The sequence below is a fragment of the Acipenser ruthenus genome, chromosome 3 (genome assembly GCF_902713425.1).
Source record: "Acipenser ruthenus chromosome 3, fAciRut3.2 maternal haplotype, whole genome shotgun sequence".
Lineage (NCBI taxonomy): Eukaryota > Metazoa > Chordata > Actinopteri > Acipenseriformes > Acipenseridae > Acipenser > Acipenser ruthenus.
The window spans coordinates 79,065,031-79,130,485 of record NC_081191.1 but is presented as its reverse complement, the minus strand read 5'-3'; the positions used below and the strand labels follow the sequence as shown (position 1 = coordinate 79,130,485).

Below are 65,455 nucleotides of genomic sequence, written 5' to 3'. Positions count from 1 at the left end.
TCTGTAAATGTATTGTATTTTCACATTGTATTGATTTGGTATTTGAACAGCGAGTCGATTGGGAGTTTCTTCTTTTCCATCACATTAAAATTGTGATGGAAAAGAAGAGACGTTTGTTTCTAAAATAGGAGCCGCCACCACTACAAGCACTAGCCCTTTCAAGGGCTCCTGCAAAAGGCGCGAGCAGAGAGCAAGTGCAGCTAGCACCACAGCCACGGCCTGACGGAGTGGCTCACGCTGATGTCAGCCTTGCCGCAGCTGGCACCACCACCACTGCCAGCATGGTCACTGCTGGAGTGCCCCGCACTATTGCCAGGGTGGCCGCAGCTGATGTGCCCAGCACCTGACTGCCCTGCCCCACCACCAGTGGCAGAGTGTCCAGAGCCGCCGCCTGAGTGCCCACTGCAAGCGCCGGAGGACCCCATGCCATCGCCAACGCTGCTGATGTCGGACTTGCTGCAGCCGGTCCCACCGCCACGGCATGACTGCCCAGTGCAAGCGCCGGGGGTCCCCGCGCCGTTGCCACTGCTAGCTGCACGTCTGGAGGAGCCAGCCTTTCCGCTGTCGGATTGCTCCATGCTGCTGCCAGGGGTGCAATGGTCGAGATTGTCGCTACCAGTTTTTCCACCCTCTGTGAGGGTTGCCCTGACGGGGCAAGAGTTACTCGGGCTTAGGGGGTAGAAGGGGGGTTAAAAGGGCACCCCCTTACAGAAGCCCAGGAGTCATCAAAGGGGTTAAACGGGCGCCCCTGACCAAAGATCCAGGATCACCCCGGCAGAAAGATGAGAGGAGACAATGCTGCCCGCCAACCCACCCACCAGAATCCGGAGGGAAAACATCGGACATGAGAGGAGGGGGTTTGTGTTTTAGGGGTGGTGGTGACCGATTTCGGCCATATGCTGCATTGCGCCCTATAGACTTTTTGGGGACAAAAAGAGGATAAGGTGGGGGCAATGTAGCGATCCATGTAATTGTGTTTGTGTATTGTAATCCTGCTGTTTCCACTGTGTCTTCTGTATTGTAATTCCTGCTCTATTGTGTTCCCTTCCCGCTCTGTATTTCCCACTGTTGCTGGTGAACCCTGTCTGTGTCTATATGCAATTGTAGCCTGCGCGTGTGGTGCTGTCTGTGTCTCCCCTGTAATTGGCGGTTGTTTGTCTGTGCGGCTGAGGACCAATGGGATGTGTTTAAGCGCCAGTCTCCGCTTAACATAAAGGGGCGGAGCTACGTTATAAAAGGTGCTGCGCCGCCAATTATGTGTGTTGTGTTCTGGAAGGTTGTTGTTGTTGTGCTTGCCCTAAAAGCTGGTTTAATTATTGTATGCAGTGAAGCAGTCAGAGCAGTGCTCTCTGAAGTGGGTGCTAGAGATTAGCATCCGAAATAAAAGAACTGAACTAGAATCAAGCGTGTCTTCTCCGTTCTTCTGCTAGCCTGCAAAGTTTCTACAATACTGAGAAACCCCAAACTTGCTGTATATTGTTATATGCTTGTATACCTCCCCAAGCTTGAAGTACAATTCCTATCATTTTTTTTTAATGGGTAGATTGCTATATGTGCAATTATTATGGCAGCCCCACAATAGTAGGGCAGTATATATATAGAAGTCCATTGTTCGGGGCCTACAAAATCCTGCCGCCGGCCCTGATAGTGGGAGAAATAGAGGGATCGAAACCGCTCTGGCAAGCGTAGCAGAATCCACCAGAATTGACGCACACAAAGCAAAATTTACACAGTTGGAGGATACCCATGCGTGCACACAAAAAAGTACCGGTGTTGGACGCCAAAAACAGTCCACCGTATAGAACATTGATCTAGAGTGTTTTGAATGCAAGTTGACAAGCGTACTTTCAAAACACTCGGCTGCTCTTTGAATTCACGTTCAAAACACTCCCTTTCAAGACCCGCACTATAGCTACGTACGCCGAAAACACTCCCCTCGAACACTATCATATCAATAAACAGTTTGATTCTAATACGTACCTATACCATATTTTCTAATCACTGCTTAAACAAATAAAACCAGCTACATTTAATACATTTAGCCTATTAGTTTTATTTCGTCAATGTGTTTTGTTGTTAGTAGCCTATATATATTTTCTTCTACTATACATTTTTCTAAACGAGACTAAATATGAAAGTCATTCTGTATTTAACTAAAAGTATTAGAGCAAATACTATTTACCTAACTAAACTATACATAAAAGAATGCAATTCTGTCTCAGGTTTAGGGTTCCCACCTCTGACTTACAAAAAACTGGGACACCAGTGTCATTTCATACAAAAATAAATAAATAAATCATATACTTTGACATTTAATGTCCCGGGAAGTCTTACAGATTTCCCAGGACAGCTACCTCAAAAAGAGAACAATCCAGGCAAAACCAGAACGGGTGGCAACCATACTCAGGTTTGTTGTTGATATTATGTGCAACATCACAATCCAACCACGCGCAGAGAGTTTCAACACAATGGGTATACCTGTTGGAAAAAGAGTGCCTGACTTTCAAGAAGTTTTCAGTTATTTATCAAACAGGAAATACCAAGATACATTTAAAGGGAACAGTGGAGGAAAGGCTAATTTCTGGAGACAATGCCGACGTTTTGTCATTACAGATGGCCAACTAATGTACAAACACAAAGTACACAGAAAAAACGACACAGACCCCCAGTTCACACTACTCTGCTGGCCCAGGGCTGCTGCATATTTAGGTCTCAACCCCGTTCACATTTGAGGTTTAAGGCACCTTTGCGCGTTCACAGATGTGACTCAAAGGCAGGCCTAAAATGTGGCGAATTGCCTTTTATTTTAATACACTGAGAATGGAAGAGCTACAGGGATATACAGTAATCTTTGATTTGTAGCAGATGTTTCTTATTAATATATATGTTTTCAATACAGCACAGCAATGTTCTGGTATGTATTAAAAAATAAACGATATATATATATATATATATATATATATATATATATATATATATATATATATATATATATATATATTGACATAATGTTATGGTGTATCAACAATCTTTATTTGTGGATGAGCACAGTATTTTATGTGTGTGTAAAAGCAAGCGGCTAAAAGAAATGATCGGCATTTTAATGTAAGGACACACTTCTGTAGCTATGTATATCGTTGCGTGCAAGATAAACAATTGTGGCTGAATATGCCAAGTCGCGATCCTTATTAAGATCCACAATCCTGTATTTTTTATATGTATCACTTAGTTGGTAATTTTTTAGTTTTTGTTTGCTTTATAGTTCAACTCTATATTTTAATATAAAGTATGTTTATACAGTTACAGTTTCTATTAGTAAATTGTTTGTTAGCTTTAGCTGAAAAACGTTTGGGGAAAATGCAAATGTAATATCATAACTGTAAAAATAAACGTAAATGCTTTGAACTTAACACACTGTAGAGTGTTGTGAGCGTGAGTGTTTTGAAAGTAATAAATGCTTTAAACGTAATGTACTGTACTAGAGTGTTTTGAGCGTGTGTTTGAACGTATACGTAGTGTTGAACGTATACGTAGTGTTATGAACTTGACCTGAGTGTTTTGAGCGTATTACATCTGTACGAAAGATAAACAAGGGAGGTGATGAGAGAAAATGACTTGAAGGTGGAAAGAAACTCAGCTAAAAATGTCATTTACGACTGGCAGTGAGATGGTTAACCGAGGAAGTAGCAGAGTTTTTACTTCGACGTCGCAGAGATTAGAACTTCACCGAGGCATGTTTTTCGGATTTAGCTCGTCAAAACAACATCTCATTATCCAGTGTTAATGACGTTAACTCTTTTCTAAAAACTGAAGTAAACGAACACTTGCGAAAAATGCTACCCGAGTACTTTTGCATAGGTTCTTATCTTAAACTGCCTTCCCCCGACATATTATATATATATGTATATATTGTGAGTGTTGCGCTTATTCTTTAAATAATTTACATAAAATACGCAATGAAAATATTTTAAATATCATGTTTACACACAGATAACCATGAGTAAACTAAAATAAAAGAGGATAGATAGCGTCTCGCTTTGTTTCAATTTGGCAAAATTCCGTAAAGATCGCTCATCTCCAGTACAATCATTCAGAGAAAGTGGATTCGTAACTAAATCTACTACGGCGTTTCCCATGTCTGTTGAAATTTAAAAAAAATATATAGATAGAAAATTAAATTCTAAATACTGAAATGTATTATTTTTCTCAATAACAGTCGGAGCGAATTTCAGTGTTTAGCGGGCATATTAACACCCCGCCTCTGCTCAGGAATGATTGGACAGCTGTCAGATCTTTCACTTTCCTATTGGCTACTTACTCTCCATTTTTCAGGCAGAATACCGTGAACGGCCTCTACTTGCTTATGTTTGGACAGCTTGGCAGATATTTGACTCTCCTATTGGTTAAACTTACTGTCAGTACCTGCAACTGAAACAGACACAGTTTGTGTCCCACACAGCTAACTTATGTTTGTGCTACCGCAGAGAAAATGCAGATATTCAATTGGTTGATCGTGTCGCAGAGGCCCTTCAGGAATATATATATATATATATATATATATATATATATATATATATATATATATATATATATATATATATATATATATATATATTGTGTACGCACAAGCACAGCATAAGCGAGCAGCACTGTCAACAGACTGCTGTGACGCTTTTGTTGGAAAACGTGTTTAAAGCTTTATTTATTTTCGCCAGAAATGTGTTCACTACCCATAATTTAAGAACAGCTGCCGCGGGCACGATGGCCTGGCTTCGCGGGCACCACTTTGAGGACCACTGATCGACGCTCATCAATGAGACAAGTGTGAATCGTGTTACTGTCCTTAATGTTCATCAAGACCTTACTAGAGACCTGGACGTAAATACGATTGCTGACAACTTCATCCAGAGGACATTAATGAATGCCATATGTTGGTGAGTACATTATTTTATTTTTTCATAATTTATTTAGAGGCTGTCTATCACCTAACTCCACAAACCACTACCCCCACCCTTCACAAAGCACCCACTGGCAAAAATAAAAGTCGGCGCCTATGGGTGGTTTAATAATATTGGAATCAATTACTGCATGGCCAGGAGCCACTGCGAAGCACCACGGTTTATCAGTTATGCGCATTAATTGTTGCTCTTTCCTATTCACAAGAGAGTAATTAGTAAATGGGGATAATTAAATACCACCTTATGGCTTCTAAAAAAGTCAAAGGAGAATTACATAAAAAGTAATCAAATCAAAGGGGAATTAACTGCAATATGTTTGTGTTTTTCTCATTCCTACAGTGATGAATTAATTTATGACTTATCCGTTCTCACAGTGGTTTTTACCTCATTTTGAATACATTTGAAATGTTTTAATATTATTGTAACGTTTTTGACAGGTAGTCCTATTGGTAAAACTAGGAAATAATAATAGTAATAATAATTTGAAGGGGTTGTTTAAACATGTTGCTCTGCAGTTAAGTTTCACCCTGGCAGGTACAACTATAAAAAAAACTCGACAACTTTGAAACCTGATCAGCTGCAGAAATGCATCTGTTCAGCGAGTTCTTCAAAAGGAGGGATCTAGCGACCTGACGTCACGCTGTACAAACTCCCAAATTAGGATAAAAGTGGAAGCCCTGGGTTTCACAGATTCATTAAGGTTCAACAAGAAGCACAGTGCCTGTAAAAGAGAATCTATTAAACCCGAACGGTCAAACTCAGCATAGAAAAGAAGGACGTCGCGTGTATTCTGTTGAACTACTGTGGTGTTGTGTCTGTGCAATTTGTACGTATTCTGCAAGAGGAAACCCAGAAAAGTGTTGCAAACCCAGCAGTGGCTCTGTGAAACGTGAGTGAACTTTTATACTGTAATGGTATTGCCGTATGCAAAGGTCTTAGCTGTGAGCAGTTGTTGGAAACGCTTACGTACAGCCTAAGGTACCTTAATAAACCTTTTTGTGTGCATCAGAAATTTAGCTTATAGTAGGGTTTATAGGTATAGAAAAAAATCTGTTTTATTTATTTATTTATTGTTTTTTTATGCTGGATCAATTTATAGAAATGCAGTGATAATAATGCTTAATCATATTCATAATACATATTATAACTGTTGTTATTTATGTACTGTCATTAAAAATAAATAAATAAATAAATACAAATATAACATATTAGTGGTATACCGGTATGTAACGCTTTGGTAGTTTTATGTTGTTGCCAGTCATTGCTTGTTGAAGTTTGTAAGTGCAAAACCATGCCAGCAGCATGGCATGCAATAATACATTTTAGTGCCTTAAATTATGACAAAAATGAAACCTTCTGTATTTGTACTCTTGTATTAAACGCCAGTGGCTTTCTTGGTTGTAGACCCAACCCCATCCCCAAGTCACCCTGAATACGAGTTAGTTCAGTAAAGGTGAATGAAAGTGAATAGTGTAACTTTACTCATTAATTTATAAATATACACATCTAATTAGGGTCCACTCTCAAGATTGTGAGATAGCTTTATTAACAATTAATCCATGATACACAGGGCATCCCATACAAAAAAGTGAAGGAGATTCCATTTAACTCTGAATCTCAACCCTAAGAATGTTTATCCTTAATCCGGGTCTACTCCACTCCATTTGCTACAAACAGGACTGGTTTTTACACAGAAACTGTGGATTTGTTAAATGCCATGAAGATGTTGTTAGCTAGTAAACTTGTTGAGTTGCTATTGGTTTGATATATGCAGGCAATGAGGAATGTTGTAAATAGGAGCTATTGTCTGATGAAAAAATAAGTGCAGAAGTGTACATGACCAGGTTTTAATTCACTCACTCTGAAAAGAGGCTGTAGGAAGAAAACTGTATAATTGAGTACTTTTCTCCACCTTTCAGCTTCAAAGTAAACCTTTGAGAGAAGTAATTTCCTATTTGGTAGCTCAGACAGACGATAACTTATTTCCTCAGTACTTCGGTGTAGCAATGGGTGTCTTCATTCACTGGCGTCTTGGTCTGTCGCCCAGGAAACCACACTGGCAACCCCCCCCTACCCCTTACCCAAGTACAATATTGACTTTTGTTATTTAGAAAATTAATTCAGACCATCAAATCACTCTGTTCTCTCTCTTTTTTTGTTGGCTAACAGACCCAGTTTTGGAGATAATCCCAGGGAGTTTTCAGAGGTAATTCATCATGAAGTGTGCAGCAATGGAATGGCTGAGAGGGATTACTCTACTATTTATAATCCAAACAGTTGTCACAATGGTCATCTCAAATTCTACCCGCTTGGAGTCTCTTTTGGAAAAGTACATGGAAAAGGATGAGGAGTGGTGGATCTCCAAGCAGCGAGGGAAAAGAGCCATCACAGAGAGTGACATGCAGGTCATCCTGGATCTTCATAATAAACTGAGGGGTCAAGTGTACCCCTCAGCTTCCAATATGGAGTACATGGTAAGAAACATCATAGGAGACGTCTCATATGTTTATGAATTCATAATTCATATTTTAACAGGTGTATTTGTTTATGTAGTGTGTGTGTGTTGCTCTTAAACCTTGCTGCAATTATAACGTGGTACTTGTCAATCACAATGCAGTATAAACATTATTTCTGCTACTCAGAAATTACATTTGAGGTGAATGTACAGTCAGTCAATGACTAAAAACTTATAGAACATCCTTTTAAAATCAAGTTCTCTAGATACAGTATATATAACAATGTGAGTGTGACATACAAACTCTAAAGTGTGGCACGGACAGATGTATGTCCGCCTCCACTATAACCCTGTCACCAGGCGTATGCATCTGATTATAATAATCAGGAGGCTGTGTGGTCCAATGGTTAAAGAAAAGGGCTTGTAACCAGGAGGTCCCCGGTTCAAGTCTCACCTCAACCACTGACTCATTGTGTGACCCAGAGCAAGTCACTTAACCTCCTTGTACTCCGTCTTTCGGGTGACGTAGTTGTAAGTGACTCTGCAGCTGATGCATAGTTCACACACCCTAGTCTCTGTACGTCGCCTTGGGTAAAGGCATCTGCTAAATAAACTAATAATAATAATAATAAGACCATACATACTGCTCTGTGTGGTTTGAGACCTAAAAGCTCTCTGACACGTCACATTGCTACATGGGCATGGTTGTAGCGAACTTGAGCTTTGGTTTCTGTGTTGCTAAATAGTGTCATCACCCAGGGACAATACGAAAGTTACATTTTCCATCGTAAAAAAAATTATATTAAATAATGCATTAACATTCTGCCGTATAAATGTGTTCCAAAATAACAGTAATTGGAGCAGTACTTTATTAGGGCAATAACACGTGGGTCAGCTGCATCTAATCATAAATTCCAGTACATCCTGGGTTAAGCACGAACTGAACTATTATTCTGCTTCCTATCTGAATGAAGGAAGTGATGGCATAAGAAAGTAAATTACTGTTCATGAAAGCATATGGAAAATATTAAGACAGAGCAGCCAGCTGCACCTTTGCAATTCTTTAAATACGCCTGATCGATCTCAAGGGAAAATATGCAGCAATCCATTGGAGAAAGAGACACGTTTGGAATTGTTCTTTTTAACCATAAGAATTTGCCAATTTTACTGTAGTTCTTAAATGGTGAATTTGTTTTAACTAATTTCTTTGTTTTATGATAAGTGATGCGTAAATAGGCTCAGTGAATGAAAAAGATTTAAACTTCATTTGACCCATAGTCTAATCCTTATCTGGCTAACTGCAGAAAAGTTGACCGTAGTAACCGTAGTTCTGAAGGGACTGTAGGCCTTTAGCCATTTAGAAATGTGTAAGAACTGCTTACAAAAAAAGAAAGCTCTACATGTTCCTGCTAAAAACACCATCAGAATAAATTCACGTTATGCTCTTGTCTTGCTTAACGATGTAGTGCTAATTTACAGAATAGACGCGGTAATGCATACTAAAGGAATCCAGTGTGGTTATTGCAGGGAGAGTTAGCATATTGTGTCATGTATAAACAATAGAGAACCATGCCTGTGAATCTAGTCCCACTGTCATAATAAATATCAATGTTGTTTAAGCACTCCAAGCTCATGATCATAATGTATTTGCACATAACAATGTGAATGCAGCCTCACTAATGTATAATCCTTAATCATGAATAATCTGTATTAAAGGCAAACACGTTTTGACAGTCACTGAAAAGACTATTTCAACAATAATCTAAATTCTGGTAAACTAATTTATACAAATCACATTCTCAATAAGGGAGATTACTGGTAGGAAACTGACCACTATTGACCATAGTGGACACTTAGGAAAAATGTATTTTTTATCATATAGCCTTACTGTATTTATTATTTCATTGCTGTTGTGTTATATTTAGGGCTTCTGATTTTTGGTTTTAATCAGCTAAACCCGATAAAACACCCCTGATTAAAAAAATAAAATAAAACGGTGGATAGCCAATAAACACTGGAAAAACTGTGGAAGTGGTTAATCTATTCATGTTGATTTTACCCTTTTCACATTTAAAAAAAAAAAAAAAAAAAAACTACTACAAAAATAATAATAAATACATTTCCCAGTGCTGCTGTGCAGTGTCCCGACTTCCTGACTTGTATCTATCATTGATTCTTTCTGAATACTTTAAACCTGCCCAACTATTATTATTTATTTCTTAGCAGATGCCCTTATCCAGGGCGACTTACAATTGTTACAAGATATCACATTATACATTACAGATATCACATTATTTTTACATACAATTACCCATTTATACAGTTGAGTTTTTACTGGAGCAATCTAGGTAAAGTACCTTGCTGAATGGTACAGCAGCAGTGTCCCCCACTGGGGATTGAACCCACAACCCTCTGGTCAAGAGTCCAGAGCCCTAACCATTACTCCACACTGCTGAGTGACAGCACATTCCTACATTTCTATTGGAGAATCCGCTTGCGAGATTTAAAACGAGATTACAATCAGGATGGAGGCATGTTAGCGGCAGTTAAGATACGGAAGATTTAAAACAGAATTGTGGCGAAATGTACAAAAATGTCTACACACAAAAACCCCAAAAGAATGTGCCCGTGACCATAGGGATTTCGTTGTGTAAGACAGCAAAGGAAAGAAGGTACAACTTAAGTGTCTAAGTACTGTCGAGTTACTATACATATTTTGACACACACAAAAAAAACGCTCAAGCATTTTGGAAAGTAACCGAAAACACTATTTTCATACAGTATATCAAAAACGAAAGCCCTGGGAAAAAAAACAAAAAAACAATTTACATAAAATAGCTAAAAATAAGCACCAAAAAATACAATTAATAAAACCTGAAAAACAGAAGCCGTAGTTATAGTGTCAATTGGTAGATTCCTTATCCATAGTTAATCAAATGAGGCTGTGTGATTAAATAAAAACTATTGTTTGTTGTAGGTATGGGATATAGAACTTGAGAGATCCGCAGAAGCCTGGGCTGAAACCTGTTTATGGGAGCACGGACCCGCTAGCCTTCTCCCATCAATAGGTCAAAACCTAGGTGCTCACTGGGGAAGGTTTGTATTAATAATTTGTTGTTAATGTATTATCATAATAGGGATCTGTACAAATCTGGCTCAAGTTTTCGATGTCAAATACTACTTGGTATCTTAGATTTAGCAGGGTGTCATATTTTAAATATTTCCAAAACTCTGACACAGTAGTTTAGACTAAGGATAGTTGTGCCTGAGATGTGTTTAGTTTGTCTGTTGTTGTGACATCATCACTTGTCATAGCAATATCTAAGGGAATATTTCAGACAACCACAAGCACAGTGAATCCATCCTTGCAGAAGATGGTATTTGCTTTATAGTAGTGTTGTGTGTGTGTGTGTGTGTTTTTTACAATACTGACATATTAATATTTTTATGTTATTGTTTTTTGTTTTAGTGATGATAACAACATGAAAAAGTACATATAATACATATTATGGAGTCAGTGTAGGTTTCTTTTAGACATTCTGTCAACAAAATAATATACATTTGTGAGGTTAGCCTCTTTGCAGATAAAGTTTTGTTTTGCCAGCAAAGATGGTACATTACTGGGGCAGCAGTGTGGAGTAGTGGTTAGGGCTCTGGACTCTTGACCGGAGGGTTGTGTGTTCAGTCCCTGGTGGGGGACACTGCTACTGTACCATTCAGCAAGGCACTTTACCTAGATTGCTCCAGTAAAAACCCAACTGTATAAATGGGTAATTGTATGTAAAAATAATGCGATAGCTGTATAATGTGTAATGTGAAATAATGTGATATCTTGTAACAATTGTAAGTCGCCCTGGATAAGGGCGTCTGCTATTAAATAAATAATAGTAATAATAATAAAGTATTAGTGTATGCAGGAGCATACAGGGACAGGCTTCTGTTTAGTTTCTATTTCTAGCTGTGCCGATTTAGTTCCAGGCATGCATAAATGCTGGTTTATGCTTAAGTCTTGAGACCTCCTGGAGGGTCATATGGTGTGACCAGCTAGAGTTGCAATAAATTCAACTTTGATGACCAGTAAGTTTTGGATATCCAGTCAGTTGCGATGTCATGATTCTGATTTCTACTTCATGTCAAGTCATCCATCCACTTATTACTGTGAGAGATGAGAGTCGATTTTTAAAATGCAGGGACTGAATATGCAAAACATTTTGCCATAGTATAAGCCAGTGTTCACTGCTGGTTTAAAATCTTTTTTGTTTTCTCTATTCAAGGTACCGACCTCCTACCTTTCACGTTCAAGCCTGGTATGATGAAGTGAGAGACTACATATACCCATACCCTCAAGAATGCGACCCATATTGCCCCTTCAGATGCTCTGGGCCAGTCTGTACTCATTATACACAGGTATTGTCATAAAGTCGTGCAACTGTCAACCAGTTTATGGGAGGAGACTTGTCCGTACAGATTATTTAAATGTATTGTACATTGATACAAACACATAGACTAATATTACGCCCCTCAGACTAACCTGATGGACAATTGTGTGATTTATCAGTGTTAACTCTTAAGATTTGCTTAAATTTTACTTTTGTTTTCTTTCAAAGCCTTTTAATAACATGCACTGTTGTTTTTCCTCTAGGTAGTATGGGCAACAAGTAGCCGCATAGGCTGTGCTATCAACCTGTGTCACAATATGAATGTCTGGGGCCAGATATGGCCAAAAGCAATTTACCTTGTTTGCAATTATTCTCCCAAGTAAGTAAAAAATATGTATCTTTAATAAACACTTTAATGTCATTAAGGTTTGCTTTTGATGTTGTCTAGTAGTAGCACCTCATAATGACAACTTTGGAAAAACTTCAAAGGAATTAGCAGTTGCACCTCCTAGCAGTTGTGCAAGCAGCTCACAAAGTTAGATGTGGAGCCATTGTATAAAAGTTAATTTAATTTAAAGTACATTTATGGAAAATTTGGAGTGGTTTGAGGATGCTAACTGAACGTTCAGAGGAACAATATTGTGAAATATAAGTGCCGTAGTGAAGAGAGTAAATTGTTTTTAAAATTATATTTTTATTTTTTAATTCCAAATACTTTTCTCATCACTTTAGGGGAAACTGGTGGGGCCATGCACCCTATAAGAATGGACGCTCATGTTCTGCTTGCCCACCTAGCTATGGGGGTGGCTGTAGAGAGAATCTCTGCTATAAAGGTGCGTATGCAAACAACATTCAGCATGAGTGGAAATGCATGCCCTACTTGATTACATTGCTTCTGCAAAGTCAGGCTGTATACATACCACAGCCCTAGAACTAGACTACCACTCTACCCTTAGAGGTCATGGGCCTAACCCTGATTTTCGCTGTCAAATTAAAAATTTCAGAGGATGGGTCAAACAGCCGCTACTCTCCTCAAGAACCTGAAGAAACAAACGAAATCGAACGACAAAGGATTAAAACACAAGACTCCAGACCGAGGACTCATTCCCCGACCTCCTCTACGAGAACGGAAGAACTGGATAAGAATGAAGTTATAAATACAGAACAGATGTGTAAGAATACATGAATGCACATTATATATTGTTTTGAATAGATGCATGACTAATATATTATTATTATCATTATTATTATTATTATTATTAATTTCTTAGCTGACGCCCTTATCCAGGGTGACTTACAATTGTTACAAGATACCACATTATTTATACATACAATTACCCATTTATACAGTTGGGTTTTTACTGGAGCAATCTAGGTAAAGTACCTTGCTCAAGTGTACAGCAGCAGTGTCCCCACCAGGGATTGAACCCACGACCCTCCGGTCAAGAGTGCAGAGCCCTAACCACTACTCCACACCGCTGCCCTAATATACTACGTAGGGGAAAATTATTAGGGTCTTATTTCTGTGCAGCAAATGTTTTAGTAGCAATTGAGAACAGTAGTGATGCATTTTCTTTGTTGCTATGACTTAAAATAAAGCTTTCTTTACTTTGACTGTTTTTTAAATCTGTTCTACAGCTCAACAAATTAGTTGTGAAACAAGACTTCGTGACAAATGTAAAGGAACGACTTGTAACAGGTAGGTTCAGCTATAAGCCCTATTGTATTTAAATGACCACAGAGATTAATGTTTCTGTTAAGCCGTATCTACACTGGACGCTAGCGAATAATTTAGAAGTCACTGCAGTGAAATGGGAGGATCCACACCAGCAGTGAGCGACGTTGCTTTGAGAATTTTGTGTCGCAAAAATAGGACCTGTTTCTATTTCTTTTTTTTTCGTCGCGCGACTGGAATGAAACTGACCAATCAGAAGCAAAGTTAACACCCATGAAACGTCAAACACATGCCTCAAAACAAGTTAATCATGGATGACGAAAAGTTAATTTTATGAGGTGCAGCAGTATCCATTATTATATGATTGCAAATTGCACGACTACAAAGACATCCAGAAGAATGACAGTGCCTGGGTGAGCATCACAGCAGTTGTTGGTGTCTCTGAGTAGGTTATAGAGATTTTTATGTTAAAGGTACATTTCTCGTAAACAACCCTTCCTTCCATCAGACCTGTTTTATTTATCAATACATCTCACTCAATCATAACCCGCCACTGGTTCACTTCCCATCTCACCACTCTTGTCTTCAGAACCGGCCTTTCCCGCCAATCCTATACCCCCCCATTCATTCTGGATTGGAGCAGCAACCTCTGCAGCCAAAGCAAATATTAATATCCACGTAATCAAAAACATGGGACACTGGTCCTTCTCAGCAGTCAACACTTACATCCGTTCATCCCCTACAGACATACCTACAGCTGCTCACCAAAGACTGGCTAGCATGCCCAGAATGGGGGCTACCTGTCTGCCAGGTCCACAAGAGGTTTTCCCCTCTAGAAGGGTTTTTTCCTATTCACTGAGCAGCAGGTAATCACATTACGACTACCACTAATACTAACTTTACCCCTCCAGTTTGTCTCGTATATCCTTTTTCCGTTCTTGTCTCAGCTTCTCTTTCATGTTCTGCATTGGTGCGGCTCTTGTCTATCTAACGTTGTGGGTCTCCGCAGGGAGCTGGGGGTCCATTCTTTTGGGGGGGGGAGGAAGTGCGGATTTACTCCCCCGACCTCAGGTCGCCACGATACCTCGTCCTCGCTCTAGGGGGATCGTTTCCATGTCGTGTCTGGTGTGGATTGACATTCGGCAACTTCGCTTGCGTCCCTGTGTCCAGTGTGGATGCAGCCTTAGCGACATGCATTTATTTCACCTGTGAGGGAAATTCTGGCAAAGCATTGATTGAACATTTTATCAAATTCCTAATCCAAGCATAACTGGAATTCATCTAGGCGGTAAACAAGCAAAAAATGAAATGTACATTTATAAAAGAGAAGTTTTAACCAACAGTATTAATATTAACTCACAATAATTTTTACATTTGTTTTTTTTGTCTTAGATACGAGTGCCCTGCTGGTTGTTTGGACAGTAAAGCTAAAGTAATTGGAAGTGTTTATTTCGAAATGGTAAGTACAAAACAAACCAAATTAAAATGTACCAGTATTAATACCATAGTATCCACTCCCTTTAAAAAATACATACTAACTAAAACAGGTACAGTAATGAAGAAAAATAAGTTTCTGCAATTATGCTCTCTATGTATAGTGTATATATATATATATATATATATATATATGTATATATTTTTTTTATTTAAGCCTATTTTATTTTATTTATCTGGGGTCCGGGTGATAGTGCCCAGTTGACTTCTGTCTGCATCACAGAACCACCACACAATTTGGCACAATTCGTCCCAGGCAGGGCGTGTTGACATGGTCACTGATCTTTCATTATCACTAAATTGTTAATCTACATCGGGAGTATATTATAATTGCCCTTCGAATCAGTGATTATGGGGCAAGTTGGGCATGGAAGAGGGGGTCTTGTTCTCAGTTCAGCTCCTCCTACATGACACAAGGCAGCCCCAGCTCAACGGAGGAAGCTGGTAGTCAACAAGTTGCAAAAGCAGGAGGAGAGGATGAGGTGCATAAAGGCTGTTTCCCAGGCCAAGCAGGGAGAATGGATGAGATGGGAGAGTGTGGAACAACACAAAATCGGCTGGCAAGACCTATGGACAATGGAACAGAGCAGGATCAGTTTCCTCATCAGGTCAACATATGATGTTCTCCCATCACCACAGAACCTAAACCTCTGGGTAGGAGAGGATCCCTCATGTCCTTTGTGTTCATCACCTGCAATATTAAGGCACATTCTGACAGGATGTAAGGTGGCTCTTAGCCAAGGACGGTTTACTTGGCGCCATGACCAGGTGCTGCGATGTTTGGCCTTAGCACTGGAAGACAATAAATTGCCACCAGTTCCATCAAAACATTACGCACAAAAGACAACATTCCTCAGCCCAGGAGAGCAACCACCAAGAAAAGGTGTTAAAACCAAGCCTAGCCCAGGACAACTAGAAGGTGCTAGAGACTGGAAAATGCTGGCAGATGTTGGTCAACAGCTTTTTTTTCCCACCTGAGATTGCCACCACTAACCTTCAACCAGATATTGTCTTGTGGTCTGGATCAGCACGCCTTGTTCACCTGGTAGAGTTAACAGTGCCATGGGAGGATGCTGTAGATGAGGCGTATGAGGTGAAGGAACTGCGGTATGCTCAACCAGCCGCTGAAGCAGAACAATGAGGATGGAGAGTCTGGGTTTACCCAGTGGAGGTGGGGTGTCGAGGATTTGTGGCACACTCTACAACCTGGTTTCTCAGATGTCGGGTTCAGTGGTCAAGAGTTGCGTCGCACAGTGAAGAACTTATCTGAAGCAGCAGAGAGGAGCAGCAACTGGCTGTGGTTAAGACAGAAAGATTCTGGTTGGGGATCTCAAGCACAATAGAAAGAAAAATGCCTATATACAGGTAAATAAGCTAGGTTGAGTTGAGTAACTTTTTTTTTTATATTTCCTGCATCCACAAAAGCAAAACTTTTGCTACAAAAGATTTTTCCTATAATTATTTGTTTGAGAAATTTCTAGAAATAATACATTTCCATTGGGGTATGTAAACCTTTTTTTTCCCATTTAAGCAATCCAGCATTTGTAGATCTGCAATACATTACGGATTGATAGACAATGATGGTGGCTGGTTGGATGTTACGAGACAAGGACGAAAGGATTACTTTATTAAATCAAACAAACATGGAGTACAATCTATAGGGTGAGTATAATTCCTGAGACCTTTACAAACCTGGCATACTAACAGGTTAATTTTCCATTAAGTTTTCACTGCTGTAAAATGTTTATGGTAAATCTCTTGGAAGTCTTATTTTCGTATTCTTTTGTCCACAGCAAATATCAGTCTGCTAACTCGTTTACAGTGTCGAAAGTACCAGGTTAGTTACTCTTCATTACCTATAATTAATAGATATGTGTTGGCATGGTTTATGATGCTTATTAATCACACACTTCTGTCCCCTTGCAGTAAAAGCAGTTACCTGTCAGACAACAGTGGCCCAAATGTGTCCATTCCAAAAACCAGTTACACATTGTCCAAGGTAAACTCTGTACTTAGTTTATTTAAAACTTACAGGTGCACCAAATTGCTCAAGTTACCATATATTTCAATATCCAGTGACATACAATCCAAACACTCAAAACTTGAAGGCAAACCCAAAGCAATTCCTCTCCCTCATGAGCCCTCAGCTACACAAATATTGAGTACCAATCAATGACAATCAGGCAACGACTTCTCTGACAGTGTGATTTAGTATATATTATTTTAGTATATAGTATATCACTGGTATTTTGTCTATAATTTGTCTTACATTGATTGGCTCTTAAATCACTTGTGAAAGTCTTTTAGACACGCGTGTTGAATGTAAGCCCCTAAAATTGAAGGTCATGGTTCTATGTTAAATCAAACTGTCTGAAAATACATTTTGATTTGTCATTTATTGGAACTACGTATTTTGCTCGAAAAGAGCAAATGAGGAAAAGGCATCATTTCTGGTTGTATAACTAACATGTTTTTAACAGGTGTTTTACTATCTTTCTGGGTGGCTTTTCAGTTCTATAGTTGCCTGCCATAGACATAGGTATGTAATGTAGGCTAGATGAGGCAAAGTCTCAATGTTAAGGAGCACCAGCACAGTCTAGTGTATTGCCAACAAATTAAGAAACTTAATTTTACAAATTACATAAATAAGTTAAAGGGACAGAAAAGGAAAGCTACAGTATTTGCTGTTTTAAATGGGGTTTGGGAGGAGGATAACGACACTGAATAACTGCACAGCCTACAAGAATATACTAGATAGAATAACCCAAGTACATGGCAGCCCGTATTTAATGCTTAGAATTAGGGTGTGCATTATATCATGAGAATTACAGTACAGCTTGAAACTCGAAGCTTTGTCATTTACACAATTCAGCTTATAATATAATAATATAATATACGGCACCATACTACCTAGAACTATGGATAATAAAATTTCTGTATCTGTGCGGTGGTGCTACTCTAAATTGTAGGGCTATGGGACTTTTGTCAACATCACCATGAATATTTAATTAACTCCTCCTGGTTTATTATCAATAAATAGCAAGTTAAAGGCTATATTAAACACTGAAAATATGGTCAATAATGTCTAATTCATGAATCATGAAGAAACTGAAAAGCATTCACAATAAACCACTAATAGCAGAACTCTTTACATTGTTTTATTTATTTGTTAGGTTATATTGTCCCCGTAACTGCATGCAGGAGAACCCACATTTGGCACGTGTCATTGGATCACGGATTTATTCTGATGTAAGTCATTTTTAAGAAAAAAATCTTGGAGGTACAAACACAAATATTGTGTTCTCTTGTTTAAGGACATAATTAATATGTATTTCCCTTGCTAAAAAGTTATATGTGTAAGTGGAAACCATTTTTACATAAATAAAAAATATACATTATTAATGATGTTACTGCCTTTTATACACTTTGTAGTTTGCAGTTTGTGTACAGCTATGGCCAAAAGTTTTGCATCACCTAGAATTTTAGGATTGAGACATAATTATATATATATATATATATATATATATATATATATATATATATCATTTTAGATGTTTTATTTCTATCAAGCTGATTGTCTGCAGTACAATTAAACCCCCCCTCTTAATACAAGCACTTAATCTAGCTTACACTGTTCTAAAACATCATTTAGGGTTTGTCACAAAGACGGCCGGAGTGGGTGGCGTCAGACCAGAGCCAGGAAATAAACAACGGAGACTTGGGGTTTTGGTGAAGCTGAGCGTGTGATCGCGCTCAGCATTTAATAATTAACAAACAGAAAATAAAAGGTTTTAACACAAAACACGGGACACGGCACTTGCGGCCAAAATAAACAGGTAAACAAAACAAACAGACACTAACAAACAGGGACGAACACTAAACAAATACGTACTGTGCTGGTCCTCCAGCACTACGTAGCAATTGCTCACTTTCACTTTCTCTTCTTACTTTCTCTCCTCACTCTCTCCCGTTCTTTCGCCCTGAACACCCAAAAACCCAGAGTGAAAGAAATGTGCATCTATATATACTGTTGTGCTGGGATTCAATTACTAATTAATTATTCACTTGAATCCCAGCATGTGAATGAATTCTGTGCAACCCCGTGCTCACATATTATTACATACTTTAAATGCACGTGAAGTGATAGTGCAATCCTGTGCCTAAATATAATTATACAATTTTAACTCACACGTGAAACACAGACCCGTTTATATCCCTTGTACCAATGACTATACACCAACATTTACACACGCAACACGCAACACACAAATGCACACAGGGGCGGGGCACATTGCCACAGGTTTTAAAAAAATGAACTCTTTCTCTGCCGTCATTGGGAGCATATAAATTAATAAAAGTGAACGTCCTTTTTCCAATACAAGCCTGGATCTATAATAACCGCACCTGTGTTATTTCAGTTACATTAAAACTATCAGGTTTAAAACTCTGTGAAAATAGAATAGCAACCCCTGCACTAAAGTTTGTGCCGTGACTGAGAAAAACTCCCCCTTCCATTCATTAAAACAAACGGGTTGATTGAAATTATCAGTATGTGTCTGCTGTAGAAGCACTACATTAACTTTATTTTGCACGAAATAATAAAAACAAGCTGTTGTCTTCACTATCTCTGCCTCTGTTCACATTTTAAAGTGCCAGTTTTAAGATTCTGCATTGCAGGAGAAGAGAGGAAAAAATACAAATTAGGAAAAAAGTTTTCAGAAAAGTGGAGAAGTGACTGATAAAACATATTTGTCGTTTTTGGCTTTTAGGGAAACACAGACTTTACTCTTGTTTTTTTTTTTAATCTATCACGTTATTTCTTCTCAAGCCCCAGTACATTAGCATCCCGCATCACCTGCTGAGCGGAGCTTACAAAAAATGTTAAACTGGGAAAATGTTCAACTACCCTTATCCCTCTTCTACACTGATACTCTGAGCGCCATATCCTCCTCTCATCAGCTGGCTAGCAGACAGCTAATGGAGGAATCGGTGTCCCTGCCCCCAACCTCACTATCCTTTCTTCGCTTTCCTCCACTGCTCCATTTGCAGCGCCCGACTGTACAAACTGCACTGCCGTGTCCCCTCTCGCTGGTACCTCTCTCTGCGCCCTGTTCTGCAATAATAATGCCACATTTGGTAGAGTTGCCTGTGTGTTTCATCTTTGCTTTTCTTTTTCTTTTGGGTAGCTTAATCTGCCTTCCTGCATTTACCTCCCCCTCTATCTGTTCTGTGCTTACAGCTATTATATTTTTTTTTCCCAAAGATGGAGATTTACCCTCAAGTTCATTTGCTGTTTCTGCAACAGCAGCCTCTCTTTGCACAGGCTGATTTACATCCATCCCTTCAGCCACTGCCTCTGTTACTGACTCCTCCTCACCCCTACCTTCCGATTCCACTGCAGCAGTCTCCCCAGCTGTGCTCTGAGCATTCCCCGCTGACTGAGCTGCAGGTGTCCTGTTCACCGCCCCAACCCGTTGTTCGCATCAGTAGCTGACAGGCCGTCCGCCAGCTCAGCAGTGAATCCCTCCTAGTCCTCACTTTTCACTACCTGAACCCCCCTTCTCTTACAGTTTCTTGCAATATTCCCTTCATGACCACACTCCAAAACCTCTCATTAGCTTGGAGGTGGCAAAGACTACATAGTCACAGCCATCCACCCGAAATATAAAAATCGCCTTCATTTTTTTTTTTATTGGGGTCATTAAAGCAGAATGTAGAGCTGCCTCCTGAACGACACTACGGGCCCTATTCATAAAAGTACTTGCCGATTGCTGTAATAAAACAAATTTTGTTTAAAACTAACGAAAGTCATCCATATTGCTATTCATAAAATGATCTGAGAATACGGGAGAGTGTCGCAAAGCATTTTATGAATGGGTATACAGTCATTCAAGAACGAAAATCTGCCTCTTTTTAATGACATCATCAGCATTATTAATGTTCCCTGGGTGGTGTCGGTAGCTGTTGCAAAAAGAAACAGAATCCACCGACAGTAGCCTACTACCGAAACCCGAGTCTGCAGCTTCCAGTCACGGGCAGTTTGCAAAACCTAGTTCCGATGCCCTTATCACATCTGAAAATTCAGGACATGTCATAATTTAGAAAAAAAAAAAAAAATTAAATAAATACTTTTGCATTTTCCTTTTGTTTGGCAATGCTGGTAAACACATTTCCATACTCGCACATAAGATTTCCATTCTGCAGTACCAAAAAAAAAAAAAAAAAAAAAAAAAACCTAAACTAAAAGCACTGTAATAATAATCATTTTGAAAACTTGAAATGTTAATCGTATAAAAATTGTCTGTTGTTGTTGTTGTTATTATTATTATTATTATTATTATTATTATTATTATTATTATTAAACCCTGCTTAAAGCAGGGAATCAATCAGGGGCGAGTTTATGTTTATGAATCAGTGAAAGTTTCACGCTGTGTTGCACACTACACTAAATTGATTGTTTTGTGGTGCACAAAAAAAAAAAGAAAAAAACCCTTGCGAACACTGATCGAGCCACGCAATGAAGCTCGATCAGTGTTTTTTGCAATACCAAGCAAGCCCAGATTTCTCACCGACTGCAGCAGCAGCACTGGTATACTGTATGTTGTAACGCTTCATGAAAATAAACAGGTTCACACAGGCAGTATTCGTCCAAACTGTTTATTGTGAACACAGGTAAAAGAAATAAAAAGAAAAGGATTGTTGTCAGCCGCGGATCACGACAAAGAAATAATAATAATAAAATAATTGTCTATTCTCAGTCTCTCGCTTTCTGTCCGCTTCACAGTGCTATCTTAAAATGATTATGCCAGAGAATATGTTCTTGTGTGAGTATATATTATCGTTAACCTTTCTCTCAATTCATTAAAAACATGCCTTCGTAGACGAAAATCGTTGGGGCTTAACGATGCTTCTGAATTATCCCTTATGAATAGCAACTGCTGTTAAATAGGCGGCTATGGATGAAATTTGATCATGTACTGTTTTCTCATTTCGACAGGCATTAGCCCTTTATGAATAGACCCCTACATGTCTCGGCTCAGGAGTCTGATGCCTCTTTTCCACTGTATAACCGAGCAGTTCCAGGGACGTACCAAGCCCTCACGGTGCGCTTAAGAGGAGCCTGGGTTGTTTTTCCACTGCAGAGCCAAGCCATGCTACTGACGTTGCACGCAACGAAAGACAGTTATTAATTATTGTTGTTAATTAACTCAATTTGCCAAAAGATGCGCAAATAAATGGTGTTAAAAAATTAACAGACCAATTAATTATATTTTGTAACTATATTTAGGAATTTATATATAATCCACAAATTTTATTGGTTTTATGCCGACATGAAGTTCTGTTGGAAGGGAAAAAAAAGTTTTTAAAAATATGATTTGCCAAAGATATCCTGTTTTAATGATAGTTGTGTTTTTCTAGTTTTTTTTTTTTTTTTTTTTTGGGTGCTTAAAAAAAAAAAAAAAGCTGAGTGAGTGCAACGAGAGTCGTAGTTGTATGTACGGTACAGCAGTACGTTATTTTGTTTGACTAGTTTTGTAAATAAGTTTAGAATTTTTATTTTCTGGATTTTTTTTTTCTTTATATTAATATAATAAAGGTCAAGGAAGAGAAATTTGGTAGATTTTTTGTGTTTTTGAGTGTGTGAGTTAAGCGTACCGTACCCACGGTTTATGTCCATTTGCTTCAAATAGTCAGAAATTCGGGCATAAACTTTCTCATTTCTGACACACGACTCCAGATCTTCCTGAACACTTCTATCTGTCCACAGAGAAACTAGAGCCTGCACTTCCTCAAGGCTGTACTTTTTCTCTCATCACACTCACTGCCCGCCATGTTTGTTTTTCATTCTGGAGTGTACTGACTGATGCAACGTAATGATGAAAATCTTGAACCCCGCCCCTGGCTCGGCTCGGCTCGGCTCGGCTCGCAGATGAATTCAGATGTCTTGTGAGGCCAGAGTTTCACGGTTTGGTTCTTGCTTGGCTCCCACCCGTACCCGTACCGTACCGAACCCTCATGGGTCGGATGTGCCAGTGGAGAAAGGGGTATTACAGTCCAGCGGAATCATTGTTATCTCAGACATGATCTCCCCGTGGAGGCTCAGTTCTCTAGCCAATAACTCATTTTTCAAAAATGGCAGTATATTTGAAATTGAAATTTTCCGAGCTGGAACAACAAGCGGTAGAACAGACACTAAAGTTCCCTTAATCACCAAGCCTTCCTGAAGAATTCTCTGAACAAGATCTTCACTGCTCAGCTGACTGAATATGCTCACACCCACACACTTCTCCACCGGGACAAAAGAATCTACAATGATCTTAATGCCGTGTCTACGCATCAGCTTATCAGAAGTTGAGCAGAATCCCCTAGGGACCCCCTGGTTTTGGGCGTAGCGGCCGCCACTGTTACAGCTTATAGAAGAGCCAACTCCTTAATCCTGTTTTCTATTTGTTTTTTCTTCTGTTATGTTATAGTTTTTACACACGCCTGACAGACACTGTGACAGATAGCACCAACAGAGAGAGAGATAGATAGTTACATAGATAGTATAGATTGGTGTATCTGAGTGGCAGCGAGAGGGAAAAAGAAAACATGGATATTCAAATTCTGTGACCCGTTAAATTCTGTGGCATGCCAGTGTTCATAGCATGGCAGTAAAGCAAGGCCATCTAATGTCCTATGAAATGTTTATGCTAAGTTGCAAAATACATGAGGTGGCTTGTAAATGCTTTTGTCTGACTCCTACTTTGATGAAACCAGCAACTTGTGGCAGTAGTTGCCTGCAACAGAACGCTGCCAGTCTTTCAGAGATATTGTTATGCAGAGACACAATGGGTCATATTAAGCTATCATGTTTCCCGTAGCACCTCTTGTACTGTTTCTGCCAGCTTCTGTAGCTTCTTAGAAATAGCCTGAGAATGTAAAAGAAAATCCACTTTGCTTACAAGACTGAGAAGATGTGTAGCTGAAAACTAAATACTGTACCTGTCTGAATTTGGTTTCAAAGCTTTAAAAGTGCTGCAGGCTCCAAACTTTTACAAATGGAAAGATTTATGGGGTTCAGGTTTTAGCAGGGATGCCAGCTGTAATTTTGTCTTTTATAAGATCATCAGTTTATAATGCCAGTTTAAAATGTATCTGCAGCAAGCTAGTACCAGGTTCTTTAACCCTACTGTATTTGGCCTTATAATAATGTTTCCTTCTTGTACAGCACAATACCTTGCCCCACCACTTTGACTAAATGTAGTCTATGTTCAGTTAAAATGTTTTTTTTTTTTTGTAATGTTTACCTTTGTCTTTTCTCAGAAATCCAGTATATGCAGAACTGGAATACACGCTGGTGTCATTCGGAACAGTGTAGGAGGCTACATTGATGTGATGCCTGTGGACAAAAGGAAACAATATGCTGCTTCATATCAGAATGGCATATTCTCAGAAAGGTACCAACATAAGCTCATTCACAAGTGCAATTTTCATGGCTTAATATGACCCCATCACAGCTCTTTTTGTTGTCCTAAAGGAGGTTTAGTTTGGTACAGTGCTTATGGAGACAGTGCAGAAGCTGTGGTGACAGAGCTGCCTGCCTCCTGTAATCTTATAAAATCATAACCCCCCAAAAAGCTGATTAGAAATACAGTACTGCATCACACAGCAAGAGTTGTGTAATAGTTAGTTATTTCTGGAGAGAAAGCAAAACATTACAGAAAAACTGGCATACATGCAACAAATTCCACACACACTGTTCAAGCCTGATTTATTATTATTATTTTTTTATCTGAATTTTATTTTGTGTGAGTGCATATTTAAAATGTGTGCTTAAGAAGTGCACGTCTAAAACACTGTATGACTTTAAGGGGTGGGTAAATCATCTTCTCATGCTAAAAATCAGAACAATTGACCAAAAATGTTTTTTTTTTGCATGGAAACATGTCCAGATGTCATACTTCATGTTTACAAGACTTCAGCAGTGCAAATCCTGTTTGACGTAACCTTGCACAACTTTATACTATAACTGAAGGCCATGCCAAGCAATTCTTTATTGGCAAGCTTCTTTGGCAAAATGGGGGGGTGGGGGAAGCATACAGTACGACTATCGATATATTGGTTCATCAATAACAACAAGAACAAAATACATTCTATTATAATCACATTGTACTGGTGAGAGCCTTGCACTGTCACTGTGGGATTCGGATTCAGGTTGTTGTTGTTGCTGTTATAACAATAATATGCAGTGGGAAACACGGCGAGTAGGGTAGACAGATTTACTACCAATATTTAAAAAATGTACTGTAGTAAATGTTTTGACTGGATCATTTTTATATCATTAACACTAGAACCACCGCGGTTATACTCCTACCTAGAACCGCCGCTGGCGGTCATTATGACGGTTACATTTTAAACAACCTCAATATTAAAATGAAAGACAAACTATCGGATACAGCTCAAAAGTTTTATTCAAGCACATCATATCAAACATCTGCACAGCCGAAAAAACGTATTTAAATGAACAATTAAACATAAGAGTTTATTTTCTAATTTACCACATATAAAGCACTTCAAAAAATTAAAAACTATAATAAAGTAAACATTTCAAAAGAAACTAGTGTGTAAACAGGTATTTGTACATACAAAACTATATAAAAACAAAATTATTTTTTTAAAAGGAACATAAAAAAAGAAAATAACACAGTTCCCATTACATAACGTGAATGCGCTTTCAGGGAAAGGGACTTCAAAGTAGTACCTAAGTAGCACAATCCACACAGATGTAACGCTTCTCAACTTTTCCTGTGCATTTATCGCATACTGCTCTTTCACACTGGGCAGATATCAGAAGTATGTTTTTATTGCATTTAGCTATGTGGCATTGTTTTCTCTTACGTATGTCACTGGGTGCAGCCCTGAATCCAGGTTGAGCTGCTTTGCAGTTTTCTGATCAAAATGTTTCTGCCTGAAGCTCTGTGGCTAACTTCATAATTAAAGGGGGCAGGGCAAAGCCCAGCATGTAAATAGACGTATAGTATTTTGAAATGTATTATGTATTTAAAAGAATGGTTTGTGGGTTTATTTAAAAGAGAAATGTATCGTTTATGTTTATTTAAACGGTGATATTAGTGTGTTATGATTTAAATGTATTTTGTGTTTATTTAAAACACAATGTTTTTGTTTGTTATTGTTTGGCAGCATGGATGGGGTTAAAGCCGCATCCACTAAACTCGTGTGGAATATGACCGTCTCCGGATTGATTAATTTATTGTTAGTTCAGAGATGTTCACATGTATAAAAACCTGCAGCTTTTGTTGTTCAGGGTGGGTGTTCGAGAGAGACACGGGGGGGAAAAACAAAGCCGAAAGTAAAATGAAATCAAGCAAGCAATTGCTGCTCGTGCTGAGCAGACCAGCACAGTATTTGTTTGGTGTTTTGTTGGACTTGTGTTCAATATTTGTTTTTGTTTAAACTTTTTATTTTGGCTCTCATGCAATACTTTACACTTTTCTCTATTAAATGCCATTTGCCATGTGTCTGCCCAGTTCTGAATAATAATAATTTATTTCTTAGCAGACGCCCTTATCCAGGGCGACTTACAAGATATCACATTATTTTTACATACAATTACCCATTTATACAGTTGGGTTTTTACTGGAGCAATCTAGGTAAAGTACCTTGCTCAAGGGTACAGCAGCAGTGTCCCCACCGGGGATTGAACCCACGACCCTCCGGTCAAGAGTCCAGAGCCCTAACCACTACTCCACACCACTGAATGCTGTCTAGATCATTTTGAATGACCTTGCTGCTGCAACAGTGTTTGCCACGCCTCCTATTTTTGTGTCGTCTGCAAATTTAACAAGTTTGCTTACTATACCAGAATCTAAATCATTAATGTAGTTTAGGAATAGCAGAGGACCTAATACTGATCCCTGTGGTACACCACTGGTTACCTCGCTCCATTTTGAGGTTTCTCCTCTAATCAGTACTTTCTGTTTTCTACATGTTAACCACTCCCTAATCCATGTGCATGCATTTCCTTGAATCCCTACTGCGTTCAATTTGAGAATTAATCTTTTATGCGGGACTTTGTCAAAAGCTTTCTGGAAATCTAAATAAACCATGTCGTATGCTTTGCAATTATCCATTGTCGATGTTGCATCCTCAAAGAAATCAAGCAGGTTAGTTAGACACAATCTCCCTTTCCTAAAACCTATGTGCCTCTGCTACAGTACAGCATTGAATGTGGTGTAGCACTTGCATATCGATCAATAAATGAAAAGCACTGAGAGTGCTATCGATGTTGAGTTTTGCGTATATTTTGTGCAGCCCGTCTTCCCACAGCGCCAACACCGGGATTTATAATTCCCCAAATAGTGCCATCCTTCCCAGTCTCCTGAATGCCTGTTCATGCTGACGATGCAGCTGTTGTCGCTGTTCTTGGTATTGCTGCGGGTGAAGCAGTTGGCATGGCTGGCACGCCTGCAGCTGCTGCAGGAGACGATACAGGCAAAGTGGTTGGCACTGCAGAGGATTCCCCAGGACTGCTGCTTCTGCCACAACCTCTTCTTCACCTGGGGAGTCCTCTTTGTGGTCGTGGCACTTCAGTGACACCTTCCTCGCTTTCACTGGTGGAACTGCCTGTTTCACAAATCCAGGATTCATTGCTGTCGTGATCACTCACATTCCCTGCATCAGAATCATTTTTGGACAAAGTGGTCAGCCAATCGCTTCTTGAGTGGTCATGCGTCGTCTTTGAGCCATTTTGAGTAATACTAATTATATGCTCCCATAGACAGCCAGACGCCAGTTCTCCAAGGAATTGATAGGATTACAATAAATCTTTGAATAACACACTGCAGGCCCGCCATGCAGCCACCTCAGAGCTACAACGTCGGAGGACAACGCAGCTCTGGGCAGCTTACAGGCAAGCGAGCAGGCGCCCGGCCAGACTACAGGGGTCGCTGCTGCGTGGTTAGCCAAGGACACCCTGGCCGATTCTAGTGTTAACCAAAAGTGCTGGTATTTTAGCTCCGTTAGTAGACTATAAGGATCAGATTTGCTCACGCTACGGTTCTGTAGGAAAACTTGTACATGTATATATCCTTCGGATGAGACATGTGACTCTGCAGCAGCAGTTGCATAGATCACCCCTAGACTCTCGCTTTGGATAAAAGCGTCTGCTAAATGATTAATTAATTAATTAATTAATTAATTAATTAATTCATTAATTAATTAATATAATAATAATAATAATAATAATAATAATAATAATAATAATAATAATAATAGGTTTATAATAAATAATATATGCAGTCAAAAATGTTTAGCAAATAATACATTCCATAAGAAAGTGTTGTCTAGTATCCTTGCAGAATACAAAAATAGTACACAGCGCTTTCTTATGGAATGTATTTTATTATTTGGGTAATGCTATGTCTGTGGTTTATTGGTTTATTATTTGGGTAACGCTGTGTCTGTGGTTTTGTGTGTGGCCTAATGAGGCAGGCTGCACTTTCAGTGTTTTAACACAACCTAAAAATTTTGTGGAAACCCAGTTGAAGAAAGCTGTACAATATGAGTAGTTGCTCCTGGCCAAATTGGAACTCAGACACAAACGTTATGATATACCATCCCTGTTTTAATATTAATTAAATTATTTGCATTTGGAACGAGAATTTCTCTGCCTAAAAAAAAAAAACTACATGGAAACACACACAACCCAAAAGTACTACGAAAATAGAGTGAGAAATAGGTGAGACTTATTTTTCTTTTGCCATTTAAATTGCCCCATTGTTTCCAGTATTACATAGTTGATAAATGCTGTTGCCTAAACGTGGGGATAAATGGGATATTTAATTCAAACAAACAAATAAAGAACGAATGAATGAAGATAATGATGATATTTAGTCACAGGTGGCAAACACATGGATTTAGCTGCAAATGAGGCAGTGGTGAAGAGGAAAATGAACATGTTGGGAAAGACAAGTCATATATTTAGGCATAAAGGTTACATCAATTGAAGGTTACATCAACTTGCAAATGGGGCTGAAGAAATGCAAGTCCCTAGTTGTATTTTACTGTCCAATTCTTGGTTGCTGTGTTGTGCTATATTTTTTCTTAAGTTGGTGGTGAGAGTTCTGTGAATATTGATTACTCTGTAATGTGTATGCTTTCTTCCCCTCTCGTCATGCAGTTTACAAAACCCACCTGGAGGCAAAGCATTCAGGGTGTTTGCAGTGATATGAATGCAACGCATGAAGACCATTCAACAAAATGGAGCACTTGGAAAGAAACCGTTGATAATTGCAATGCTTCCTGTCACTTATGACAGTGAAACACTCAAATCAGGAACAGTTTAATAGTTTACTTCATAAACACACAATAGGGAAGAGATGACACTGCTCACATAGAAGTTGTTACCACAGAATAATCATTTGTGTGCACTTGTACATTTGATGAATTTACCATTCCATGTTGTAAAAAAGAATGTTAGTAATATTGATTATTTTATAATTTTATATATAAGCAATAAGCATCATAATCAAAAATAATGTATTGTTTAATCTCAAACTTGTACATTGTTAATACAACAAAACACGTAAAAATACACCAAGAGGTTGTATCTGGCCTACTTTCAGCGCACTTAAAAAGATCAAAACTTTTGATAACATAATAACTGCATTATACAAATATCCATTACATGTAGGCCTACCTTAAATCACGTTTTCTATTATTGTTATTTATTAATCCTGAGAGTCACTTTCATCACTATCACTTATTAGCAGTTCATTACACGCCTCCTCCTCCTCATCTTCCTCGGCTTCAATGGCAATGACAGGGACCCAGCGTTTAATAGAGACCCAGTGTTTATTTACAATATTTGCCAGCAGACCCAGCGATTTTATTTGAAGTTTTACGAGATATATATATATATATAATTAGGGATTTTTAATTGCTTTAATGAGCTTTGCTCAATTAAGAATTAATTGTTTAATTAAAAAGCGAAAAGCAAATCTTGAATAATGGCGGAGGGTACATACTGGAAGGTATACCCAGTCTTTCACAATATCTTGGAATGAGTAAAAAATAGACTTGCAATATTGCAACATTTGCTCATCGGTGCTTTCCTTTCTCAACAGTACTAGAAGTTTATTGTATCATCTTGGTCGCAAGTAAGCTGATTTTTATTTTTATTCAACGTATTTCTTTCAGACAGTTTTAGAAAATGTAAAACTGTCTGGCTTAATGATTTAACTACAGTGTTTATAGTTAGGTTTTGCTGTTGGGAACATTAAAACGTGAAGCTGAAGAAAGCTAAAACCTGTAAAATGATATAAGTATATTAAACATTAGCTGGCATTATGAAACATTTGCAGTAAATAGTGTAAGTTGCATATAATCTAAAAGCTAAATTCAAAATGTAATCAATAAAATACAGTTTGTGTTATAAATCGGTAATACAATTATATTTGAGATGCTGTAGCTTTGAGAGTGCTATGTGTCACAGTGCTTGCAGAGACAGTGAAGTTATGGGGATGGATGTAGTACAAGAGCGAAGTAAGCTTGTTACTTTGGCAGCTTTAATCCTGCAGGAATATCAGTTCATATTCCTGTTTGTATAATTGGAAAAGGCATGATCAAGTTACTATCTGTCTGTCTATCTCTATCTATTTATTACGGGAGACAAGCATAGACGTAACCCTGGACTTGTTTCACAAACATCTGTCTGGAAGTGGTTTTCTTTCACTGATTGGCCAGCTACAATAGCATTATGTTAATACTTGCAAACAGGTGGGATTAATATAGGGATCCTAAAAAAATATACGAATAGCACTTATGGTTTCCAACCAGAAACAACTGTAAAATATTTTCATTGAATATGTAAAACCTAATGTTCAGGAGCAGGTGCTTTATATTTCCAGAGATCATGATTAAAATTAAGGATGTTTTGTGGTTCTAGATTTTTAAAAAGACATGTTGTACTTTGTAAAAATTCAGTAACAGGATGCTGCTAACCCATGAGATGTACATCATAACACAGATTTCATTGAAACTAGAATCTGACCTTTTGAATGCCTGGCAGATACTCCTGCAGGCCAGGATGTATAGTGGTATCAGTACAGTTTAAAAAAAAAATTGCGCTTTATAGAATAATTGTTTTCACCACAACATAGAAATCAGCTACTGTATGGTGACCAGAATATGCCATTTGTTTTACTATACTGTGTTATATAGCAAATACAGACGTGCTCAAATTTGTTGGTACCCTTACAGTTCATTGAAATAATGCTTCATTCCTCCTGAAAAGTGATGAAATTAAAAGCTATTTTATCATGTATACTTGCATGCCTTTGGTATGTCATAGAATAAAGCAAAGAAGCTGTGAAAAGAGATGAATTATTGCTTATTCTACAAAGATATTCTAAAATGGCCTGGACATATTTGTTGGTACCCCTTAGAAAAGATAAATAATTGGATTATAGTGATATTTCAAACTAATTAGTTTCTTTAATTAGTATCACACATGTCTCCAATCTTGTAATCAGTCATTCAGCCTATTTAAATGGAGAAAAGTAGTCACTGTGCTGTTTGGTATCATTGTGTGCACCATACTGAACATGGACCAGAGAAAGCAAAGGAGAGAGTTGTCTGAGATCAGAAAGAAAATAATAGACGAGCATGGTAAAGGTAAAGGCTACAAGACCATCTCCAAGCAGCGTGATGTTCCTGTGACAACAGTTGCAAATATTATTAAGAAGTTTAAGGTCCATGGAACTGTAGCCAACCTCCCTGGGCGCGACCGCAAGAGGAAAATCGACCCCAGATTGAACAGAAGGATAGTGCGAAGGGTAGAAAAAGAACCAAGGATAACTGCCAAAGAGATACAAGCTGAACTCCAAGGTGAAGGTACGTCAGTTTCTGATCGCACCATCCGTCGCTTTTTGAGCGAAAGTGGGCTCCATGGAAGAAGACCCAGGAGGACTCCACTTTTGAAAGAAAAACATAAAAAAGCCAGACTGGAATTTGCTCAAATGCATATTGACAAGCCACAATCCTTCTGGGAAAATGTCCTTTGGACAGATGAGTCAAAACTGGAGCTTTTTGGCAAGTCACATCAGCTCTATGTTCACAGATGAAAAAATGAAGCTTTCAAAGAAAAGAACACCATACCTACAGTGAAACATGGAGGAGGCTCGGTTATGTTTTGGGGCTGCTTTGCTGCGCCTGGCACAGGGGGCCTTGAATCTGTGCAGGGCACAATGAAATCTCAAGACTATCAAGGGATTCTGGAGCGAAACGTACTGCCCAGTGTCAGAAAGCTCTGTCTCAATTGCAGGTCATGGGTCCTCCAACAGGATAATGACCCAAAACACACAGCTAAAAGCACCCAAGAATGGATAAGAACAAAATATTGGACTATTCTGAAGTTGCCTTCTATGAGTCCTGATCTGAATCCTATCGAACATCTATGGAAAGAGCTGAAACTTGCAGTCTGGAGAAGGCACCCATCAAACCTGAGACAGCTGGAGCAGTTTGCTCAGGAAGAGTGGGCCAAACTATCTGTTAACAGGTGCAGAAGTCTCATTGAGAGCTACAGAAAATGTTTGATTGCAGTGATTGCCTCTAAAGGTTGTGCAACAAAATATTAGGTTAGCGGTCCCATCATTTTAGTCCATGCCATTTTCATTTGTTTTATTATTTACAATATTATGTTGAATAAAAAATCAAAAGCAAAGTCTGATTTCTATTAAATATGGAATAAACAATGGTGGATGCCAATTACTTTTGTCAGTTTCAAGTTATTTCAGAGAAAATTGTGCATTCTTCGTTTTTTGTGGAGGGGTACCAACAAATTTGAGCATGTCTGTATATTTGTTTCTATGAAAAGAAATATATTATTGTGCTTGGTAAAATGTTTTATTTATATTGCAGTCTTCTGATGTTGAGACCTTATAAACTTGTATACTATTTTATGCCTTTGTTAGCAATATGTACTACCTCACATGGTTAGAAAAGCTTTGTGCAAATCGCTATGTTATTTGCAATAAAAGTATAAAGGTTTTTTTTGTTTATTTGTTTGTTTTTTCCATTCTCTGGCTACAATTTAATTGTGTGTTTCCTGGGAAGTATTTATTTTTCAAATTCACCTTTCAAATTTTATTTGACATTTATTGTAATCGTAACTGATTTATCATAACTTAACAAGCACTGTCTTATTCTTAAGGTCTGATTTGCATAAACTGAAGCTCAAATAAATGGATGTAGACTTTCATACAAGTATTAAAAAAAAAAAAAAAAACAGTTTTCATTAGTGATAATTTTAGTGATACTTTATATATTGTCTGAATGGTCTTGCCATTTAGATACTGGGTATTGCAATAGCAGCCTCTAAGACCACACATGGTGGGGTTTCTTTTGGTTTTTTTTATAAACATTTTATTATTAACATTGGTATTTAGCATTAGACACTGATACAATGTGGACAGAATAAAGTCTTTGATTGTTTGGCGTTATCTTTGCTGAACTTAAAGCAGCCAGTTTCTTAAACATAAAAAAATACATTGTTATAATTGACATTTTGGGGAGGGAGGACGGATTCACTGTTTACATAGACGTATTCTGATGAAACTTGGACATGCTTTATTTATTGCTATTGAGAGCACCAGAATCCATCTATCTGACTGGCACAATTGCATTAAATTACAGTTCAAAATGGTCTACTTTTTAAGCTCACACTTTGAATTTGCAGCCAGTTTAAAAAAAGTGGAATGGAAATATATATATATATATATATAAAGGTTAGCACCACAGTTGACGTTTTGATTACTGCTTTATTCTGTGTGCACACCAAATTTCAGTTCCTTTACCATTCATCGTTCAATACACAGACTTCCAGCAGAGACCCCTTGTTGTAAATAAAATTTCCCTAAGGAATCGGGTGTCATATCCCTGACAAGGCTCATTCCTGGATGCTGGGATGTTGAGACTGAAGACCATCAAACTCCTCTGTAAACAGCCAAGTTAATGGAGAGGGGCTACATATAATCTGTTAAACACTTCTGATAACAATAGCAGCACCACAGTGATGACCATTGGTTTTTAGAACTCTGTATTTACAGTATGAACACCAACTATATGGCATAGGACAGCTTTTTTCCCCCCTTCACATGCGTAAAAAAACTGCCTCACAGTTAAACTGTCTAGTTTGTGCAGATTACTTTTTGAACAAACAGCTATGGCACAATCTTGCCAGAAGCAAAACATATCAAATTTTCAACAGACAAAATAAATCAAATAGCAGACACTGAACAGGAAAAAATAACTCTTAATGGAAGTTTAAAACAGCAGTCAGTGAAATTTAATTTACAATATGCAGGAAAAGTTAGAGTAATTTAGCCAAAGAAAAATTCCAAATACAAAAAGCAGAAATGGAAAACAGAGTAAAAGGCAGGCAATATTTTAACAACAAAGAAATACAGAAATTAGAAAACAGCTTGCACGAAGTCAGTCTTATATCATGCAAAACATTCCCAGCTGTACAAAATAACTAATCAAGGACATTTGTTTTGAATAACTGGTAAATTGTAACCACAAGGGAGCTTGCTTGGATCTGTATGTGTTTTACTCAACCATGTTAATTGAAGCAGTCTGATATTTGAAATTTACAAGAATGTTTCACTTGTATGACTAATTCAAAACAATTTCCTTCCTCACAAAAAAATTAAATGGGACAAAAACACGACATTCCCAAAACATCCTTAGGGATCACTTTTTGCTCAGTCGTCTTTGTGTGAAACAAATCATTTACAAAAAATTGTAAATGCCACATTCTGTTTTCACTGGAGAGGCGACTGTGGAATCTAGACTGGAGTCTAAAATAATCATCTACTCAGCCTCCCCCAGACTTTAACAAAACTAATGAGAAAACCTCAGATCGGACATTCAGAAACATCATTTAGACTAGATGTGCAAGTAAAGTTTATAATGTTATACTAGCAACACAAATTGCAATTTACTTAGCTTTAAACATACATTTTTGTCTTAAATTGTTCTGCAGGTATTTGCTAGTTCAGTTAGCCAATAATAAAAAATGAAGATTTAAGAAATGGCATGACTGATCATTTTTATAGGTTATAGAACCACACACCACTTAACAATGCTTGCCCTTTAAGCCTGCCAGATAGGAAATGGCTTTGTATGAAAACAGTGAACAAATATTTGTATTCCCTTTGAATTGTATTTCACATTGGCACGCACATACGTAGCCTCTCTCTAAATCAGCTCGTTTGCACTCTTAAGCAGCAGACCTAGACACAGAACTTGCAGTTTCGGCACTTTTATTAAACACAAAATTAAACAAAACAAAACAAAAGCCTATTTCCACTTGCAGACCTAGACTAAACACAGCTTTCCTTAACTAAAGGGTTGGGAAAGCTAAGCCATTTCCCCAACAAAACCACTTAGCTTTTACCTACACCAGGCAGCTAAGCTGTTTACCGGTCCCCCATATTAACTTCATGGTATAACCACACAGTACCAGCTCTCTGGCAGTCCTCTCTCTAAAGGACCTTCAAGCTCTCTTTTTATACTTTGTGGCTGTTCCCAATTAACACCAGTTATCTCATTTGGGAACAGCCACATTCTCACATGTATTTGGCAGGGATAGGAATAACCCTATCCCTGCCAACCAGCACCAAAACACATACACCAAACACTTTATTTACAGACAGGACTACCCTGCCACTATATATATATATATATATATATATATATATATATATATATATATATATATAATTTGTGTGTGTATGTTCTTTCAGTCATTTAAATGACTGTAGAAAGCACTAGCTGAAATGTGTATACTTGTTTGTTACTTGTTTGTTCTTATATCATGCTGACATACAAGGCCCTATATGGTCAGGGACCTTCTTACATCATGGACCTTCTTGCCCATACATCCCTGGACGACAGCTTACGTCTTCCAATTCAGGACTTCTTAAATGCATTTCACCTAAGCATATTACTTGAGGTGGGCGTCTCTTTAGTTGCATTGCCCCTTCCTTATGAAACTTCTGTATCTTATTTTTATTCTTACATTGTTTACCAATGTATTTGGGGAATTTTGCTTTTATCTAGTTTATATTTAAGTTTACAATGTTTATAAATTTGTGGACATTTTATTGTGCAGCACCTTGGGACACTTCGGTGTGAAAGGCGCTATATTTAAATTAAAGTGATTATTATTATTATTATTATTATTATTATTATTATTATTATTGAATGTTTGAAGTTGAGTGACTCATTTAAATGATCCTACAAAATGTGTAATATGAATTATCTGGTCTTTCAGTGGTTGCTGCTTTCTTTAATGCCAGAAGCTGACAGGTTTAAGTCAAGATTTGGAATCAACGTCTGGTCATTTCAGCTAAACATTTCTATTAGAAGGGGAAGCAATGAGAAAAAAAAGCTTTGGACTTCATGCTGTGTAAAGTATAGAAACAGCAAACCTTATATGCGAAACGACTTAGTTCAGCTATCTGGCGTTGAACCAAGTCAGCACACAAAGAATGACATTGTATGAGTTGATTTAAATCTTGCTGTGCTTGATGCAGTGCTCCTTGCCTGGCACAGATCTAGCCTCCTTGCTAAAGAAATGGCTCTGTTGAACAACTTGATCCTTTCACACGCATCAGGTGAGGCCTGTTGGCAGAGGGAGTTCTAATGTGCTTAATGAAACAGTGTGATCTAATCTGATGAATGGATGAGGTTTCCAAAAGTAGGTAGGGTTCAGGAGGAAGAAACATAAAATACAAATCACCCCACAATGTAAAGTTTATCTTTTAGATGTGTTTTATTCAACAAATACAGGAACAAAAGTAATTGTGTCCTTAAGCCTCAATTAGGGTTTCTGTTTCCCATTGTGTTAAGGGACATGTTGTATAAAAGCTGTCCACGTTGCCCATAAACCTAGGGCATATTAATTAGAGATTTAATTATGTTTGACAACCGTTAACAACTGTACAACCACCCCTAGTTGTCACTGGGTAATGATTAGTCTCCATAAGAGAAAAGGTGGTTTAAGAAACCGTGTCATTTCCTATTGTGGTCATGTGGGCTTCTGTTTTGATCTTGTTGTCATTTAATTACATGGAGATGTAGTCATTTGTAACTATGTATATATTGTTCAGGGTTTGTTCTCCAGCTGGATTGGTTTTTGTTAGTTCTTTAATCGTTTTAAGACAATCACTTCTTTCGAGCCATACTTAGGTACGTCTGGGAAAACACTTAAAAGCAGCAATAATAAATAATATATTAGATGCAACAGTGAAAAAAAATGTCAGGTAAAACTTGAAAAGCTATTGTTTCGGAAAATTGCCTCCATGGCAGATTTTTCTTTCTTTTTTTATGGTCAGTGTAAATGGTGAGTAGCAGTGCTTAGCTGTTTTAAATGCGTAGAGGAGCTACAGTAGGTGATGGGGTGTAGCTGATTGAATAAGAAGCACACGCTTCTTGTGGTGGAGGTGCTGCAGGGAAAGATTATGTTATATTTTCCACTTGCGAGTTATATTTATTTTGGAAAACCACCATCTCCATTTTATAATGTATTACTCCTGGCTATAAACTCATTTTAAGACCAATAAGCATACAAGTTGGCAAACATTGAAATTAGACCAGATTCTAACAGTTACCATATTTAAACTTATGTTCATAGAGGATTTTATTTTTTTTTATTTCATTTGGGTCTTCTAAGTTTTTCATCATTACTAGTAGATACATTGAAGAATTGAAAAAAATATTGCATTCACTTGTAATTCCTCTTAATGTTCCACCAAAGATAAAAACAAATACAAAATAAAAAAAAGATTTCATTGAATTTCTCCCTTGCATTAGCATACAACTTTGCAGAAGAAAATTACCTGTAATCATTTTCAAAGACATTTAGGACCATGCCCATTTTTATTAAAAATGAATATACCCTGATATCTTGTAGGGCTGTTTTTATTAACATTTAAGTTCACACTGCTTACCTTGTGATGTATGTGTTGTGCTCCTGCATAATGGGTCTGAATACACTCTTATTACGTGCACAGTATTATAACTGTTAGAAGTCCTTCATATCTTCTATGTACCTAATACTTTCTTGTTCCCATCCAGGAGCTTTTGCAGTATCTGAAAGGGCTCACTATACTGAATAGGTGACAAAAGCAGATGATGGACTAGAGACAAACTGATCTGAAAGACAAGATATTTGCAGTAGAACAAGGTGGTGAGGTTCATGTTTTTATACTGTCAGTTTCAGTGGGGCATTCATAGAACTCCACGTACCATATGGTGTTTTATGGTTTGATAAGTAGTTGCTGGTATTTTAGGAGGTGATTCAGTACCATTCAGTACCATCAGCTTCCAGCTCTAGTGGGTTTGTGTTAGGCAGTAGCCAACTGGAACATTACAGCATCTGCATGTAAAAAGTGCCGGATTTTTAATTTTGACTTGCTGTATTGAAAGCTCAGTTCACATCTGTTGGACAACAAATACTAAACAAAGACACAGTTGGTCCAAATGTATTTAATTGTCCAGCTGTGACAGGATAGCATCATTAATGAGTCCAGAGTTAGGAAGCTGCAGGGGAAGCGCTGTTTGCACACATTTATTTACAATTACACAAACAGAAGAAGAACAAAGAAGCAGGGCACAAGGGCCAAAATAAAAGGTTAAACAAAACACAATAACCTTTTATTTCAATAAACTGCTTCTGCTGGCCAGCACTTTTACTGGACTCAATCCAGTAACTCCTTTCAAACGAAGGCTTGGGCTTCCTTATATACCATCTGGCTGGGACTTGATTGATGACCACTTATTCAATCAAGACCCAGCCACATTCCACAGGAGGGTTCGGCACGGATGGAATTAACTCCCTCCCTGACAAACTTAAGTACAAAATAATAAATCTTTAATACCCTTACAACCAAACCAAACACTATTTACAAGTGGAGGGCTTCTGCCCTGTCACACACCAAAACCAGCTAATAATTACTTTGCACAGGCAAAAGCAACCAGTCCTGTACCCGCAACTACCAAAGTATATATATATATATATATATATATATATATATATATATATATATATATATATACAATTCATGATTTATGTTTCCTGGCGGTCTGCTAGATTTCAAAGTTCACGCGTACCTTTGCAGTTCCCACCTAAAAAGACTTATTTCTAGAAGTAGGAAAAAACATACAGACATATGAATCCTGTCCTTTGTTACAGTTACAAACTTCCATTCACATTGACAGTCTTCTCTTTGGGTATCAGCAAAACATCTTTCACCAGTTCTTAATTAATAAGTATTTAAAATAAGCCTGAACTCAAGAAGAGACTGTAAACAAGTGTATACATACTGTAGCCAACTGGGTTTACTGAATTGCCTTCTACTTATTTCTCTTTTGGCAGTAAAATGTAAACCAACCTAAATCACAAATACAGAATGTGATGACTGACACTTCCATGCTAGGGAAACACTTTGAGTTTTCCAGTGTCTCACTTACTGCCAGCAAGGGAACTGTGAATGCTGTGTCAGCACCTGGGAGACAAAAATGATCAATCTCAAAAGAATACATATAACCACTATCTTCACAGTCGTAGGATATAGTGAGAATGTCAGGTAAACAGGGGAGTTTAAGATGAAGGTATTAAATTTAAAGGGAACTGTCTGTAAAAGGCTGCAGTGGAAAGAGGGTGATAGGCATTTCTTGTGTGTTTGAGCTCCAATCCCCATAGACTATCACTGAGCTCATAAGGAGTGTGTTTGCAAATGGTATTGAGTTTTTGAGGTTAAGACTTGTGCAGCTCTAGTTGTTTTTATTTACAAAGTTTGTACACATATGTGCCTTGCTGGTAATAAAGAAGTATGTTTTAAAGGAACTCTTTAATTAAACAGCATCTTCGTTACAGTTGCCTTGCTGGGTTGTTGGTTTCGGTCAAGCAGTAAGGAAGTGAGGCACGCCTTTCTCATAAAGGGGTTTCAGTGACAAATTATTTTTCTTTTCAATTAAATCACAGGAGATTTAAATAAAGTGAAATTTATATAAAAAAAAAAAAGTCACCAAAATTGGTTCATATGGCTAAATCCAATATAATTACCTTATATTGGATTTAGATGTGACAAGTGTGATGTTTTAATGAATGCAATGGAGTCGCCAACAAGTTGTTTAATTCTTATTGAGTCAGACTGACTGCACACAATGTAGACAGATGTCTGAAGCTAATAGTTGTTAATCAGTGTATATTTATTTATGGTATTAGTATAACAGTATAACAGTAGGAACACTTAATTATCCTTGTAATAACAAGCCTCACAAAATGTACATTTTTGCATGGGCATATGTAATACAAAATGGTTCTCAGATTGTACCAGATCACGCCATTTAAATTGCTATAGATTAACCATTAACAAAACATTTACATAATGTGTTAATATGTTAGTAAGCTAGTTGTTAACAGTTAATAAACCATAAAGTGTGACCAGTAAATATTCCCTTGTAGTGAGAACACATTTTTCTATATCCTGGTGCAGCAGTCCATTCTCAGTATTCACTTTGAACTCACCTAAGGTTTGAGTAAATCATTTTCAAATGGTTAAAAAAAGAACACTTGAGAGAAGCTTTTGTTTGAAACTTGAATAGAAACCTAGTGATTCGTACATTTGTTTTCTGTGCTGAAGAATTATTCTGAATCAGGGGTGTAGCTATCATAAGTGCAGGTGGTGCAGCTGCTCCAGGGCCCACAAGCCTTTGGGGCCCACTCAGTAAGTCTTTACCAGGAGGCTGTGTGGTCCAGTGGTTAAAGAAAAGGGCTTGTAACCAGGAGGTCCCCTGTTCAAATCTCGGCTCACTCACTGACTCATTGTGTGACCCTGAGCAAGTCACTTAACCTCCTTGTGCTCCGTCTTTCTGGTGAGACGTTGTAAGTGACTCTGCAGTTCACACCCTAATCTCTGTAAATCTGCTAAATAAATAAATAAAGCAATAATAATAATCCTGAGTGTCGAAGATTCTGTCAGGTTTATAATTAAGCGATAGTGCCTGGCAATGAAGGATCTACTGTGTGGTAGTTGAACATGAGTTATGCATCCCGAGCCAAACTTTCAAAATATCCTGCTCATCAGGAGAAATTTAAATGTATTTAATGATTTTTTTTTTTCCTTTTTGTGATTGCCTTCATCGAGGTGGCACTATTACTATTAGACAATTATTTATCAATTAATTTAAAAAATACTTTAAAACCTAGATTTATCTTGACCTTTTAATGATTCATCAGGTACCTGTGACTAGGGTACACCCCACCCATGTGTGTATTTTGTGTTATTTTGTATTGTTTGGATTATGTAGCACAGGTGATTTAGAATGTATGTATTTGGGCACTGTTTTAGGTCGGCAGAGAAGAGTTAATTACCTCCCCTGCCAAATCACTTCATGTGCAGACTGTGCCTGAGCCGACTGAATAATTAACAAGCGATCGAGCAGAGGCACAGATGTATAAAAGGAGTGGATTAGCCGTTTCTCCAGGTTGGGTGTTCAGAGGTGGAACGACAGAGCGAGACAGTAAGCTTTCTAATAAAAAAAAGATAAACAATTGCTACTCGTGCTGGTTACACAACAGCACCCTGCTTGTTTAAATTATATTACCTGTTTGTTTTGGCCAATGTGCCTTTTTGTTTTGGTGAAGTGTTTCTGTTTTTGTTTAAACATTTTATTTATAATAAATTCACGCATCAGCACTTGCACTCACAGTACTGTGTCTGTATTTTCTGGTCTGAATTCTGTGAGGTGTTAATATAAAAACGTAATATATATATATATATATATATAAAGGACGGGTTTCGGCAGAGTACATTTTTTCAAAGCTACATACAGTAACTACAAATTGGGGAAAAAAGTCAAAAAAAAAATTAAGTAACACGATAACATTACTCTCGTACACACTGCACATTATATATATATCACAAATCTCATTATAAAATCAGGAATTTTAATACAGCCGAATATGTAACTGACAAGTCTGTGTACGAACATACTGTAGTCACCTGCTCATGGCTGTTTTACCCACGAAACACTGCGCTTGGGCGACAGGTAACATGCCCCTTAGAGTACTGAACACATACGGACATTGCCATTCAACGCAGATCTCAGGAATCACTGCTGCGCATGTGCTACAGGGGCAGCAGGGAAACTGCCCAAGGTCCTTACTGCGTATGCTCATTTGCAGTGGTAGCAGTAGGTAATGTAATTACTGTTATGATCTCTGTAATGATGTTACTGGCGGCTAGCGACAAAATATCAAATTATTATTGAATTCAAACCGGTGGGGTGGTGCCCCAATGCCCCTTATACACCAGCTGCGCCTGGACGTCACCCACAAGCCATCCTTACCACAGTACCCTTCTTCTGATAAAAGTTGTAGGAAAATAGTCCAGGAAATGTTCCTAAAAGATCAACTACATAATAAAGAAAAAAAACATTGAAGTTGCTTATAGTTTATCTGGGCAGTGCCAAATATTTGAATGGAGCAATGTTACTGAATTGTTCCTGTCTCAGTTTGTTGTTGTTGAAAGATGCTGACCTCCAGCCAATCTGACAAGCTGTGATTGGCAGTTGCGGGTACAGGACTGGTTGCTTTCGTTGATACAAAGTATTGATTGGTTGGTTTTGGTGGATAATTGAATATATTTGAATCAATTGTGTCTTTATTTAGTATTTGCTGTCCAAATACTAGTTTTCATTACTGCAAGTCAAAATGAAAAGTGCGATACTTGTGGGGATCAATTTTAAGTTGGATTCACATTGGATGCTGCGGGTTCCAGCGGGTATCTACTGACTGATAGAAGCCCACTAGAGCTGGAGGCTGATTGGCTAATGAAGTGAATGAAGTTAATGAATCATTTTCTAATACATGTTAAGGTAACAATATAAAATTCCTTGATTTTAATTTAATTCCTTGGTCCATTTCTTTTTTCATTTAATTTGGGGGGCATGATGGAAGGGCTCTGCCCCCTTATTTCCTTCCTACCAATAACATCTGCAAAACCCCTATTTATTTTTATTTATTTATTTATTTTATTTAATTATAAATTTGCCAATTATTTTTTATTATTTTCTCCCCAATTTGGAAATGGCCTATTATTTTTAGGCTCAGCTCACCGCTACCACCCCTGCGCTGACTCGGGAGGGCGAAGACGAACACACGCTGTCCTCCGAAGCGTGTGCCGTCAGCTGACGGCTTTTCTTCACACTGCGGACTCACCATGCAGCCACCCAATAGCTACAGCGTCGGAGGACAACGCAGCTCTCGGGCAGCTTACAGGCAAGCCCGCAGGTGCCCTGGCAGACTACAGGGGTCACTGGTGCGTGGTCAGTCGAGGACACCCTGGCCGACCTAGCCCTCCCTCCCCCCGGGCGGTGCTCAGCCAATTGAGCGCCGCCCCCTGGAAGCTCCTGTCCTCAGTCGGCATAGAAATAGCCTGGACTCGAACTTGCGACGTCCAGACTATAGAGCGCATCCTGCACTCCACGTGGAGTGCCTTTACTGGATGCGCTACTCGGGTGCCCCCGTAAACCCCTATTTAAACACAAGCCATGAGTTTTATCTTTCTCTTGGGTTTTTGTTTTCCACCATCCTCCCCTCCTCCCCACTACGCTTTACTCCTCTATTCTGCCGCTCCACCTCTGCAATGGTTCCCCTTGGGGGAAGTGTCGGTTGCTTCCCAGCCTTGGAGACCGATCAGTTCGGTTTCACCTCCGCAAGACAAGGGGAATCTTCCAACTCATCTCTGTCATAAAGCACATCTCTATTATTATCAATTTCCAGAGGTCTCTTCCTCTACGTAGCCCTCGATCATGTCCAGTGAATAGTGTAAAATAGTAATTTCCAAAATAAACTCTTGTTGCTGGTGGTGTCAGATTGATGATCCATCAGTTCTAAGAACATTTTAAAACCAGTTTCTAATTGATTAAACATTAACATGCTCTCATTGATTAATAAACTGAAAATTACAGCTTATAATAATAGCCTAATAGTCTATGAAGCTAGTTATTGTCAAAAACAAAGGGATATTTGGTTAAAATAAACATGTAGACATGTGAATTGTCCTTATGTGCAGAGAATAATAACAGTTGACATAAGGATGTATTACAGTATTTTGACTTGCTTGGTTTTTCTGTTTAGCCTAACCTTTCAGGCACAAGGTGTTGCCTCGAATTTTCCGCTGCTGGTGAAGCAATTTGCCTGCCCAACTCCCTGGTGAGGCCAAACATTAGATTGAAGAGGAGGAGGAGGAGGTACTGTAATCTCAAAGTTGGTTTAAAGTTATTCTATCTATAACCTCAATTTAATTCCTGATCATACCACATTGTTATTTAATTTGTGGCTAGCGTTTGGTTCAGCTCGTCTGAGAATGGAAAAATGCACTCTAGCAGTCAAGAATGTTAGATGATTCTTTACTTTTCCCTTTCCACTCAAAGTATGAGCCCATCAGTATAATATTATATTCAGACTCCACAACCTTGGGGACATAAAACATGCTGAAGACAAATGAACACTGGTGATTTAAGTGCATGAGGTCCATGGCACACTTTCAGTAATCTGAGTTATGGAATAAATTATTGGATGACCCATATAACTACGGGTAAAAGCTATCTGTGCAAGAGAACAAAACTGAGGCTTGACGTTCCTAATGTTCCATTTCATATATTCCAGTGATGTGTGTAACATATTCTGCATTAAGACATCTGGAAATATCCAGATGAAAACCTTTTTTCAGCAATGAAAATAAGCTTTATAGGCAGTTGAAAAGAAAACTTTAGTCCCTATATTTCACTTATCAGTATGTGTGTATATATTGTGATAACTTGCCCCCACTTAGGTTCGTTGCCCCTTTTAAAAATTGACCCAGACACAGAAATTGGGGGTTCAGCGCTTCCGCGCACTTTTAATAATACAAACCAAAATACAAAAACAAAAACAAACACCTAGCTCCTTCGGAGCACTAACTAAGACTCAGGAACACCCTGACTATAAAGTGGGATGGCTAAGCCGTTTCCCCACAACACAACACACACAGTATTGCCACCCTTGACAACTGCTTGGAAGCAGAGCACACCTTCCTGCCTCCTTCTAGACAGCAGCCCTGAGCAGACTGACTGCACCTCTTATATACCCTGCACCTGGTCCTAATTTACAATCACTACCAGGTGCAGGGGATCATTAACAATAAAACACTTAACCAATTAAACAATCAAACAAATGTGCATTCTCACATGTTTTCATGCAGGGAGGATTAACCCCCTCCCTGCTGTGTTACAATATATATATATACATTCACACTGTACAGACCTGTTTTAAAGTCTAACTACATTTCAAAGAGTAAGTAGTAGGGTTCAGTAAAATATAGCGTTATACATCACAACCTCTGGTGTAGTCCTAAATCTGAAAGTACCGGAACGCCAATTAAAATATGGATTTTTCTCAAACAAATTATACAAATTATTTTTTTGTAGGTTGAACTTGAAGTAACATTTAATGTAATGTAATGTAAGTAATAATCTCGCATTTGACTTTTAGGCTACTCCCCCTTGGTCAGTGCTGCTAGATTGGTGTTTTTCCAGCCAAATTGCGCTTGTTTTAAAAGCATCTAGCGGGTAAATGTTGTCTTTGGTGGTTTGGTTATTTTTTGACTATTTTTATCATGCATGTTTTTTTCCTATTCCTTTCGATTTTGAGGTCATCACCAGTGCAGAGCTTCAATCACCACAATGCCCTGTATAGTATATCACGTCCTCTCCCTGTCTTTTTTCTGGAGCTCTGCATCCAATAAAATTATGAATCACACAAATGCTCCGTTTATTTTTTTATTTGTCACCAATTTAAGAACTGTATCAGTACAATTAGAATTGTTTTTGTTGGGGGCTCCCGAGTGGCGCATCCAGTAAAGGTGCTCCTCGCGGATTGCAGGATGTGCCCTGTAGCCTGGAGATCGCAGGTTCGAATCTAGGCTATGTCACAGCCGTCCGTGACCGGGAGTTCCTAGGGGGCGGCGCACAATTGGCTGAGCGCTGCCCGGGTAGGGAGGGCTTAGGTTGGCAGGGGAATCCACGGCTCACCGCACATCAGCGACCCCTGTGGCCGATAGGGTGCCTGTGGTTCTGCAGTGGAGCCGCCAGATCTGTGTTGTCCTCTGGCACTATAGGTCTGGTGGATCTGCAGTGCGAAAAATGATGGCTTGGTAGGAGCACATTTCGGAGGACGTGTGTTCCAGCCTCCGTTTCCCAAGTCGGCGGGGGGGTTGCGAGCGGTAAGCCGAGGATACAGATAATAATTGGGCATGCTACATGCAGACACAATAAAAGGGAAAGTTGCATTGGGAACATTAAACGATGAAGTATTGGGGAGAAATAAAATATGCTACACTTCAAGATAAATAACAATAAAGATGGAGTGTGAACAATGGCGTTTCACAAAAAATAGTGGGTGGACAGTGTCCACCTTTCCAAAAACTTGATTAGATGGCATCCACCCCTGAGTCTAACACTGGTATTTTATTCACATGTCATCACCTGGCGAATGCATTTCTCAACTTTTACTAAGGAGCATCCACAGTGTCTTTTATACAGTATACAAATGTATTTTATTTTATTTTAAATATTGAAAACAATATGTGGCATCTCAAATATTAAGCAGGGTCCAGCCATGGACAACACCACAGAGAGTTGCCTAAAAAAAAAAACTATTTTCTGTGCTCATGTATGTAAGGGCAACAAATACGTCAATACTGTAAACTGTGCTCAGCACAATAACCTTTTCCAAAAGACCACCATTTTGATGTAGGGCTATCCTGGTAGCTTGGCCATTTCAAACCACCTGTGCAAATTAAGTATGTAAAGCTAAGATTTTTTTTTGATTAAACATAAACAAGTTTTATGCCATATCAAATAAGCTGTATCCACAATGGAGAGATGTATTAAAACATTTGTCTATTTGCTTAACCTCACAAGCAAGGTATTTCTAATATTGAAAACTATATTACCAAGGAAACCTATTAGTATGGTCTTGAATGAGTGAGCAGTTCTCAACTGAGAACCGCATAGAATGGGCCAAACATATTCATTAGTGCTATCAAGCATATCCCATATCACTGGCTAAGCACTCCTTGCTGTTTATTCAGATGTAATAAAGTATTAGGGGAAATATAGTGTTAGTCTTGTGATTTTGCTGATATTGGTATTTGTCATATTGTAATATAGTATTAGTAATTCATGCCAGCTGACTTGTGTTAGTGAGGGAGGTACAGAAATTATACCCTGCGGTGTGAGGAAGTAGAGTAAAGGTTGACAATTTTTCTTCACAATTATGGTCAATTTTCTGGCTCCAGTCTCATCTGACTACAGTTCAGAGCAAAAAATCTTGGAGTCAATTCGATGTTGAGTTAGTTGTACAATGATATGACAATGTGGTCTTTATTTCAGGTGGCAAACACGACTCTTCTTAAACCAAGGCCAGCATTGCTTTACTTGTCCTGAGCTCTCTAATGACACACTGGGTCTGTTTGTTTTACAATATGTGGCTTGAGTTCCAAAACGGCATCAGGTGCCTACACTGATGAAGGCACTAACCGAAATGTGTGTCTACTTGACTTGGTTTCTTAGAATTAATCAGGGTTTTTTTTAAGTTATGGATGACATTTATCAGCACCTATGTGTAAAATAGTTAACTAAACATACAAACTGTCCTGGTTCTTTAAAGCAGCAGTAGCATGTCTGCTCTTTCCCTGACAGTACAGGTCTGTTTCCTGTCACACGCATGGTACAATTCATTACAATTGGTCCCTGACTGAATTGATCCCTCTCTGTGTAAGTCTAGTGGATAATGTAATGGTTCCTGGCACACTAATGTAGCTTGGCTCTTTTAGAGATGCGGTAGTGCATTCTCTCTGGCACCCCTTTTTTAAAAAAAAATTAAAAACATCTAAAAGGCAACTGTCAAACAATGTATTGTTGTAGTGAGGGGTGAGACAGGAGGGTGTTGGTAGCCCAGAAGCATTTAAAACTTGAAGTGTAAAATATAAGCAGGGTACACAAGCACCTGTCACCGTCTGTGTATAAACAAAACCTACCTGTTATTGTAACCTGTGCCTGTCTGTTACTGTGTCAGGAAAAGCATTCGCTGTGACTCCATGCCAGACAGGTGCTCATGATTCTCCCTTACATAAGTGTGTGAAAGGGTAGCTTTGCAGGCCCAGATGTTATTGGCAGGCAAAGAGACTCAGAGGCAAGGAAACTGCAGTTAAAGTGCTTCTGCACAGTTTAATAAACAAACAGAAAATAAAAATACAAAACAAAACACTACTGCTCACGAGCAAAAATAAAACAGGTTAAACAAAATGTTCACAATAAACAAGAACAAAATAACCAGCTCAAGGGCCAAAACAAAAGTTTAAACAAAAACAAAACTGTTCAGGCTGGGCAGAGCCTTCACTGAACTTGACCTTTGTCAAAAAATACAGCAACACAGCCCCAAACTGTTCACTCACCAACTCCCAGCCCCAAACTGTTCACTCACCAACTCCCAGCCCCAAACTGTTCACTCACCAACTCCCACCACCAAACAAAGGATTTTCTCTTTTTATACCATGTGGCTGGAGCCTAATTATCCATTACTCAATTAGCTCCAGCCACATTCTCACATGTATTTTGGCAGGGATAGGAAATTAACCACATCCCTGCCAACCACCACCAAATTACCACACAACAATATTATTATTTACAGGCAGGGCCCTGCCACAAAGTGACAAATGGACAAGACTTTGCTGTTCATGTTGCAGTTGAGGTGAAGGTATCTTGCAGGTCAGATGAAAAAACACAGGGTTTCATTGTCAAAGCAGAGGGGGATTCTCCACATGGTAAGCTGTGGAAGGTCGAGACCTGCTCTTCGTTGTATACATAATAATAATAATAATAATAATAATAATAATAATAATAATAATAATAATAGACCCAAGAAACAAAAGGTCGGTTTCATTTTAGTGACAATTTCGACCAAGCTAGAAGAAGTAACCTCAGCGAAATAGGACAAGTAAATACATGTAAAAACTGATGAGGCAGATGGCAAGACAGCATGTGAAACAGAACATGACAGTTGATGTATAATATTGTCAGTTTTACTTATGAATTTATTGATTTATTGTTCAAAAGAGGTGCCTGGGATTTGCAGAACTGTCTCTAATGAGGTTAGAATAAAAGAGCTGTCTGGCTGAATTTAAGGCATGTCTGTATGCCGATTTATGCTACCTCCATATTTGAAGATGAACAGTTAAACCAATGTGGCTCCACCTGTGTTCAAGCCTACACCCTGCTGTTTTCATGGAGCGTAGCTGATCATTGTACCATGGTGAACAATGCGTGTAGGAAACTACACGTGTTTTCTCAGGAGTTAAACTATCAAGAACTCTACATATGTTTGTGTTATAAGACTACACAGTATTTAACAATGTGAAATTTAACAGTAGGTTTAGCTCTGATTACTGGTAATTGTAGATCCAAGTTAAACAAAATGACCATATGATTGTCAGATCAAGGGATTGGAGATTAGTAACTGGCAGGCACATGGTGATAACCAAATCAAGGATATTACCTTGATTGTGAGTAGGGACATTTACATGTGTGTGAACCCACCACAATCCAAAAGAGCCAAAAACTCTCTTGACAGAGCACAGGACTGAGGGTCAACATGAATATTGAAATCACCTGTGAGCAGAATGCAATCGTACTTCGGACGGGAAAACGTCAACAGGTCCGACAGCTCATTCAGGAATGATTTATGTTGTTTAGGGGGCCGATAAAAAGGACCACCACCACAGGTACGGAAGAAACTAATTTGAAAGCTACACACTCAAATGAGATAAAAAAAAAAAGAAATAGCCACCACTCTGATATTGTAACCAAGTCGGTATACAACAGTCAATACCCCACCACAACCAGAGGCATGGGCTTTTTCAAGAAAACCGTCGCCAGAAGTTGCTAACTGGCTTAACCAAAACCTGTCATTGTGTTGATGCCAGGTTTCAGTCAAATATGAAGAAGGTTCTGGTCAGAGATAACTTCACTCAGAGGCAGAGACTTGTTTGCAAGAGAACGTGTATTGAATAAATCTACTTTAACAGACCTAGATGACATTAGTCCCAAAGCAAACTGTATTGAAGGTGCTGGTTAAACAAGAATGGCCGTTGTTGTGTCAACCTACAGTACACGTGCCCTGTAAACTGAAACACAGGTTGACAGGATGGTCAGAAGTAACACATGCAGTGTGCTGTTTCAATAGAGGACTCACATTCGTGGTATATTGTAGGTCAATTATCTTTTGCATTTCTAATCTTTGAGTCAGAGGCAGAGGACAAAAAATAACCTTAAGTCATTAATAACAACAATGGCAAGAACATAACAGAATATGATTGTGATGGGGTGCAGCCTATTTTGTGGTGGTTTTGTGTTTTTTTTTGTATTGCTTAGAGTGGATATGAGTGAGTTTGGGGTTTGGTTCAGTGAGTGAGTTTGTGTGTGTGTGTGTGAGAGTGAGTGAGTGAGAGTGAGTGAGTGAGTGTGAGTGTGAGTGGTTCTTTTTGTATAGTTCGGGTTTAAAGCCTGTTTTTGTGTTTGTCTTTTTGGTTGGCCATCGTGCCTTTTGTTTTGTGTATTTTGTTTAATTAAAAGTCTTTTATTTTCCCTACACATCCTGACTCTCTGAGTCTCCTTACCTTGGTCAGCCTGTCACAATGATATATACTGTAAATGAGTAAGCAAAGCTGTTTATATTAAAATCAATGGAAATACCCTGTGATAAAGGCAAGAAAGAACAATTTCAATTAAAAGCAAAATTAAAAACTCAAGTTGCTGCCCATGTAAGCTATTTAGCACATAAGTCATGAAAACAAATTGAAAATCCTTAGCTGATATATGTTTATTATGGTATAGTATGGGGTAACATTTACACAGGACAGATGTCGACTCTACTGTGATGGAAGATGCCGTATCGCAAACCTTATGCATATCTGTTTGGCCTTGCACTGTTCTCCTTAGGCTTTCAGCAAAAACTATAAAAACAAGAGATGAATGAATAAATGAATGAATTATTATTATTATTACTAAATGATGACAGATAAGTCAGCATTTATATGCCACCCACATTGAACTTATTAAGAAGAGGAGTTCAAAAAAATTACAGTAAATAATAAATTTAGCAACTTCAGGTTTTTTTTGCTTTGAAAATATAAATGAAAATAAGTAGCTTTGGGCAAGAAACATGACTGTCCTAAAAGAACCTTGGCCTGAAACATGGAAACACTCCAGCGTGTCAGGCAATATATCAGCCTTATGCCAAATGTCAGTTAACCAACATAAAACATTAAACAAGTTTTCCTAATAAAGTACAGACATAAACTTGTAGTCTTGAAAACTGTTCCTTCAATTAAATATACAAATGCACAATAGCTCTGTATGCCCCCTAAGCATGTGCTGTGGAAATCTGCGTGTTTAGGGTGCCTCCTACTTGAGCTATTTGTTTCATGTAGAGACAGTGGTTCATTTATGTTGTTCAGGCTGATCCTATCAAAAAGCTGTCTTAAGTGACTCGTAAAGACATCACACAATTTGAATTTTGCTCCCTGCTATTTCCAAGACGATGCCTGATTAGTGGTGTAAATCATTTTGTGGGTTTCATCTGAACGTAACTGTTTTCATAGGTGTGTGCATTCTAAAGATTGAAGTGCCATGTTTTGGGCTTTTAACCCATGTGTACCCCTCTTTAGCTGAACATCAGTTTCCCTCATTGACGTTTACAGTAGAAATGTTCATTTTCAACAAGGTATTTTTGTTCGAGCACACTGGGGTTCTTCATTGAAGCATTGTGACACTTGTTAATTGTGACATCTGTTAATTGTCCATGAATGATTAGATGGAAATGGATTGACATTTCTCTTACATTGACCTTGACTTTATCCGGACTGTGTATTGGCGGGCTTAACCTCTGGTTGCTATGGTGCTAGAAGCAAGGCCAATCAAAGTCAGATCTATGTAAGGGAGCTGACAGGGAAAGGCATCAGAAAGATCTCAACCTAAATCATTGGATACATATAAATCCACAGTACATTTTACCAGCTGTTGCTCCTATTGTAGTGTGGGTACTATTGTAGGCAGTTAATATATTCTTAAAAGCAATAAATCAAAGGACCTCCAAAAACTGTAGGGGATAAAGAGATACCTTTGTCAAGATCTCGTGGGACCTCTACAATAACAGTGTCCTATTATAATGTACAAATCCGTTTTCAATATCGCTCTCTGAAAACGATGGCCTATTTACACGTTACAACAAGCCAAAAATAGACCACATTCCAGACTGTTCAAAGTTCATAAATCGTGTTTGTTCAACATGAGCGAATGACTCAATACTGGGAATCTCTTCTTCGAAAGATGGCATTTATTAAGCATGCAACAAAATAAGTTTGAAAATCACACAAAACAGTTACACAATTAATGTCACATTAAAAGCATTACAATGAGAACTAAGGTTTAAAACAACAATTTACCAAAGAAATATTAGTACATACTGACACAACAAGGGGTCACACAATACCTGAACAGATATTTAAGAGTATTGTTACCTAGCTTGGAAAGCAGTCACTTTCAGCGTTCTGTTACCTTGTGTTTCTCCGAGTGTCAGGGCCCCCAACCTTGATGGATAAATACTGAGAGCTGAGGGCTCCAGGTGCAGTCTTGTAGTTTCTTTGAATCTGAGCAAGCAGGGATCAGCGGTCAGGGTATAGCGCAGGGGCTAATGCAGAGGAATAGAGCAGGGGCTAGAGCAGGGGGATAGAGCAGGGGCTAGAGCAGAGGAATAGAGCAGGGGCTAGAGCAGGGGGATAGAGCAGGGGCTAGAGCAGGGGGATAGAGCAGGGGCTAGAGCAGGGGGATAGAGCAGGGGCTAGAGCAGAGGAATAGAGCAGGGGCTAACGCAGAGGAATAGAGCAGGGGCTAGAGCAGGGGGATAGAGCAGGGGCTAGAGCAGGGGGATAGAGCAGGGGCTAGAGCAGGGGGATAGAGCAGGGGCTAGAGCAGGGGGATAGAGCAGGGGCTAGAGCAGGGGGATAGAGCAGGGGCTAGAGCAGGGGGATAGAGCAGGGGCTAACGCAGAGGAATAGAGCAGGGGCTAGAGCAGGGGGATAGAGCAGGGGCTAACGCAGAGGAATAGAGCAGGAGCATAGAGCAGGGGGCTAACGCAGAGGGATAGAGCAGGGCCAAAGAGCAGGGGCAAGGAGCTAATGTTTACAGTCGGCTTTTATACTTTTCAAACAAAGAGATTATTTGAATTTCCCGCTGCATGCTCCGATTGGCTATTTTGTAGCTTAATGGCCTTGAAACCTTGATTGATTGCTCCCCCCTTCCTCTGTCTGATTAGTTCATTATCATAATCTGGAAAGGGGAAACCTTTAAAACGTGCATAACTTTTGCTAAATAATTCAGATTTTATTCTGAATTCCCGTTATTTTTACCATAAGAAATTACATTTTTTTAGACACCAAATATGTCGGGTTGCGACTTTGGTTAGACATTGCAAACAGTTTAATTCTCTTAGGGATTTATTACATGGGTTATTCTATACTTGTTAGGCAATTTAAGAATAAAAACGCTTGCATCTTGTACTCATAGTGGTATTAAATCAATATGATGTTAAATTTGTCTTAAATCTCTAAATCTTTAAGCTATTTTTCTCTCTTTCAGACTCCTATGCTAAACCACCTTTCTCTCACCAGATAGGGTAATTAAATCGCAGAGACGGATTTGATTAGCCTTTTGTTTCCTGAGTGCCTGATGCATTCAAGGTGTTAGGTTGATCGTTATTGCTAGGCAAAGCTAGACAAATTGGATTAAAGTTCATTCAATGTTGATTCCTGTTCATATACAATATCATAAAAACATAAGAACATAAGAAAGTCCACGACATTTGCAATATATTTGTGATGACAGTGGGGCAGTGTGACAGGGTAGCGTCGTGGGCCCAGATGGTATTGGGCAGGCAGAGAGACTCAGAGACAAAGAAACTGCAGTTAAAGCGCTGCTGCGCAGTTTAATAACAAAAGGAAATCAAAACACTGCTCACAGAGCAAAAATAAAACGGTTAAACAAACACAAAACTGTTCAGGCTGGGCAGAGCCTTCACTGAACTTGCACCTTTAACAAAAATACAGCAACACACCACCAAACTATTCACTCAGCAACTCCCACCACCAAACAAAGGATTTTCTTTTTTTATAGCATGTGGCTGGAGCCTAATTATCAATTATTCAATTAGCTCCAGCCACATTCTCACATGTATTTTGGCAGGGATAGGAAATTAACCCCATCCCTGCCAACCACCACCAAATCACCACACAACAATATTTACAGGCAGGGCTCTGCCCTGCTACATATCCCCCCCCTTGTGCGCAGCACACATGGCCCCACGGCCACCTCCCCCCCCCCCCCCCCCCCTTTGAAAGCCATCCACCCTCCCTCAAGTCCCCTATTGTCCTTCCTCTCCCATCCTTGAGGGAGGGTCAGTCCATAGTCCGGCGCCTTCCTGGCGGGACCGAGACCCGGCGACAGGGGACCCAGGCGTAGTGGATGGGGCGTCAGGAGCGCAGGCAGGCGAGCAGTCGGCTGCAGCCCCAGGCAGAGGTGCGAGCCCAGGCGACTGTGGAGCGACGTCTGGGCAACCAGGGGGAGCGGAGCAGGAGACCAGGCGACCTCCTGTGCCTGGTGGTGCTGCGACCTGGGAGTCAGGCCCAGCGACCAGAGGCCCAGACATGCAGCCTGGGTGTCTGGGAGCCCAGGTTGAGGGAACCAACCCCCAGGTGCCGGGCTATGGCACAGGGGTGGTGGTCGGGGCTGTGGTGGAGGTGGTCTCCTCACCTCCCCCCCCTTCTTCGTAGCCGGTAGCTCCTCTTTGTGCGGCTCCGGCCACAGTATTCCCTGCTGCCATGAAGGGCTGGCAGCGACCCCAAGCAAAGCTAAGCCTGTAGTGACCACAGGCAACAGCGGCAGCGGACCCTCGGGAGGCGACGGCGGCAGCGGACCCTCGGGAGGCGACGGCGGCAGCGGACCCTCGGGAGGCGACGGCGGCAGCGGACCCTCGGGAGGCGACGGCGGCAGCAGCGGACCCTCGGGAGGCGACGGCGGCAGCAGCGGACCCTCGGGAGGCGACGGCGGCAGCAGCGGACCCTCGGGAGGCGACGGCGGCAGCAGCAGCGGACCCTCGGGAGGCGACGGCGGCGGGAGGGGAGCCCCTGGCCATGAAGGCGGCCGCAGGAGCTCCACTTCTCCCTCGTCCCCTGTATCCTGTGGGAAACAAAAGGCAGCCCCAGGCGATGCAGAACAGCCCTCCCCAGGCAAGGGCGACGGTGGGAGGGGAGCCCCTGGCCATGAAGGCGACAGCAGGAGCTCCACTTCTCCCAATGGTGGTGGAGGTAGAGGTAGCTCCTGCTCCTCTCCTCCTGACGGCCAAGGCGGCAGGGGCTCCTCCTCTTCTAGCGGCCAAGGCGGCAGGGGCTCCTCCCCTTCTGGCGGCAAAGGCGGCACCTCCCCTTCTGGCTGCACAGGCGGCTCCTCCCCTTCTGGCTGCGAAGGCGGCAGGGGCTCCTCCCCTTCTGGCTGCGAAGGCGGCAGGGGCTCCTCCCCTTCTGGCTGCGAAGGCGGCAGGGGCTCCTCCCCTTCTGGCTGCGAAGGCGGCAGGGGCTCCTCCCCTTCAGGCTGCGAAGGCGGCAGGGCTTCCTCCCCTTCAGGCTGCGAAGGCGGCAGGGCTTCCTCCCCTTCAGGCTGCGAAGGCGGCAGGGCTTCCTCCCCTTCTGGCTGCGAAGGCGGCAGGGCTTCCTCCCCTTCTGGCTGCGAAGGCGGCAGGGCTTCCTCCCCTTCTGGCTGCGAAGGCGGCAGGGCTTCCTCCCCTTCTGGCTGCGAAGGCGGCAGGGCTTCCTCCCCTTCTGGCTGCGAAGGCGGCAGGGCTTCCTCCCCTTCAGGCTGCGAAGGCGGCAGGGCTTCCTCCCCTTCAGGCTGCGAAGGCGGCAGGGCTTCCTCCCCTTCAGGCTGCGAAGGCGGCAGGGCTTCCTCCCCTTCAGGCTGCAGCAGTGGGACCAGCAGGCTCTCTCCCTCTGCTGGTGGATGCAGAGGCAGCAGGCATTCTTCTGGTGGGAGGGGGCAGTTAGCTGGGAAATGGCCCCACTCCCCACAGATGCAGCAACAATACTTTACACCCATGCTGTGGAGGAGGGCTTCCCAGCCATCCTCCTCCTGTGGCTGTGGCTCTGGTTCCACCTCTTCTTCCTGAGGTGGGGAGTGGTAGTAATCGGGCGACACGTGCCCAACCTCTCCAACTTCAAAACACCACTGCAGTCCCGCTCCGAGTCTCTAGGGGGCGCTATCCCGCTTCTGACACCATATGTGACAGGGTAGCGTCGTGGGCCCAGATGGTATTGGGCAGGCAGAGAGACTCAGAGACAAAGAAACTGCAGTTAAAGCGCTGCTGCGCAGTTTAATAACAAAAGGAAATCAAAACACTGCTCACAGAGCAAAAATAAAACAGTTAAACAAACACAAAACTGTTCAGGCTGGGCAGAGCCTTCACTGAACTTGCACCTTTAACAAAAATACAGCAACACACCACCAAACTATTCACTCAGCAACTCCCACCACCAAACAAAGGATTTTCTTTTTTTATAGCATGTGGCTGGAGCCTAATTATCAATTATTCAATTAGCTCCAGCCACATTCTCACATGTATTTTGGCAGGGATAGGAAATTAACCCCATCCCTGCCAACCACCACCAAATCACCACACAACAATATTTACAGGCAGGGCTCTGCCCTGCTACAGGCAGTTTACAAGCAAAAACTGAAACGCGTGACAACAGATCTCTCGCGCTTTTTTGGTCATGACAGTTCTGCTTCCACGTTCACATGAGAGTTTATTTTAGAGAGAGAATTTAGTCGTCCAAATGCAAACGACCTCATTAATAATAAAATAATGGGAGGGTTTATTGAAATATCACCAAACGCGCTGAAAAGAGATGCTGCGCGATAAAGGATATTGTTCAAATAATGCATAGGGGTTTACGTGAGGCTTTACGTGCAGAGATGAAGAGAAGGTTACCCCCCCATCTGTCTAGAATGCAAAAGTCTTGCAGTTAAAATGGTTCATGCTGCCAAGAAGAAAATAATAATAGTTATTACTATTATTGTTGAGAATTAGTTGTTCTAGAAATGGTAGAAGTAGCATGTGTACAAAAACCGACAGCACTCACCAATTCCCATTACTGCTTTTCTTATGCTTCTTAGGCTACTGATGTCCTTTCACACACCCATATATATTAGTATTAGCTGAAAGTGTAACTGTTAGTGTGCTAAACAAAATGATTATGCGTTCAATAATCACAAATATGCGTTAATGTGGAACAAATATATTAAAAACAACTCATGATGTGTTGGTTTCAAACACAGGTACTTTGTTAAAATATTAAAATTAATTATGCAGAAAATGTGGAAACCTACACAAACGCAGTTAATATAATAAATGCATAATGTGTGTGTATTTGCTAATTAGTTATAAGGGTATATAAAATCATAGGCCTACTTACAACGTACTTGCGACAAAAATTGATGGATGGAGAAGATGCAGACAAACCCTGGCTAGATTAAGTCTTGTATGGGAAGAACTCCTTCAGTCCCATGCAATGGGTTTGCAGGAAAGGAATCGTATTGTGCGCAGAAATTCGGCGTGCAACGCAACAACATCTTGATGCTGTTGATCAGCGTGGTCCAGCCTTTCCAAAAGGTGGCTGTATTGCCGATCCTGCCTGGCAGCGGTGCGTGCAATCAGACGGTACATCCTTCTGTACTCCAGGCACATCAGACGATGCTCCGGCATCAGCAGCTACAGCAGTATGACAGTCTGGCTCGCAGTGGTGAGGTGTGGTGACGTCACGGACCAGGAAGTAATTGAAACCAAACAGTGGATGGGCGGGTGAAGCTGAATGCAATTGCATCCAGCGTATTTAATTAATCAAAAAAACAAAAACAAAAGATTTAAACAATGAACAAAACACAAAACAAAAAGGCGCGATGGCCAAACAAACAGAAACAAGTATATTTTTTAAATATAGCAATTGTTCTTTTTCCTCGCTCTTTCTCTCCGCTCTCCCGTACTCTCCTCTCTATACTCAACCCTGAGTGCAGAGAGCTGCAGGTCTATATACTCTGGCCGAGGGATTAACTAGTTGTTAATTATCTTATTACCCCTCGGCCAGAGTCTGCACGCGTTTGGTAAGGATGCATGACTGTCAGTTAGTTAAATAATCAGTAGCTGATCAGCCATGCATCCTCACTGGGTTTTTAAATATAATAATAAAAGATGTGGCGCTTTTATCCGCGCCGCAAACAAAAATACAAATAATAATAAATAGGGGCGGGACACTCCGCCACACATGCCCCCCCTTGTGCGCAGCACACATGGCCTTTTCGGCCACCTCCCCCCTTATTCCCTAAAGTCCCGGTTAGAAGTCCCGACGCAGGAACAGGGGCAGCAACGGGCCAAAGGTGGCGGCCACGGTGGGATGTCCTCCTCCCACCCAAACAACTGTAGCTTCCCAGTGGACCACGCACTCCGGTTCCTCTGGCCAGAAAAATTTTGGGGGTGGTCTCCAGATCTGCCCCCCCTTCTTCATGGCCGGCAGCTCCCCTCCGTGGGGCTCCGGCCACCCTTTCTCCTGCAGCGAAATTGCTGCGGGGGAAGCTGGTCTCCTGACCTCCCCCCCTTCTTCATGGCTGGCAGCTGCCCTGGTAGCGACCCCAGGCAAAACAGGACCCTCGGGAGGCGAAGGTAGCAGCTGCAGACCTTTGGCAGGCAACGGTAGCAGCAGCGGACCCTCGGGGGGCGACGGCAGCAGCAGCAGCGGACCCTCGGGAGGCGACGGCAGCAGCAGCAGCGGACCCTCGGGAGGCGACGGCAGCAGCAGCAGCGGACCCTCGGGAGGCGACGGCAGCAGCAGCGGACCCTCGGGAGGCGACGGCAGCAGCAGCGGACCCTCGGGAGGCGACGGCAGCAGCAGCAGCGGACCCTCAGGAGGCGACGGCAGCAGCAGCAGCAGCGGACCCTCGGGAGGCGACGGCAGCAGCAGCAGCGGACCCTCGGGAGGCGAACTCGGGAGGGGAGCCTCTGGCCATGGAGGCGGCAGCGGGAGCTCCACTTCTCTCTCGTTCCCTGTAACTGGTGGCTCTCCACGCGATGCGGAGCAACAGGCAGCCCCAGGCGATGCGGAGCAACAGGCAGCCCCAGGCGATGCGGAGCAACAGGCAGCCCCAGGCGATGCGGAGCAACAGGCAGCCCCAGGCGATGCGGAGCAACAGGCATCCTTGGGCGGTGCGGAGCAACAGGCATCCTTGGGCGGTGCGAAGCAGGCATCCTTGGGCGGTGCGAAGCAGGGCAAGAGCAGTCCTTCCCATGACGGTGGATGTGGAACCAGCAGGTATTCACCCTCTGCTGGTGGAGGTGGGAGGGGAAAGCAATCCTCCCACGGCGGCTGAGGTGGAACCAGCAGGCATTCACCCTCTGCTGGTGGAGCTGGGAGCGGCAAGCAGTCCTCCCACGGTGGTTGAGGCGGAACCAGCAGGCATTCACCCTCTGCTGGTGGAGGTGGGAGGGGCAAGCAATCCTCCCACAGCGGTTGAGGTGGAACCAGCAGGCATTCACCCTCTGCTGGTGGAGCTGGGAGCGGCAAGCAGTCCTCCCACGGCGGCTGAGGCGGAACCAGCAGGCATTCACCCTCTGCTGGTGGAGGTGGGAGGGGCAAGCAGTCCTCCCACGGCGGTTGAGGCAGAACCAGCAGGCATTCACCCTCTGCTGGTGGAGGTGGCGGAGGCAGAGGCAGCTCTTGCTGCTCTGCTCCTGGTGGTGGTGGAGACAGAAACAGCTCCTGCTGCTCTGCTCCTGGTGGTGGTGGAGACAGAGGCAGCTCCTGCTGCTCTGCACCTGGTGGTGGTGGAGACAGAGGCAGCTCCTGCTGCTCTGCACCTGGTGGTGGTGGAGACAGAGGCAGCTCCTGCTGCTCTGCTCCTGGTGGTGGTGGAGACAGAGGCAGCTCCTGCTGCTCTGCTCCTGGTGGTGGTGGAGACAGAGGCAGCTCCTGCTGCTCTGCTCCTGGTGGTGGTGGAGACAGAGGCAGCTCCTGCTGCTCTGCTCCTAGTGCTGGAGACGGCAGCAATGGCTCCTCTCCCTCTGGCGTTGGAGACGGCAGCGATGGCTCCTCTCCCTCTGGCGCTGGAGAAGGCAGCGATGGCTCCTCTCCCTCTGGCGCTGGAGAAGGCAGTGATGGCTCCTCTCCCTCTGGCGCTGGAGAAGGCAGCGATGGCTCCTCTCCCTCTGGCGCTGGAGAAGGCAGCGATGACTCTTCTCCCTCTGGCGCTGGAACGAGAGAGAAGTGGAGCTCCCGCTGCCGCCTCCATGGCCAGAGGCTCCCCTCCCGAGTTCGCCTCCCGAGGGTCCGCTGCTGCTGCCGTCGCCTCCCGATGGTCCGCTGCTGCTGCTGCCGTCGCCTCCTGAGGGTCCGCTGCTGCTGCTGCTGTCGCCTCCCGAGGGTCCGCTGCTGCTGCTGCCGTCGCCTCCTGAGGGTCCGCTGCTGCTGCCGTCGCCCCCCGAGGGTCCGCTGCTGCTACCGTTGCCTGCCGAAGGTCTGCAGCTGCTACCTTCGCCTCCCGAGGGTCCTGTTTTGCCATGCGGCAGGAAATACTGTGGCTGGTTCCTCTCCCTCTGACGCTGGAGAAGGCAGCGATGGCTCCTCTCCCTCTGGCGCTGGAGAAGGCAGCGATGACTCTTCTCCCTCTGGCGCTGGAAACAGCAGCGGGGCCCCAACCATATCTGCAGCCAGGTAGTTGAGCACCATGGCTGCGATGTCTGGGAGGGATGCTGGGTGGCGTTTCTGTTCTCAGGCCTCCCAGCGCTCCCCATCTCTTGCCCACAGGAGGTTGATCACAGTAGGGAGGGCGTCCACGATATCCCTCTCAGGCCCTGCCAGCCAGTCCCAGATCCCCTCTGAGGAGAGTGGACCAGTCCGCCTCGGAGGATGCAGAGGCAGCTCCTGCTCCTTTCCCTCGGACGGTGGTGGTGGAGGTAAAACCAGCAGGTATTCTTCCCCTGCTAGTGGAGCCATTGGCTGTGGACACTCGGCCTCCCCCCTCTTGGGCTGTGGATGGACCGACCCCTCATCCTCCGGTTCCTGCTCTGGGCCATCATCCTCCCACATGGGCGCAGGATGTTCAGGCTCCTCCCTCACCTGCCATGGAGGGGGTTGGTCGGGTGCTACATGCCCAACCTCACCAACGGCGAAGCACCATTCCTCACCCCTCAGACAGATGAGGCAGGCGTCCAGCACAGCAGAGACCCGGCGGGACTTGCGACCAGCCCCGCGCTGTTGCACCTGCTGCTGCTGTTTCCTCCTTCTTCCCATTATTTAATTTGAAAAAAAAAAACGAACAAACAAAAAAAAAACGCACTTTTCTGTCCTGGTCCGGCTCTTGGAGGCGTTGTTTGTCCCACGCAGGACACCATATGTGACAGTCTGGCTCGCAGTGGTGAGGTGTGGTGACGTCACGGACCAGGAAGTAACTGAAACCAAACAGTGGATGGGCGGGTGAAGCTGAGTGCAATTGCATCCAACGTATTTAATTAATCAAATAAACAAAAACAAAAGATTTAAACAATGAACAAAACACAAAACAAAAAGGCGCGATGGCCAAACAAACAGAAACAAGTATATTTTTTAAATATAGCAATTGTTCTTTTTCCTCGCTCTCTCTCTCCGCTCTTCCGTACTCTCCTCTCTATACTCAACCCCGAGTGCAGAGAGCTGCAGGTTTATATACTCTGGCCGAGGGATTAACTAGTTGTTAATTATCTTATTACCCCTCGGCCAGAGTCTGCACGCGTTTGGTAAGGATGCATGACTGTCAGTTAGTTAAATAATCAGTAGCTGATCAGCCATGCATCCTCACTGGGTTTTTAAATATAATAATAAAAGACGCGGCGCTTTTATCCGCACCGCAAACAAAAATAAAACATATAAAACAGAAGCTGTGAAACAATTCACAACTGGTCTTCTTTAAATTAAAGTTGTTTTGAAAATGCTAGCTGTTGTGGTTGGGGATATCAAGCTGAGACGGTGGTGTGTTTATGCAATATGTTATTGTATTCACAAATTATTCTTAGGCTTCACAGGTAAAACACAGACTGTGAAACAATTCACATTGAATCCTTTAAATTAAAGTTGGTTTGAGCGCTGTAGCTGCTGTGGTTGAAGGGATAAAGCCATTTTACGCGTGTCAGGTAGGCTGTGTGCGTATATGCGGTATGTTATTGTTTTTCACAATTTATTTGTTTGAATCACATGTAAAGGAGAGCTTGTGAAACAATTCACAATTGGTCTTCTTCACATTAAAGTTGGTTTGGACGCTCTAGCTACTGTGGTTGGGGAGATAAAGCCCTTTTACGCGTGGCTGAGGCTAAGTGTGCATATGTGCGGTATGTTATTATTTTCCAGAAATTATTCTTAGGATTCACATGTAAAACAGAGACTGTGAAACAATTCACAATTGGTCAATCTGGTGTTGAGTGCTGTCAGAAGGGGTGGAAGCTTGAAACATACTGCGGGAAAAAAGCTACTTTATTCTTAGCATTATTATTATGATAATAATGCTGGTCATAGTTTTCATGCATCGTTCATAATACACTGAAATGAATAAATAATGGTATATATCAACATCTCTATATGCAATTTATATATAATTTAGCCGCGAACCTCATCAGGAGAAGCAGATTGATGATAATGGATAGATGGATATTTAACTGATTTGTTTTAGTAAGACTGGGATAAGGAAAATCTTACTTACGCTACAGAGGAGGACAGAAAGACCGTATCCCAGAGAAGAGCGTTCTTTTACATAGGGGAAGAGTGGAGGAGGTATCGTGTTATTTCATGAAAGTCTATCGTTAAGTATTTTGCACGACTGTGGAGTGTGTTGCTATGGGACTAATGAGGCCAATTAGCATGCACTTTACTGTGCTTTACCAAAATGTAATGACACTTGAGTCACACACTTTTTTTTGCCGTGCACTTTTGGAACGAGCACAATCATGCGTCATTTGCACGTGACACGTCATGAATGCACTATAGTAGCGCGATTAAAACTTGTATGTAAACACCGCCAATGTCTATGTAACCTACAGTAGAGAACAAATGTGACATTATGTATTTCTATGGCAAAATTAAAAAGTAAAGTGAAAAATGAAATAACTGACATGTGTTAGTTGATTTTATGGTAAATTACAGTTAAAAAAACAAAACACTACTGTGGTTGTAAATCTAGTAATAATTAAATTGTTCAATATTTAGAAAAACTCCTTTGAAGTGGGAGGTCTTGTCATCTTCTGGCTGGGTCAAAACTACCATCTGCAATTAGAGGCTGACTTCCAATATAGAAAAAGGAAGAAATTAAAAAAATGGTATCAAGAGTTTGCTTTTCTGTTCCATAGGTCTCTCTGTCTAGAAGAAATGTGTTGGGCACTTTTGATAACTTGGCATTTTTTTCACATTTCCAATGTGTTTTTGTTTCAGATCCAAATTAACGTCTCAAGTATAAAAATCAATCAAATATATTAAGAATATAAGAATGTATAAACATTTATAAATACAATCTTTTTTTATTTCAATTTACTTTCATTATGATCCCTAACCTATCAATTTGGTGCACACAATGTAGCCACATTGCCTGTATTTTCCTGCCAGAATCTATTTAATTTATGTTGGTTGGCTTTCAGTCAGCTCTCACAAGCAGAAATTCTACACTGCAAAAATGATCAATATTTATTTTATAAATCAAAATCAAGGCAAGTTCCGTGCTTTAATTCTGAAATAGAGGGGAAACACTAGCTGTAAAGATTATGTCCCGAGGAGTCAGTGCCAAATGGAAGTATATAAATCATATCTAATTAAAGACCTCCTCTGAACTTTTTATTACCATGTTGGCGCTTGATTTGATATCGCCTTCCAGTTTCAATAGTCCTGAACCCGTTTGCCTGCACTAATATATCAAAGAATTGCTGATCTACTACAAATGCTTAGTAAGGGTTTTAATAATATTTTCTTTTGCTTTAGTAGATTTACAATGAAAACATTGACCAAAATGGTATATCAGAATTCACTGGGCAAGAAATTAATTGGTTCATTTCAGCACAGAACATAGGATCACTCTTATAGCCAAATCCATTACAGACAGAGAGTACTTTATTTCATTTCCACTAAAAGTTGTCAAATTGATCCAAATGGTCTTTTTTCATTGTATTATAATATTGTTATCTGATAACAATGATAGTATTGCAGGCTTGAGAAACCTTATTCAGACAGTTTAGGTTCACTTCAAAATGCATCACAAAATCTGAATTAATAATTTTAGGTAGAAATAGAGTTTAAATTAACATGTACAAATCAAGACTATTTCTACTGTTATCTGATGAAGGGAACTAAGCGGTCTTGAACATTTGAGCTTAAACATTGATCCATTTAAGAACATAAGAACATAAGAAAGGTTACAAACGAGAGGAGGTCATTAGGCCCATATAGCTCATTTGGTTGTTAGTAGCTTATTGATCCCAGAATCTCATGAAGCAGCTTCTTGAAGGATCCGGGTGTTGGCTTCAACAGCATTACTGGGGAGTTGGTTCCAGACCCTCACAATTCTTTGTGTAAAAAAAATGCCTCCTATTTTTTATTCTGAATGCCCCTTTATCTAATCTCCATTTGTGACCCCTGGTCCTTGTTTCTTTTTTCAGGTCAAAAAAGTCCCCTGGGTCAACATTGTCAATACCTTTTAGAATTTTGAATGCTTGAATCAGATCACCGCGTAGTCTTCTTTGTTCAAGACTGAACAGATTCAATTCTTTTAGCCTGTCTGCATACGACATGCCTTTTAAACCCGGAATAATTCTGGTTGCTCTTCTTTGCACTCTTTCTAGAGCAGCAATATCCTTTTTGTAACGAGGTGACCAGAACTGAACACAGTATTCTAGATGAGGTCTTACTAATGCATTGTAAAGTTTTAACATTACTTCCCTTGATTTAAATTCAACACTTTCCACTATATATCTGAGCATTTTGTTGGCCTTTTTTATAGCTTCCCATTATTGTCTAGATGAAGACATAAAATAAACTCCTAGATCTTTTTCATTGATTCCTTCAATTTCAGTATCTCCTATATGGTATTTATAATGGGCATTTGTATTGCCTGCATGCAGTACCTTACACTTTTCTATATTAAATGTCATTTGCCATGTGTCTGCCCAGTTCTGAATGCTGTCTAGATCATTTTGAACGGCCTTTGCTGCTGC

The 65,455-nt window shown here is 40.6% G+C and overlaps 1 protein-coding gene across 1 annotated transcript; it reads left to right on the top strand.

The window, feature by feature from the left end:
• Positions 1 to 5,620: 5,620 nt before the first annotated feature.
• On the top strand, positions 5,621 to 33,013 carry LOC117394231 (cysteine-rich secretory protein LCCL domain-containing 1-like). Its single transcript, XM_033992321.3, has 15 exons — positions 5,621 to 5,847; positions 7,128 to 7,432; positions 10,391 to 10,509; positions 11,688 to 11,820; positions 12,056 to 12,171; positions 12,525 to 12,625; positions 12,797 to 12,964; positions 13,431 to 13,491; positions 14,860 to 14,926; positions 16,493 to 16,623; positions 16,755 to 16,798; positions 16,888 to 16,960; positions 18,135 to 18,210; positions 24,268 to 24,401; positions 29,144 to 33,013. Exons 2-15 carry the CDS (start codon positions 7,175 to 7,177, stop codon positions 29,193 to 29,195), a joined length of 1,533 nt encoding a protein of 510 aa, XP_033848212.1. The 5' UTR covers positions 5,621 to 5,847; positions 7,128 to 7,174; the 3' UTR covers positions 29,196 to 33,013.
• Positions 33,014 to 65,455: the final 32,442 nt, after the last annotated feature.

Bases quoted from the DNA above. Each gene is read 5' to 3' on its own strand.
- LOC117394231 (XM_033992321.3), top strand. From the start codon at position 7,175: ATGAAGTGTGCAGCAATGGAATGGCTGAGAGGGATTACTCTACTATTT. The intron at 12,172-12,524 runs GTAAGTAAAAAA...TCATCACTTTAG, and splicing joins GTTTGCAATTATTCTCCCAA to GGGAAACTGGTGGGGCCATG. The intron at 14,927-16,492 runs GTAAGTACAAAA...TTCCCATTTAAG, and splicing joins GAAGTGTTTATTTCGAAATG to CAATCCAGCATTTGTAGATC.